This window comes from Anopheles marshallii, chromosome 2 (genome assembly GCF_943734725.1).
Source record: "Anopheles marshallii chromosome 2, idAnoMarsDA_429_01, whole genome shotgun sequence".
NCBI lineage: Eukaryota > Metazoa > Arthropoda > Insecta > Diptera > Culicidae > Anopheles > Anopheles marshallii.
This window is the reverse complement of record NC_071326.1, coordinates 5,000,487-5,072,575: the sequence shown is the minus strand read 5'-3', so window position 1 is coordinate 5,072,575 and position 72,089 is coordinate 5,000,487. Positions and strand designations below refer to the sequence as shown.

Here is a 72,089-nt window from a genome sequence, read left to right as displayed (position 1 = left end):
CGCGAGCCCCGTGGCGTGCTATCCTGTTGGCACGATCGATCGATTACGGGAGTACCTGCTGGAGACAGCAATTCCATAAACGAACACAATTACACTTGTGGCGATTTGTGGCGGTGGCCACCATTGCGTCCATGTTGGGCAGAGTTCGGTTGTGCCCGTTGGTTGCGGTGATCCGATCCGTATGCTTTATGCTGCCCAACGGAGGCACACTCACCGCTGGATACCAGAGCACGTGTGGTGCTTGCAATCCGACGGCACAGCATGACCAGCACAGCATACATTCAGTTCGCTACCCGGTCCCGGTGATTCGGTGTTCGATATGCAACGTTACTACCATTTCGTCGAAAAAAGGCTCAACTCATCTGAACCGAACTGAATGCACACAACAAACCCGGGGGCAATTTATGGATCTCGCTGTGTGACTTGACGGTTCCTTTTGCGGTGAGCAGCGAATCGTCTTGCGAGATCAACTTTAGCAAGCGATGCTCATCACTCCAAACGAAATCCCCCCGTAAGCCGGAGTTCTCAAGAAGCTTCATCAAACATTTCGACATCGCCGCTACACGCGATCACGACACGAAGCGTCCCTCCGAAAAGTACCACGTCTCTCGTAAGTCGGACGAAAACAAAGTGTAAGATAGTTTCATATTCATAATTCAATTTTCTTTTCAACCGAACCATTAACACAACATTTTTATCTTAATTGAATCATAAACTCTGCTGCTGCGGTTACGTCAAAAAAAGGGCGGCAAAACGACCAGCTCCCCAGTATCGACCAACGGACAAACTGAGCTGCATAACGTCAAGATGGAACGGGTGGCTTTCTCCGGCCATTTGACGATTGCATTCTTTTGTGCATTAACTTCCCGCTTGGGGGGGGGGGGGGGGGGGGTTGCAGGGGGCGCATGGCGTGGTTTGCGGGTATCGTTTTAAGTATCAAAATGGAAATGATGCATTAACCGATGGTGAAGTTGTGCCATTGACCAGTGCTGTTTTGTTGTTTTACGGCACTCTAATGGTAAGGCACTTGAGGGAGTGGTTCGTGTGCAGACTCTGAAAAGTTGCATTCTGCTGCAGTGCGATGCATTTGAGGTATGCACAACTTATTCCGACGAATTTTAAGCCATTTTGTTGTGGGTTCAGTACAAAAATAAGTTATGAAAAATTATTATAGTTGTAAATCTTTTATTTTAAAATTAAAATTTGTGTCTGAAAAAATTATCTGCATTGTATTTTTTGGAAAGAGATTGAACTTCCTTTTGTGTGTTTAATTCTAGACATTGTTATATCCATTTTCGATTAGTTCATGGTAATAAGGTACATTAATTAAACTTTGACAAATTGTTAAAAGCGTTCTGCGCTACCTTGAGTGAAATTGAGTCCTTTATATCACTGTCCGGTGGCGAGCTGTGCGGTATCTTTATTGCGTAAATGCTTAATTCTTCGTTTGCACAATGCTCTAATTTTCCTGAAAGTATTTTTCATTGCACTTGTTAGCGCTGCAAAACAGAGAAAGGAAAAAAAATACGAAAACGCACTCAACTCTTTCATCAAACTAATGGTCGAAACGTTCATCAGCTGGCACGGATGAAGCCCTGCAGCTCAAAAGTCGCTCTTTGCCACACATTGAACGCCGCTGCCTCCGGGCTGCGGTACCTCAAGATGGTGCTGGTGGTAAATGAAAAGAACAACTTTGCTGCGGTTTACAGTGCTCGAAAACTCTTAACTTTCCTCCGTGGTGTTTTTTTTCTGCCTCCCCAGCACTTCTTTGCCACTAAGTCCGTACACTTCAGCGAAGCTTCTTAGTGCGCGCACTTGAGCTCTTGAGTCGACTCGAGATAGTTTCCGGTCGCTTCCGCCACTCACGCCCATGGTTCACCGGGCTACAGTTTATGCACACTGTTGGTCGCATCGAGAGTGCAAGTGCAAGTCCCCGTCGCTTGAAGTGAAATGTTTGTTTCGCTTAAATAGTACCATGAGATCGTTGCGGCTCGCTTTCCACCAGCGCGTCCCAGTCTGTTCCATGAGCTTCACGAGTTTTGCGGTGACTTTAGCACTTCATTGCGCTTATGCTTTGTACCGGTACCGGGGTAGATCGGTCTCTTTATTGGCCATTCACAATTAGATCGAGTGGTTAAAGAGCAACAGGCATATTGTTAGGTACGTGGTACACGGGCAAGCATCGAGCAAAATGTTCCAACCGTGTCTATTTCCCGATTCGATCCATGGAAATTTCTCAACTCTTTTCCCAGCTTGTAACAGTATTTGCGCGCTGAGTAAAGTGACAGTAATGAAATGTAATCAATTTAATCTACCAGCTCATTAAGTATACAACCTCAAAGCGCGTCATCGAAAGCATGTCAGGAATTAGTTGAAAGACGAAGGGATCGTCGCTTTTACCGCAACGTTCCATTACCTTCGCCACAATATCAACGGCTTCGTCGGAACAAGGAAGGCTTGGCAGCTTCAGTCCAAGGTGGTGAACAATGTCTCGAATCTTGCAAATTCTAATCATCCTGTCGGTTACGAAGCTACTCGCTTCGTAAAGTTTTCGTAAGAAGCCCTACTCTACCCGAGCAATGGCTCTTGTGCTGGCGGAACTCCCTCTGGTGCAGAGCTGTATGTAATGTAACCCCTAATCAAAGGCAAGAGCAAGGACCAAACTCCCCTTTTATCTCACCAAAAGGCTGGAACTAGCAATCAGGGAGGGCGAATGACGTCGCCGACTGGCAGAAGAAAGCTAAACGAATAAATCTAAAATTAATTACTATCTACTCCTTAGCTCATCCAATTTCGTTCCTACGCAACACTCCCGGCGGAACAAGATTGAAGTGGGTTTTTTGTTTGGTTCTTCTGCTCCCTGGTGCCGTTGGTCTTGGTCCGGACCGAACCCTTGCAAAATGCTGCCTGTGATCCTTGAGCTATGCGTTAAATCAAACTTAACGTCTATTTGTGAAGCACTTTCGGTACTTCTTTGTCCGAAGGTTGTTCTTTGCGTAAAGTTGGGGGATTTTCAGTTTGCAGACCACTATTTCGGGCGGTTCAAAATTCTCCTTCTTGGGGGTGACTCTGCTCGAGGAGTCAGCCCAGCACCCACTCTGTCCATAGCATACGTCCGAAAAGCAATAAGTCAACGGTAATTGAAACGATCTCCGTAGGGCTGATGATAGTTTTGTCCGGCAAATTCCTCGCATTCGTTCGTTTGCATTCGAATGGATTTGTAATCTGCTGTAATTTCCCTAACGACAACAACAACAGCATTCATTGCAACATGAAGCATTTATAAAAAAATAAACCCCGAATACTAAACAGCCTCTTTGTCGTCGCAGTCATTTTTCCCCTTTGCTAGAGCATCAACAATCGTACAACAAATCGTTTCCCGTTTTCGAGTACTCTGCCGGAAAGGTCGGAAAAATGACGCATTAAAAAGTACGAATGAGCACTTGAGGTAATGAGAACTCACTGTGGCAACCTGTGGTATTTTTTCTCTTCGAACGTTTATGCATATTTCCTACTGCTGGTACTGAACGAGAAAGAGGCCATTCTCCCTAACCAAAAATCTTTGCAAGGAAGAAATTTAACGATGAGCATGAAATACGGCGAGAATGATTTACAAGTCATTTGGGGAAAAGCAGCGCTACGAATCGTATTGTGTCCCTGGCTACGGGAGTCCCCCTCACCACTATCCCACCGCTGGCCGGTCGGCGAAGGGATTTGAACTTTTCGAATTAAATCGAGGGTAAAATCGTAAGCAAAAACATCACGGTACGAGCGTCAATAATAGACTAGCAATAGGTGGGGAGTCGGTTTTGGTACGGTGTTTTAGCTCGATGGAGTTTCGTTGGCGTTTGGCATCATTTCTGGTAGATAAATCATTCAGCGGTGCTATTTGTACCGAAATGGTAAATGTAGTATCGGTATGATAATATTGTTATTATGCTAGGGTCTTTCAATCAATAGCGATCGCTGGCATGGCTGCATAATGGTTAACCACCGAAGCAGTGGTTTGACTATTCGGATGTAAATGTTTTACTCGGAAAGATATAATTTGATGAAACGGAGGGAACTATATGGTGAATCATTTTTTTCTTGTGAAAACCGGAAGTTACTATTCATTGCGAAATACTTACAGCGACAATCGGCTTATTTTAATTTTAAATGTACCACGCAACAATACCCGAAACGATTTCCCAAAGGTACCGTTTATTACGAACTTAACTAATTATGAATTGGAGCGGGTTTACGGAAAATTATATTAATCCTTCCTTCTCGATACTTACAATAGCCAATGTGTATTATATGTTAAATCTCATTTTCATGCCATTGGCCGCTTCTACAATACAAGGATGCTACTACAATGGAACTGAATGCATCGCGCCCCAACCTCGACACCGGCCTGATGCAGGAAAGCGATTTTACTGTATCAATTGCGAGCTAACACAATATACCCTCTTACCTCATCATACGCATCATCGCACTGCTTCACTTCGATCAGAATTCGAGCGCTTCCCGGCATCCCGTCGACATCAGCACTGCGTCAAACGATGCTTATATTTTCAATCATAAAACACATTGAAGCATAAATAATACCAGAAATATACTTTCTAGCGAATAAAGGGGATTAGTCAAGCTTTGCTGCATTTTATTCTCCCATCGAGATTGTAGTCACCCACAGTCCCGCCAACCCGGTGCACTCGTCACCGAGCAGGATACTCACATATGGTGGAATACGTCCTCTGTTGACACGGTGCTAGTATTATGTGAAAATTGTCCGGCAATCCCGATGGTATCGGGGCACTTCAGTGTACCAGCAGCACAGTCAGTCATCTCTGGTTAGGACTATTATTGCTATTCCAGTGTATTATCATCGCTTTGTGTGAAAGGAAGTGGAGAGAAAGAGAGAGAGAGAGAGAGAGCACGACAGGAAAAGAAATGCAATATCCTGTGAAATGTTATCTTATTACATGTTTTTGTATCCATTGTCCAAAATGAGATACGTCCGTGCAATTGTTATTGCCATTATTCAGCATTTGTACACAGTACTTGCCTCCCATTACTCATCCGGAGCATAGTTGTATGCAAACAGTTGATCGCAATTCCCAGTATCTTTCGTGTTTTGGTGTGATTCACAGTGGCTAACATGAGTTTTTTTTTTTTATGAGCTGTAGAACGACATCATAATGTTGCCAATCTAATGTTTGTTATGTTCCCACTGTAAGGCGGGCGTCCACTCTCGAGAACGCTATCTTAACCCACGCTCATACTGGCGGAAAGTTTGCAAAAGGATACAGCTTTTGCAAAACTGTTTATGATGCAGTTTCCAAACCCAGTTCATCATGGCGGTCTCGGGACGGTACACCCAGCAGGCAATTTAATTTATTATTTCCTACGCTTAATGTATAATTTTTGTTATTAGTTTATGAAAGTCGAAATCAGCCCGCAAGCTTAGTCAGGCGAGGCGAAGGTCTATACGTGTGTTTGTTTGCCAAATCTAAGCACGTAACGTTCCCGATGTGGGGGTGTGGAGAAAATTTATTTCTACCCCCTGCTTTTTTCCATAACTTCTAATCCACAACGTACACAGCCCGTGTGGTCAGTTTTGGGAAAAGTTTATGTCGATAGTTTCCACAGGCGTCTGGATGGCTCCAGCTGTGAGGTGAGGTGTAGAAATATGGCTTATAACAACACAAGTATGTTAAGTGCCTACTCACCGCGCCCTTACTCGTTCGGTATACTGGAGCATGTCTACACTTCTACCTTCGGATAGGTCTTAATTTTGGGGAAGAAAATGTGTTGGCTCTTAATTGAATAACAGTGCAGTTTGGGCTCCGTTTAATCAGGTAATGAAACAGCTCGGCAAAATATGGTTGCCCACACTAGAAGGGCCATCGTTTGTTTTGAGCGTCTATAAAACAAAACAACCATCACTATTTCACCCTCCGATGCAGCCATCCGAAAGGTTCTGCTCTGCCCAAGGGTTACGTCAACGGTTGCCGCAGGAAAGCACGAACCTCTGGAAATGATTTAATGGTATTCCAATACCTCCCCGGGCGAAGCTAAAAGTCAGAAATCCGTCACCGTGCCAAACATTAAACCTAAACCGATAAATCGAATTTTAAGCAAGACACGGGCACACCCCCCTTCACGATGGTGTCGGAAAATCTAATAAAAACAGTGTACATGGTCTTAAAGCCTACCTTCGGGGCTAGGAATGGGCTTGCATCTTTCTGCAACTAGGGACGAGTGTGAGGCACTCGTCTCATTAACACACAGAATTTAAATCCCCCGTTCGGAAGAATTAGTTTCACATATGTTCACTACTTTCGGCATGTTTTGTTGCTTTTTAATGTACCACACCGCCTCGAATAAGGCACTGCTGGAGGAAAACGTTTTTCAATGAAGAAAGTTCGAGGGTGCAAACTATAGGAAAGTGTTCGTTTCTTCCTGCTTTTCCCCCGGAGTTAGACGCACGGAGTTCCCAGCGTATCGCTGCAGCAGTGACAAAACGGATCAATGGTCCCTTAAATAGCACACCCCTATCGGGCGACAGTCGTCAGATGTTCGGAGCAAGGGAAATCGACCTCCCTGTGCTGGAATATATATTAGACACCAGTGGTGGCCGTAATGGGGCCATTGTGTTTAGGACTTTTCCCTAGGAAAGTGAATTATGAATGAGATGAAGGAATGAGCGGTTCCAGCCCAAAACCCTGGAGCAGTTCGGAGGCAGTTAGTAGTGGCATCTTGCGGCATGACATTTTCACCTCCCAAGGAAATATATCCGACCGGATCGGAACCCACGGAAGCAGTAGAAAAATGGGCTTGCACGGAACATTTACAAAAACCGGGATAGGAAGAGGGAACACGGATCCAATCGGGTGCTATGGCGACGCAGAAATCACTCTTGTTTTTATTTTGCCCCCTCGTTCTACAGCAGCCTCTCATCACCTTATTTCCCAGCGGAATTTTGCCGGCTTAAGATGGCACCCGGTGAAAAAAGGTGAACTATTACTGAAGGGGGCGCGTACGGTGCAGCGTCATGCAATCAATTGTGAAATGGAATGAACGAGGTGAAGAAAAACCCGATTGCTTCCCGGGATGGCTGGCTCTCACCGAGGGGTGGAAAATTTCCCCGGAAGCCTTGCGCTACAATAAGCATCAGGAGCAACAGGGATATTTATTAAATTTTCTCATCCGAAACAGGTTTCTAGTTGGGCTGTGCTGGGAAGCTATAAACCCGAGGGGAGGTTAGACGTGTTTTGGTCTAGGACGTGTGTCTATGTGGCGGTATAGCTGTAGCCGGTGTACAGGATACGCAAGTCATATCTTTTATTTTGTCCGAAAACATCAATTACTAGCGGGAATAGCTGAAGCAGCAATAAAGTATTCTAATTTGCAGCGATGGTGAAGCTGTTTACGAATGCATGAGGATAGATGAACAATTCCGGCCTTGTTATTGTATTTTTCACATTAATTATTCATACAAGGTTGTCAACGTTTTGGAATTGTTTGTGAAAAAATGGTGAACATTCCGACCAATTTATTTTAGAATCCGCACAACAAATATGTTTAACAAAATCTATTTAAATCTCATGATTCTATTGCAATTATTACCAGTCTTGGTGTTATACATGAATGTTGTGCATCGTTGAATGCACTATGTGACTGGCACCAATTTCATCCCACAAATTGCAGATGAATGAAACAATTTTCTTGTTATTGATAGTTGGTTGTTATTTCAACATCATTCCCAATAATAACGAGTCTACTAAGATCGATACCGTGAAACTCAAGGTATATAAATGTCTTTTCTCTCACTAGCGTTATATTTTTTATAAGCAAACAAGAGGATGATGCTAGTATAAAGTTCAAACCAATCTGCACCACTAAATCATATGTAATCACGATACTCTCACAAAAAAATGCATCCTGCTTCAACGTCACGGACCAAAAATTTGAATGAATAGCACTCCTCGATCCATCATAGACCAGCTTGAGCTTGTTACAGTTTTTTAAACCATTTTTCTTCTCTCCATATCCGACAGATGTTCGAGCAACACCCAAAACACGCTGCTCCTTATCGCTCGTTTGTTTTGCCTGCAGACGTTAAAAAAATCTTCAACGGTCACACGAGGGCTTAGACAAGTACAATTTCCCAAGAGGGTCACGAACGTCCCGACAGATTACGGGTCCGCGAAAACACTCGTGTAACACACGCGGCATGTGGGAATACCAAATAGCCCAAGAACGAAACATTAGTTCTCACACGCCACCACAACCCAAGTGGTGGAAGCTGAGGCTGAGCGGAATCATTCACTTCCCGCTGTAAGTGTCAGATTGCAGCTCAGAATGTTATTAGTTTTTGGGTTTTGGAGTTTGAAATGTTGCATTTGTGTCGCATAGTCGCAATAGAAAAATGACTCCTGTCCCACGCAGGGTGCACATCTTCCTGTGCCGATAACACAACCGAACCCATCCTGGGACTCGATTTTCATTAGTCACCGGCAGTGGCAAAGGCGGAAGGATCGAATGTCGTCTGTTCCGCGTTTGTCACAACACAGGGCGAGCAGGGAGATTGCGTGTGCGTGTGTGTGTGGGAGATGGTGCACCAGCTCATGCGTATCGTCATAATTATCGGAAAATGATGCTCGGCCCCTTCCGTAGGGACGGTGATACTGCTACAAATGAACCACGTGAGCAGTAAACAGCAGTCAACACAATGCACAACACAAACGTCCACGGCTAGCAGTGATACTCATATCTTGTCGTTAAGGCGATAGTTTCTGATGTTCATAAAGCTGCGAACTTTTAATTACGCCTCTGATGAGTCTCCGGGTGATTCAGCAGAGCAACGAACATCTCGCCGTATCTTCTTCGGTGCGTCATTATCACGAATTCCCGCCGGGAGACTATTACGATGCTTTTCCGACGGGCAGCACACAAAAACTTTCCAAACAACCAGCATAAACACGATCGTGCCGGTACTTGTGAGTGGCGGAACGCCGGGGGAAAAGACAGCATCCGAGACGAACGGCCGGGAACTCTCCACTCCAAACCTCCCCCCAAAAGGAAGCGAGTCATCGACACCGGACTAACATCAACAACCAGAGCAATACCAACGGCAAGCATCCTTAACAAGAGAAACCGTCCCGAGTGCGCCGTCCCTAGCCACTGTTGTCATGGGTGACAGGAACGGTGTAAGCAAGCGGGAGCAAGGTGGTAATCATGTGTTTGGCCGCGCGTTGCTTGCTGCCGGTTTCGTGTCTTTCGGCAGCACAGCGGCAGAAAAAATCCGCAAGATAAGCAAAGTAAGTATCAAAACCAAGCCATTTTCTCGGGCGAAAAAATAGACACCAAAGGTTCTGTTGGGAGGCTCCCGCTGTTGGGTGGTGGGCGATCATAAATAATTACACTCTTACGCTCGTAAGTGAGCGATAAGAAGTGCGCTAAAATGGGTCGACTACCATCGTGCTTGGGTGTGACAATGAAGATGGCGAAGGGGGAGTGGTGGTGGAAATAATTAGAATAGGTAACCCCGCTCGGTACTGCGCTTTGGAGTTCCGGATGTTTTCCATTCTGCCCTGTTCTCGGTGGCCCGGTGTGGTCTGGCCAGGTATCATTAGCATCGGCGAATCGTACGTGGCATGAGAAGCTATTTACTTAAGCAGCGAAGTGACTTTATCACCTACTACTAGCAAGGACAACCGGTACATCCCGCCTCCCACTGCCACGGGTATTACAAGGACAAGGTGACTTGCGTGAAGGTGGTGCTTTTATCTTGATAGAACTGGAGCTGGAAATTGCTGTGAGCATTACCTTCTTTTTATCGTTTCCCTTTCTCGTAACACTACATTGCGGTGGTTTTGCATCTCTTCTGAGAGCACACCGCTGTAATAGCTCAAATAGAAAACGTTTCTTATCCATACAGCACGAGCATCAGGGGACGAAGGAAATAGTTGCTTTGTAAATGTAAATGAAGTTCAACACTTTAGCCTCGTTTCTCGGACAAGTTGGAATTTTAAATCCCGTGCAACATGTTCATATTTGCATCTTGAATTTGAACATCCGGAAACCTAGCTCGCACCACTACTACTCCCATTAGACGTATACGCCCGGCCGTAATACAACAGCAGGAACAGGTCAATGGTCTTATCTTTTCCACATTATTCGGCTAGAATTTTGAATGTTTCAAGTCACACGTTTAGTTTACACACATTTTGCACCATATCACGGCACTTACAGTAGTAAAACAAAGCAAAAATAAAAGCATCATAAAACAGAAGCTTTTGGAGGGAGGGAGAAAAATCGAAAAAACAAATCACTACCCCCCCGTAGCAAATACCCCTGAGTTGTACTTCTCGGTAAACATTTTTCTAGCCCTGCCTGCTTTGTTGCTGTCGTGTGCTAGAACCTTTTTAGCGCGGGCCATCCCTTCGTCATGGGCCACGCGAGGGTGCTTGAAAGTTCATAAATATTTTCGATATAAAATACAGCACTCCTCCATGTTTTACAAATTGCATAAATTTATTAGATTAGAATTCAACCATACGGAAGATGGCAACTGTTTGGCAACCGTTGCGTTCGAAGGGAACAGCGAGTATGCCACGTTCTGAAAGGGAGATGCCCTACGTCGCTGCACCAAGGGCTGTTGCGGTGAGCTTAGTATCGAAATGAAATAGGATGTGTAGCTCGGTGTAGTCACAATTCTAGGCAAAATCTAGCGCCCCCTCAGCAATGATAGCATCCCAGGTCCAGGTCTAGGGTGAGCAACGGTTCCGAGGATATCGGAGCGGGCCATAATTTGGGCTTGATGCGCCCCAGCGCCCTAGCAGAATACTTGCCACCACCGGGTTGCCGATTGGCTGGAACACCGCTCAACAGTAAAAGGGGTACCGAGGAACAGGCGACGAAACCGCAAAACTGAACCTGCGAACAGCATCAAGAGCCTTACGGTGGAGATTTACGATATGTATCTTTGCAAATACCCCGGCAGTCGGCCACGCCGGTAGGACTTTTGCGTTCGAGAGCGTATTTGAACTCCAACTCCAACATCTTCAACTCCACGAGCGAACGCGGAGTCGTGTACCACTGGGTGTGGTGATGGCCAACTCTCGAAACCAACGAGCTCTCGAGTACGCTCCCGCCCTGGAACTGCATTCGTGGGTGATTTGTGGGATGTTTTTCCTGCTGGATTTGTAATGTTCGCTATGTACACGCGCCCTAATGTATACGCGGCGATCGGACTAATGCTTCCCTTGTATGACTTGCAGGATTCTTGCTCCACGCTACATGCTGGAACACAGCGGTTCTGCAGGAGGAAGCGCACCGGCATTTGCATACCTTCTTGTTGGTTTCCCTCGCAGAAAAGCGAGAAGTTTAACGTAAGCGAAAGAAGAATTATGACCGTCAGCAAAACTTTCTTGGAGTGTCGCATTGAAGAAGCTTACGTGGGGAAACAAAAGAAATGGAAACTCTATTTTACGTGTAAGGAGCATGTGCTAGGGGAAATTTGGAATAAAAAGACAACTTAAGCATCTCTGGAAGTAGGTTAAGCTAGTTCTTGTGGCAGCATGAACTGAAAATCGAGCTTTAATTGAAGCTACATGATAAAAATAATAATACTCTTTGTGCATATCTACTTTTGATGAGATAAATCTGTGCAGACGTACATAAATACATTATTCTTTGCCATTCACACAATCAATGGTGATAGACAATGGTGAAAAAGTATTGGAAACAATAATCACACAGACACACACACACACACCGTTTGAAATTATGCATGGCCCCATTCCTGCCAGCTGTTGTATTTGTTTGGCTTTGATGCGTTCGGTTCAAAGTTCTCGGCTCGTGGGCATGGGCCAGAGCTGCTGTTAATTAAATTGCAAGAAATGCACACAACTGATTGATAACAACGCAAAAATAGCACAATGCTGACGGATGCGAGCACAATGCGCAACGATAGCTTGCATTCATTTGCGGTATTAAAATCTCGGCACCGGATGGGCTGGAATTTTTACCCAAAATGCGTAAGGATTAAACGAATTTTGTGTCAGTTTTTGCTCGTCGGATTTCAGTAGTATTTTTCATTATTCAACGCCAAAAATAGCCTACTTTGAATGGCACTATTTTTAGTAATTAAATGTTCAATTCGCGTGAGGAATTCGCGTGAAGCGAATTAAATTCTTCCAATGTATTGGCAATTTATTTACGGAAATAAAAACTCTCTTCTCTTTTAGAGGATTCATGGCAGTTTCAATCTTGCTTTGCAGAAAACCACACCAACACGCCGTATAGTAACGATAGCTAATCCCCCCCCGGCCACACTATGTGCAATGTTTATTTGTCTGTTTTATAAAAAAAGAATCGGTAAATAATGTAGCAACCATTATACGCGCTGGAAATGCTACACTTCCGGGCAAATTAGATACTGTAACGCTTTAGGATATGGACATACAAACGCCGGAGCATTGCCATTTTGCCCAGCTCACTCCTATCGTGATTTCCACATTGTTGGTTGGAATGGGGAAGACTCTCGTTTTTATTATCACAATCACCACGATATTGTGCCACTGCAGCGAGCAGCCACACGGTTTTCCCGGTGACTAATTAATCCCTTGTACTGGCCGCAGGGTGGACCGCACCGGACCAAACGCGCTCGCACCATGTAACGGAAAAGTTGAACAATTTGCATTATTGCACCGAATGAAAAACCAAACGAATTGTGCCAAATTGGGCACAGTGTTGTGGTGTGTGGCCGACGCACCGGCGTAATAAAGTCACCGTGCAACACACCATCGCGCTAATTGTTGGTCGGTCAGTGGAGAAGTTGCCTCAGCGTGTGCATTTGATCTCATCCCTTGTTGTCCTTTTATATTCGGCTCACTTCAGATGTAGGTTTTGTCGGATTTGAGTGAAGTTACGCAGGTGGTCCAAAAGGGATGCGTGCGGGAATTTTGAAACCTTTGCGAGTGGAAAAGGGCGGCGCTGTATTTGTTGTCGAGCTTAATTCAAAGAAATTATCATGTCACTTTACCGGAATTCCACAATGACTCAAATGTAACCGAACATGGTAACAACGCATGACATAAATCGTGTCCCAGTGTGTTCCCGGCCCACCCTAACGCAAGACCCACAACATCTCAACTTACCACCAACGGTGCTAGGCAATTCTTCTAGGGCGGTTTTGTTTTCGCACGAGTCCTTTTTGCCACCGCGGTACGGCCAAAGGTCGACGGTGCGTTTGCAAGGTGTGAGGTAAAAATAAACATATAACCGAATCGAACGTCCAACATGGCTCATACTGCTGCTCGTTTTGTTAAAACAAAGAAAAGAAACAAAAAAAAACACTATACAGACCGACACAACCAACAACCAAATAGGGTCCCATAATGAACAATTCAACCACCGGCACCGGATGATCCTGCTGCTGCTGCTGCTGCTGCTGATGAGGATGAGGATGATGATGGTGATGCTGATGACCAACCAAAACCGGCAGGCCACATCGTGTTGGTCGCTCTTGCCTTTTTTACCCTATCTCGGCCCCTAACCGACAAGGAAATGTGCAAACGACCGGTGCGTTTGTCGGTGGAAAACAACGCACAATTACGCACGGGTGGCATTTTGGGAAAGCGCACTCGGAACCGGTGAATCGTCCGAGACCCGAGATCCTGGGGAGTAAAAAAAAAAAGGACACAATCCATGTTGACAAAACAGAAATTATAAGCTCCGGCAAATCTTCTCGTGCTCGTGTCCTGCCATGTGTGGTTACCCGTGTGGTCGGGTTTGCTGGCTGCCTTTCCGCAGGTTGAGGTTATGTAGGTAGAGAGTATATACGGCACTGTGGATCTTTTTTGGTTTGATCCTTGCTTCAGCCGCGGCTTAGCATTGCATCGGGTTGGGCGAAGCGAAGACTGCACGGTGAATTACGGACTGTCATTAAGTGGTTCCTGTTGGGAGGAGAAGAAGAATTATTGAGAGATTTTTTTTTGTTGTTGAAGCTTACAAAAACACATGTTGTATTAACTCTGCCCAGTGTTCTATTGAGTTACGGAAAAAGGTTAGATAAATGGGACAATGCTCTGTTAAGCTTCATGACACGGCCTAATAATTGGGATGAAGGATCTTGCTCAGGTGAAAAGGATCCCAATCAAATGTTACCTAACAACAACGCTAAACTTGAGGCAGTAAATGGTGAAGTTGGCAAAGCATTACAAACAACTTATAACAACTTCCATGTGAAAAGGCAACCATAACTGCTATTCATTTCGCTCTAATTAATAGAAAAAAAATGGCGAAACTGCCACTGATGAGCTTTGCTTCACAGCAACGAAACACAAACAATCACCGAAAGGCGACCGTTTCGGAAGTGCCACATTTCCCGAAGCCCATTTCGTGTGCGGCACGGCATTCTATCGCATCAGTGCGCTAGAAAACTGTCACCACACATTCGGGTGTATCATTGCGGAAAAAGCATGGTGCAAGCATAAGTCCCCGTTTGCATGGCTTCGGCAAAATGGCCAAACCCTTAACCGGCAAGACACCAACTTCGAGCGAATTCTCCCATTGAGCAGCGCTGTAAAGAAAACGGGGAGCAATAAATAATAAATACTTTTTGGATCTTGCCCAACTTCTTCCATTAATTACTGAAACTAGCCCACTGCGTCCGTCCTCAGCGCTTCGTGTCGTAGCGCCGTAGTAGGCTGGGCGGAAACTTTCGACTCGTGCCTTGTGGTTCACTTGCCAGCCACATATATGTGTGTGTGTGTGTGTGTCTATGTGCAAATAAGCAACTTCCAGCCCGTTTTGATCCGACTCAAGGTCAGTGGGAAAGGAAGTGATGAATATTTCAGCCGACAGACTTGAATACTTGACTGGATTGCGAAATTAACCTATTTTCGTATCGTTGGACGTTTTCGGCCGAAGCCTGGAGCTCTCCGAACCAGTAGCACCCGAGATGATGGATAGATCCCGCCGGTTTAGACTACCCAACCGGAAGAGGAACGAAATTGAAGCGGTGGATCGATAAGCTAAACTCCGCTCAACAAAAACATGCCAATCATGGGCAGTGGTGTGCAGTTCGAGCCAAGAAAGCGGCTCCATTCTAGCCAAATTAAGATTGGTAGAACCATTCGTTATCCCCCGAACAACACTAACCAGTGTCCCAACAGTGGTAATTACGCTGGCCGGTGACTTGGTCCTGCAGACGAAGTGCATTTGGTCGCAATAAAGCAAACGCACGCAATGCTACATGTTAGCTAATTTATTGCCCTTTCGGTACGAGCAACGGGCTGCCAGAAAGGATGGGTTTTCTTTTAACGCCACACGCGCCGAACCAGAACAAGGACAGGACCGCGGCAGATAACGAACACACTGCGCGCTCGCGTTGAGATTTTGTGGAAAAACAAACGTACGTACGTATAAACAAACAAACAAATGTTCAATTCAACAGCCATGGCACACGACCGGCTTGGGCGTATGGAACTTCAATGTAGCCCAGAGTAGGGCTAGAAAGGGATTGGATTATGCTCCGCAACCGGAAAGAACCGCATCGGCTGGTTGCTGGAGGAAGCTTAAGAAAATACACACTCACTGCCAAAGTGGATCACACGCTGAGCCCTGGGAATGGGGTACCGTTCGTGTTTGGTCCTTTTTGGCAAATGCCGGGCAGTCACTGAACATGCTTCTGCGCTGATCATGACGATGATGACGATGGGGATGGTGAGGTTGATGATGAAAACGATACGCTAGGCGGCGGGGGTCGATCGGTTTCGGACATTGGTCAGAAAGTTAAACGCTCAAACGTTCGCCCATTAAAGGATATCGTCAATAACGAAGGATAAACACAATCCGAAAGGCACATAAAATCGAGGTTTGAAAGAGATCCCATAAGATATCCACAAGGCACAACCCGGAGTGGGGGGGTCGCCGGGTGTGTAACCCGGCATCCATTCCATTGCCCCATAAAGTGCCCGCTGGGACGCTTAAAGTTACGAAATGAACTGCCACTTGGGGCTTTCGGTCGTCCCCGGTCGTCTGGCGAGTGGCTCAAACGGCACGGTCCAAGCGTGTAACACCCAAGAAAAGCTCCATTTTCGGACGGTGAAAAGATTTGCACGTTCTGCTGCTTCTCATGTAGATTATGGGTGCCCAAGGGCGATTCTACGTACGCGCAGAAAGAGCGCCTTGAAGCACCCTGTGGTGTTTCTGTAGGTGACTTTTAAATCCGACCCATTCCGTTGGCGCGCCCTTTGGTTTTGTTGAGTGGTAACATTGTGCTGTGGGATATGGATTATCCGGCTTCAGCTACAGACGCATACCGTGATTGCCAAGGAGTCAAGTGCGTTAAACCCGGCACTTCTCCCGCAGGGCGTTGTATACTGAACGCAGGGAGAGCCACTGGGAGCGAGAGAGCATAAAAAGGAAGGTGTGAAAGACGATTATCATAATGAACTCCAAAAAAAGCTTCCTTACCACAAGAAAAGCTAATGCCTGACTGACCAAATGGCAACCATTTTTACACGATGTTAAGGTGGTTTGCCTTTTAGCTCCTCATGATCCAAGGCGACTTGCTTTCCCACCATGCCCTTAAGTGGATGCATAAGAAAACAACCCTTTCGGCCGGTTATACCGATCCGGCCAGATTCAAGTAGGGAAAGGACGAAAATCAATTTGGAGCTTTCCTTTTTCGTGAGCTCATTTTCTCTTATTGCTCGCAGCGAATCCTCCCATGGCGGCCGTCTTAGACGTTGGCACAAAACCACATTTTCGGAGTTTTCCATTGCGTACGTACCGGCACCACGCGTTCCTGTCTGAACCGGTTTTCCAACCACCCCCACCCCCGGTTATCGATGATGATTTTTGATTAATATTTATGGCGAAACAGGGGTAAGTAAGGGTGCGCAGTCTCCTCTCGTAATTCGTACACGTGAGGTAAGTAACGCAAACGTGATCGATCTACTTCTCGTACCGGCGTTGCACCAAGGGAAGCTGAAGGTACAGAGGAAGCCTAAATTGAAAATGTTAATGCATTTAATGAGCGTAAGGAAATGTAATAATTTTCCATTGCTTCCCAAACCCGTGCGAATGGGTCGGGGACCGGGTGGGGTGATTTTTTTGTGCGCTGAGAACGGTTTTGAGCCATTGGTTTATTTTATTTTCCTCGTTGCTCGTTGAGTGGAGGCTGCTTGAAGGTTCTGTTCTACGTGCCAGGCTTCACCCGACAATCGGTGTGTGTGTGTGTATGTGTGAGTATAAATAATATTCCACCAACAGGGATGGTTAGCAGTGGATCGCTTCCTTTCACGAACGCAACCGGAAAACGTGATGATAATGAAGAAACAAAATTGATTTCCTAACCTTCCCCATAGCGCAACAAAGCAAGTCGCGATGAATTGGGTTCCGTGCAGCCTCTGAGGGTTCTGATTGCGATGGAGCAGGAGGGACCGCCTTCAATTTCGGTCCCAGTCAAAGCAGTGCCAGTCAACGTTTGTCGCGTTGTTTCGATTTCCCATCGAACGATACTATTTAAAGTCGATTTTCCCCGTGCCACAACATGACAGACGACTTGAAGCTGAATAGACCGTCGGAACCGTCGGTGGTGTTGTAGAAGTTGTTCACCGTCACTCGCTTCGTCTTACTCGGCTTCCAGTTCCAGCCTCACTGTCTCAGCACTGTGCTAAATCGAAGCAAATGATAATAAGTTTTGTGATATTTCCATAAAATAAACGGAAAAGTTGATGATGAATTTTGGGAACCACAAAACACCCAGCCCCCTCGCTGGTGAGAAGACGTATTAAAGAGCACCCTGGTAGATAGGGCGTACTGGCTTGGTTCGTGCACGGATACGAAACTACCCGTGATTCTAGTGCAATCGTAACTCAAACACAAGATGACAACTATGGTTGCATGGGGGATTGGTAGCTGCCATGTTTAACCGGTCTCGAGAAAGTTTTCAACTGAACATAACAACAACAGCTAGTGCTGCCACTGCTTCCACCCCAGCAGCCGGAAGTGCCAAATGTGGTCACTCGCACATCGGAGCAACCGACGAACGAACAAGTTGAACGTATGCTTGAACGTTCCACCGCAGCGGCAACTCCACGCTCAGCTCGCATTAAGAGTTTAATTCTACGACCAGCACTAACTCAGCCGCAGTTTTCCCGCCATGGCACATCACCATCAAACATCAGCGCCAATTTTGGGGTACTGTTGTTGAATTGAGAATAATTGACTCAATGTGGTTTGGTGACGCCTTCCCGCCATCTAGCGTTTGTTTGATTTTAAACAGATTTCAATTAGACGGCACATAAAACACACGGCGACATCCTGTACTGAGTCCCAATGCATCCGGGAATGTTTTCGTACCGGTCGTTGCACAATCACATACATTCCGTTCATTATTTCGTACGAAGAACCTTCTTCGCCCGCATCGTGTCCGGCGATCGAGATCAAATGCCATCCGGAGGAAAATGGCGTCAATCACAGCAATCTTTGATCAAGAAGCACGATAAACATTAATATTATTGTTCCTGCTCGCTTCTCGCCGAATGCCGAACGGACTGTCCCTCCGGAAGATGTCTCAGGCGATGATGTTGATGATGATGATGGTGGTCAGCGTGTAGACACGGTCACGTACGTACAAAACCCTCAGGAGATTCCACTCCCGGCAGTATTGGCGTGCATTAGCAGCTATGATGTGTTCCGTTCAGATGGGTTCTCGCGTTCTATCTGCTGGCAGAAGTATTCCCTTTCAAATAGATATCGACCCATCGACACATTCCTTGCAGTCCCACTACTCCCCCGTGTGTCTAAAGGGTAGTTTCCTCATGTAATGCCGATTTAAAATGCATAAGTTGGGAGCAGGGGATTTTATTAATACCATTCGTCAGAATTGGAACCGTTTTGGTTTCAGTTCTGATTCACCTCCGATAAAATCCCTTCTATTCGGTTGTAGACGAGACGGAACGAACTCCTAAATCTGGACACGAAAACACCGGTGCGGTATGTCTGTCTGATAGCGGAACGGAACTGTTCCAGACACGCCGGATGTTATTCGATGTAACACCTCATACCCAAACAGCGAAGAGATTAGCCGCGCTGGCCGTTCACAACACAACTGCCAGCGTCACATTCAACAGGGGCCGTGAAACATGGGCGAAAAATTAAATACAGTAAACGGGGCATAATCTTACACCGGGACGGCGCGCGTGTGCACGTGATTGATGTGTTCCTCACGCCATCAGCACGCCGTAAACGTTCAATCCGGCACACGTGCGCCAGATCGCGTACGGACAGAGTGGGGTGGTATTGCCACAATATAATCGGGATGTGTGTGTGTGTGTGTGGATGCACCAACCGGAATCGGTAACGGGGTTGCGAATTGTCCCCCGTTCCCCGAGCCCGACCCGGCGAAACATAAACTTGCTCGATAATGTTGATTTGATTCGATTAAACTTTATGGCAAACGGCACAATTGCACCGAGCGACGAGTGGCGACCGGCGGTGGAAGTAAGCGGGTATCCGTGCCCAATTCGCCAAACCCAACATTATCCTGCAACACCTGATGCATCATCAAATTAGCATTATGTTTTAAGCGCTATTTGCACTGTAAACACCTTGATCGTCGCCGCTTAAACAGCTGTGCTTGGGTTGATTAGGATGTCCCGGGGCTCCCGGAGCATCGAGCGCGCGGCGAAGAAGGTAAGAAGCGGCCGCACGAACATCCGTCCTCCCGGGGTACCATCTCGGCGCGTTCAATGTTTTGTTTTGCTCCCCGGCACGGAAATCCTGGGATACTGAAGGATGCGCTGTAAAATTTATGACTTTACTGCCCGCTTTTTGGTGAATGACGATCAAGGGAGGAACTGTAAACGCACCCCGACGACGACAACGACGACGACGTTTGGGGTGAATTTCTACGATTCTACCACACTGGTTGGCTGGCGCACACGTTTCAGGAAGGATTTCACTTTTCGATGGTAGCTAATTTATGCAAATTAAATTCATAATTTATAATGCCAACCCTGCTCCCTCCGAGGAACTGTTCCTCTCCGCGCCCCTCCGCACCAAAGTGTGTCTCGAGATGATGTCCCAAGTGACTCCAAATGCTTGGGACACGAAGAATCGTGGAAACTGGGTGGGTAACATCCGCCAGGACACCGTCAGCGATAGGCAAAAGAACACACTGTTTGACGCTTCAATTCTTAGCCAAAGCGTGTTGGGAATGGGTTGATGAAGCTTTTTTTCTGCTTGTCTTATGTTTTGCCCTTTTTTTATAGCAAGCTTTTGTAGTTGCCCTCGGAGCAAACGCGGTACGGTGTCGGTGTTAAGATTAGTATTTTATATAGACGATTTTATTCCACAAACGAATAACGAAAAGGCACATTGCAAACGGCCATATTTTAAGTGTGAATTTTGTTTCCCCTTCATTCCATCAACTCCGCAGGGAGCAGATTAGCGCAAGGTGATAACAAAACTAACGGGTGCCTTGAGACATTATGGGCAAAGTTTACTTCCCGCCCGCCCGGATGGTGGGTTTTTAATTTGAATTTTTTGCCAATCTTGTTGTTTTCTTATGGCGTTTCTCTTCATCCCGGGAGCTCTCTAAGTCCCATTACGGTCGGTAGCAGCTGTTGGAATGGTTGGCTTCGGTGTCCATTCTATTATCATTTGCTATTATTTTACGGTAAACCCTGCAATAAGTTCCAGCTTCCTGATGAGTTTTACCATAACAAAAAGAAGGCGTTTAATGTTTGTTTAATTTATATCGTTTCAGAAATGGGACCATTACAAATCAATAAGTGGAAGGATTTATCGAACAACATCCGTTAAAGTGAACATTTCAATCATTTTGTTGCAGTTTTAACAACTCTGATGGAGAACAGAGCATTATTGTTAAAAGAATTTCAGCTGATTGTGAGGGTTGTTGTGAGATTCACCAAAGAAATCATCGAAACAAATGTCATGGCCAGCCCACTAAACGTGAAATAATGACATAAACTCATGCAGTGTTACTACAAATTTGCTGCAATTCCGAGAACGATTCCACTTTTCATACATCTCCACATTTGTAGGTCAAATTGCGAATTGCTGGCATGCTGGTGTGCGGGTGTGCTGAGATGATGTTAGATGTCAATTACACTCCCCAAAACTCGTCCATTCGTGACCCCATTAGCCACTCACCAATTCGCATAGTGGTACACTATGCGCAAACCATACCATACCCATAGCATTGCGGCCATACACACACACACGTTCGTTCGGGAAGCCGGTCTATTGGCGGTTCCATCATCGGTTTGATTGGATTAGCATTTAATTTCCTGGTCATCGAAATCGCTACCACTCACGGACCCGGTGGAACACTTTCAGCATAACCATCAATCCTCCAACGGGTGGGGGGGAAGCCCATTGTAAACGGGGCTTATGTTCTACGCTCTTCGCAAAACACCCATGGTACCCATTGAATGCTTATGACCGGCGATGATGATGCACTACGGCACGATGAGCACGATGGAGTAGTTCGTTTGCAGAAAGAGTAATTACTGCCAGCAAGATGGCTTTAATTGATGTCATGTAAGCCGGGTTCGGATTAGCTGACCGGGGTGATGCTGAGGCAAGTCATCCAGCTTGGCAGAACTTCCAGGCTCCAGCACGAGGTAAAAGCGCAATCGTTTGGAAGGATATGCTGCAGTATTGACCATCGGTATGCTCCAAGGAAAATGAAGGATAGAGCCTTTCCATTGCGGTTTGCCGCACATCCGTGTGGGTTTAATCGTAGCCGAGATTGTTGCCTGGAGTGAGGATGAAACGTTCGCTTATTCCCTCCTGCCTGGGCCAAAGGAACTGCTGGCAAAGAGAAAGGAAAATGGTGGAAATAAAAACGCAAATGAGAAAAAAACAAAAAACTGCGTCCACAGAATGGAAACAACGGAAGTCTCGCCACACCAAAGTGAAAAGGAAAATTACACGTACGTACCGTCTGGTGAACGCTTTGTAGTGGCGCTTACGGAGCTTCTTTCAAGTTGTACTCTGGTGGCCTTCCGCTCCTTCTTTGCACATCGCGACAGCCTACACCTTATCAGCACGGCCCAAAGTTGTTACAGAGATCAGTCACTCACTTCCGTCCAAATGCTTTCATTTTGACAGTGAATTTCCTACTTCCCAACACACAACCGAGCACTGCACCGAATGTGAATGTGGCCGATTGTTTTATGCTGTTGCTTATTTTCACACTGCCGTAAAAACATACATGCATCATTCGGGGGTGAGAACGATGCGGGTATATGAAAAATGCCACGCGACAACCACGTCGACGGCAGCACCGGGTGGTAACGAAGTGAACCGACTTGACGGGCGGAGCATATCTGCACGCGCTCCTTCCGACGGTTGGATTGCAATTTCGGGATGATAATGCCCCAACGAATGCTTGGCTCGTTTTTGTACCATTTCGCAACAATACAATCCATCCTGCGGGCGGATGGAACATGTGATGCCGTCACGTAAGCCGCCGTTCGTTGCGTCGCGAAAGGGAAACCACAAACGCAAATAAACAAACGATGTTTGATGCCGCTAGCGCAAACACACAGGTGCTCTGGCGATGGATGGTTGCTGTAAAATTAAAAACGGCAAACGAAGCGAGATGGAACGGTGCTTAAGATTACCGCTGCCAGATGCGAACCGTATATCATTCTAATTACGAAGTTTTCCCTCACTTCGTTGTATAAACGATTGCACGGATATTGGTTAAATTCCACACTGCTGAAGCTAATCAGCATGGTTTTTTTTTCTTCTGGATTTCTCTCTTTCAATTTAAGCATATTAAAAATGTGTCCAACATTGAGAGCAATAACAAAGTCTCGTTGGCGCTCAAGGGCCGGGAACATCCGTAACACCGGCACGTGGGACTATAAGATTAGTGCGATTAGCGCTTCTAATTGTGTTTTGCAACCGGCAAACCGACAAACTCAGTACTCCATTGTCCCCGGGAGCATGCTTAACCCTCACGGGCAATCTGTCGTACCTTATCGACCGGTCGCCATCGGGGAGGATTTAAAAAGAGACATCATAAATAGGATGACACACAATGACAACGGGATCCGACCGGCCGTATGTGTCATCGGTGCTGCTCCGTGTGTACGAGGGTTGATTTTGATCATTTTTAATTAGAAATTACGAATTATGAGCACCAGTTGTGCTGAAGAGACGGAACCGGCACGTGCAGGGTATTTAAAACCCGTTGCCAAACCGTGGAATATTCGCGGCAACGGTAAGAATTAGCATAAGGAAGCATTTTAGTTACCTCCCTTACATCAATTCGCTGGAGGACATTCTATTTGTCCCCTCGGGCGTTCGGTGGTAGCGGCAAACATTCCACCATGCAACCACCCCGGGAATTGGGTCCGGTTTATTGTAGGGTGATTTCCGGTTTCATCGTTGCGTTGCTACTGCCAAGTGATGATAAATAGTTAAGCCTACCGAACGGGGTCCGCACACGGGGTGCATCGTTCGCCTTTTTTCACCAGCAAAGGGGTTTCTCGATCGTGGTTCACGAAAGCCAACAAAAAGGATACACTTTATGCAGTGTAACCCGTACCAAATCCTACCGAAAACTGCGTCACATTAAGCCGATAAGCATCGTGTTGGTGCCGCTGTACTGTTGAAGCAGTCATGGCAAAGGTAAGATAAAAGCGGGCAAAGGGAAAACATCCCCTGTGAGTGGTGGGAAATATAAAAAATAAATATAACAACATTGTCGGACCACATGCCCAAACAAGGACGAAATTACATGGTCGGTGCGGGATAGTGTGAGTTACATTTAATTGGGTCGTTGTACTTTCGGTCGGTTCCCATCGGTAGGATTTGTCAAAAGGATTAAGTTCCGATGTTGGGAACCCACTTGTCACCCAGTTCGGTGCTTGGCTGGGACTCGAACAGACAAATAAATCATTTGTCATTGACAGGACGGCGAATTATTGCAATTGTATTTTTCACACCAACTAAATCGTAATCTTACCGTTTAAAGGTGTTATTTAACTAAAATCAAACAATTTCGCTCTATTCTTGCATCCGGTTCGCAAAGCTCAAGGAGTTCTCAAGGAGAAGAGGAGTTCTACGGAATTCTGGCTTAAAAATTCGCTCCACCAACACCACATTATGCACGGTCGTCCATAAGCTCCACAGCAAAACCGTGGCGAATCAAAAAATGACAAATTCTACCACATTTATCTTGCAGCTTTAGTTTGCTTATTTCGCACGGAACCTGAATTCGGACGGTTCAGACCGGCGGATGACCGATTCGTGGTGGCAATTCCGATTCGGGAGGATGCATGGGGAGAAGCGTGGGTCTTGTGGACGAGGCTCCCAATCTTGTCGACGAGAGTAATCTAACGAAATGCTAATGTATTCCGCCACCATTAACAACATCTCCGTAGCCAGTGTGCCAGGGGAACACTTTCGGGCACCGTGAGGGTAGCCGATCGCACGTCGTCGTCGTCCATTCAGCCGTTGGGTTTTCTGGCCGGGGAAGGTACAATCGGTGGCGTTATTATTTATTTGACAACAGAACTAATTTATGTAAATTCGATCAATCTGTTAAAGCGATCCGACAGCCGCGATTAAATATTTAATTTCCATAATTTTAATTAAATTTCCTCGGAGAAATAATTACATGCGCCTGCGACAATTAACCCATGCAGTCACCACACTACCGGTGGAAGGTATGCCGATTTTGTCCGGGGAGACCAGTCGTTGCGCATCCTTCCGATATCGGTATGTATCGGTGTTGGTTGTTGGGCTGGAATTTGAGCTGAAGTTCGATTTTAGCTGTGGCCGAACGTCAGGGAGTGTCTGGCCCGGTATTTGATCGGTTATTAATAATTCATGCTGCATTGGCATGTCCACCAGATGGTGGACTGTACGGTGGTACACGTTGACTCGAGCAGGCCTCGAATGACTTCCAAATTCATCCTCCTCCACCCACCCGATGGACCGTGGTGAAGGAGGTAGGGTTGTAGGTGTGTCAGATGTGTCACGGGAGAAAACTTTGAATTTCATTAACTTTCTGTCATAAACGGCAAATGCTGTTTGGATGTCACCTTTTTTTTGTCGACGTCTCCCCCGTGGTGATATGCTGATAAGAGGGTGTTTGTTACAACATCGGAACGCCGCGTACACACACCCGGAGCAGGCTGACACGAATGGAGTTTCCCTTCAATTAACACTTCGACGCTGAAGAATCGTTCGGGCACGATAAAGTAACGCGCCGCAAGCGCTACAACGCCATCGATTGTGTCTGACTGTGTCACATCCATCCAGTGTGGTGGCACACGGTGCCAAAAACACAGCCTCACGCCAGCAACGGTGGAAAGAACTTTCGCGTGGTTAGCAATTTTCAAACAAAAGCACGTTGAAACCTGTCAGAAACATACCTTCGCACGGTAGAATGGCGAAAAATCTCAGAGCCGGGGGTAGATAATTTTCACCTCCGCGGCACTGGGCAGGGAATTCTGACGGATATACAAGACACACAGTTAGAGCTGAAGCTATATACACTAATAATAATATAGAGAGCGACGAGAAACGGAAAAAAACTCCAACAGTTGGGATAAAAAATAGCCCACGAGCAGGAAACCGACAACGGGGAAATTAGATTGCCCTTGGGTAAACATAATTGGTTGAGTAAACTCTCCATGCACGGTACCGACCACGCAGACAGACCGTCTGTCAAGTATTTGGTCCCGGTACAAGGTCTCCTCCTTTTTTGTGGGTTTTGTTCATACTCCCCGGTCGAATAAACTGATTGCAAACGGGTGGAAATCGTACCCGTCTTAAAGTTACGCAAACGAAAAATTATATTTGTTTTGTTTCTGCTGCCTGGGTTTTCCAGACGCACACACGTGTATATCTTTTTGCCCACAAGATTGGACCGTTGGAGTGCAAAAAAAAAAACCCCAACCCAATCAAGAATCGAGTCTGGTCAGAACGAATGCCCCTGAATCCTGCGCCGAGTTCTAATGCCACCCTATACTGGCCGCCGGCACACAAAAACACGACGACAGGAATGTTTAATAAAAAGTCCCGACAGGACGCTTGGGGGAAAGAAAAACTTTGTTGCCGTGTCGCAGAGCCAAACCCACTGCTGGCAGCACCACCGGAAGACCAACCAGAGCACTGAGCCGTTGTAGGATGGTGTAAATATTACAACGGGGCGAAGGTTGCAGCGTTAGGAGATCCTGCAATACTCCTGCATCCATCCATTTCGTGTACTTGGCAACTAGGAATTCTTTAAGGAGTAAATAATTAATCAGCCTTGCGGTTAGCTCTATTCAGCTGAAGCTGGATCTACTTAGCCACACCACGGTAAGCATCTTTGTTTGTTTGCTGTTGCGAATGGTTTTCTCTCTCCCTCTCGGTCGTACTTTTTCATTTTCCGGTCTTGGACGATATGGTTCATTAAAACGAAGATTCTTGCATCATAATTGTTTGCAAACTGTATCTCGCTCGGTTGTCGTAATAAAGCGAACCCCCCCAAAATGGGAACCATGTCGAACAAAACGTGCCGCTCAGGTGATATCTCGCCCGGGTCTGGAATTTGGGTGGCTCTAGCACTTTAATGTGCTGTTGAGTTTGCATGTGCTGTGTGGGGTTTTCATGAATCCTGTCCGACAACCAAAACACCGTAAACAATATCAACGGCAGAGAAGCGAAACACTGCCGCACAAATATTTGAAGTTGGGTGACATTTTTGCCACAAAGGAATGTACGCCGGGAGCAGCAGGCCGGCAAATAAAACCACAAAACACAGCCCTAAACCCTTCTCACACGCCTTCGGAGCGCCATTTCGCTAAGCGGGTTCTGTTCGGTTCGGAAAATGAAGGGTTCGGAACTCATCATTTACAGGACGAAATATTCTACTCCCAATTAAGATCACTCTACTCTGGGCGGGTGCGTGAAATACACGCCAATGGCGAAGATGTTGGAATCCTTTGAAGAATTTTGGGACGATAATTAGAAACTGCTGTTTGTAGTTATTGCTGTTTGAGTCACAGCTGAGACTACTCCTTGCCATAACGACCGCTAGTGAAACACTTTCGAAAAGTTGCTCCTTCAGCATATCCGCCCTCAACTTCTCGCACCGGACCTTCCACCTTTATTTGGTCCAACTTTGAGAGCGAAAAAGTTCCGACAGTGTTCCCCGGTGCGCTAATCGCGTGTATCAATTACGGCTGATGTGTACAGGTCGTCCATTAAGGTGGTGTCTCTTGTTAAAAAATCGAACAATCTTATAAGCGGCGGATTCCCTGTCGTGATCTTACCACGGTTAGGCTTCATTCGTTGGAAGAAAAATGCGCCAAGAGGACGCAAATAGACTAGCGTTTTCAGCGTTCAGAACTTCGTATCGCCACGATCTTCCGTAGATTCGTGGTAGAAGAATACAGGCGGAGGAACGTCAGAACTCGACCGAGCAACTATGGACGTGTTCTCGTCATTCGTTGTGTTCGTGTTAGGCACAACGAAATTACTCGATCACCAGCAGCGACAGCACTGGGGCATTGTAGTCGATTGTCAAAATCCAATTAAATTAATAATGCTCCCTCCCGACACGAACAGATGAAGGTGAGCGTGGCGTAGAGTTTTGGGTCCTCGCCGTGGGTTACTGATCCGCAGCCCGAAACCATCCTGACCTTGCCCTGTCCGGGGTTGGTTTTTGTGTGCGATGATGCGATCCGGATCCGCTGCCCCGTGGTTCGAAATGTGCGTTATTCCTGCGGGTTGCTGCCAATGCCCGGGAAAGAAACGAACAAACTCGCCGGACCGGTCTGTCGTGGAGTCTGACCCCTGCTGTGAATGGAACCGAGTCGGGAAGCGGTGGACTGGCTGGCTGGCGTATTTTGATCAGGTGGAGTACCTCGCTTCTTTCAACATTTTAAAACCTGTGAAGGAACTTCAAATGGAACGAGAACAACTTGAACTGTGTCTGATATGTAGAATTATACTCTAAATACAAGTGCTACACAGGATTCCGTAGCGTTTATCCACGCTTGATGCATAAATGTTGTGAAAAATAAATGTTTAAACCTCATCAAACAGCATTCATCACGTTTCGTTTCAGAAGAATTAGCGCTGGTTGGCCACGAAAGCACTGCTAATTATCACGCGAGAGATGTTAAATAATAAAAGTTCTAATCATTGGCAACGGACCAGCATTTCGAACAACCGTTGCAACCCAAGCTTTGAAGTTGGCTAATTAGCGTAGGGTGCATAAATTATGTCAACCAATATTGCCACCGTGTCATTTTATGCATGGCAGCCCCAGCGTACGGTGGGAAAAAGGTGGTGCACAAATTTCCGCATCGAATGTAACTTGCACCCAACAAAGGGCCACACCGAATCAGGGCACGTGCGCGGATGTTGCGGGTTATGATTGTCAAATAACTTTATCATCGCGAACGCAATTACATGCGTAGGATGAGTAAGGTGAGATGAGTAAAAAAAAAGGGAAACACACACATATAGGCACGCCAGTGCAGGTGAAGCTGACCGATTAGAATTTGCTGTTGATTGGCGGTGGTGCAGAGATCCGCGCCGCGCCCATACGTAGTGACCACTGTCAGGGCCGTTGATTAATGCTTGGCAGGCTAATTTCAGTGAACGGTAACTTTATCCCCGGGTTTGTGCACCCGTGCTTAGCACGGAAAGGCCTCGGTGGCTTCATAAATTATCATCGCACTAGGGCAGGGAAACCGTCGAATGATGACGGTTCAAAAGCCACCTGAATGTCTCAATTATCCAACGCACTAATTACCGTCCAATCCTTGAAGTCCGCTGGTACTCCTCCCACTGTTTCAGAGCCGGCACATGGATGGCTTTGGTGAGGTAAAAGTAGGAAGGGATCGTCCGACTTCCGCTTACAACGCAACGCTTTCGTCCGGCGTTCCTTGGACGTTTACCTGGGACCGTCTTACCGGGGCCAGGTTGAAGGATGTTCGTTCAGATTCTCCAAATTAAAGTCTCAAAACCTCCCAGGATTATGTCCAGGACGTGGAAGCCAAACCTGGATTAGGCAGAGCGGTTGGCGGGAGGGAGTTAGTGAGCGGTGTGTCGGTGTGTTTATACCGGTGAAAAGTTTGCAGATGAAATATGTTTCTTCGTTCGGATTTGGACGAGTACGAGAAATTAATTTCAACCCCTACGTACACTTGCACGGCTGCCCTCGCCACGGCTCATCCGGATTATGGGAGACTAAATAAATAATTCCCCACGTATGTGGTCGTTAGTTGGTGGGGCAATGTTTTTTTTTGTCGTAGTGAGTGACTAGTCCACCACTAATCAACGCAACAAGTACACATCTTTCAAAACGGTAGCTTCTCCGGCGCTTAAAGCATTCAGCAAATGCTTTAATGAGCTAATTTGTTAAACCACTGAAGCTGATGGTGTTTTACAAGGAGAGAAAAATGCAACTGTGCCTTAAGTAGATTCGATTTGAAAGCTAATTATAAATATACCCCTTAATGATGACGATGACAGCTTATGGCGACAAATTAGCCGTTGGCTATTGACGACTTTCTGATTAATTTTAGAAACGATACAAGTGATTGTGAATTATACTGAATATTTTCAAGAATTCCCCATTTTATGAAATATGTTTCGTGTTTTCTTGCTCCTATTGTTGAAGGCTGTTTCAGGTCTATTGTCAAATACTACGTGGTTCTTCTTTACGAAGCAGAAAACAATCGTGCGTATTCTATAGAACTCTCTAAATCAGCGTTAAACAGAGTTTTTGGACAGAATAGGTCTTAAGGTCTTTTGACAAATTGAGTTTAAATATCAAAAGTAAGGTTGTCGTACAAAGGATACAACGAACAATGAGCGATGTCCACATTGTTCAAACGATCTAACCAAATTCTATGAAGTAATTAACAATCCAAAGGAAGATTGAAGACATCCAGGTATTTGGTATTTGGTGACATTTGAAGTCTGCTGATGTAGAGCCAAACAACTAATCGACTTGGAACCGACTGAGATCTGTTGCATATCAAATGCCCACGGTAGTTGTGTTACCGATTCTCAGGACATGAATATCATCCTACGAAAACCCCTTCTTCACCATCAACACTCAACGCATTCTTCTGCTGCCGGATGTACCACTTAAAGCTGAAATTCGATCAGAGCCTGCCAACTCCTCTTATTACCACCCCAAAATAGGCTTATATGGTGGGAGGTAACGAACGCGTGCGCCATCACGCTTGTGAGGATTATTTTCCACTTAACACACCTTTTAAGACGTTTTCATGCATGCAATTTCACTCTCCAATACACCCCTGTACCAATTCATTCGGGAAGGTACCTGGGGAAACATTCTACCGACGGATTGTTATCAGCAAAATTGATATTAACGAAGGGCAAAAAAAAAGGGTCGTAAAAAATTCACAACCACTTGGCGCGGATGGGACGGGAAATCAAATTTTATTTCACCAACACCACCGTACAGGCGTACTTCATTTGATTCATCATTGAACCGTAGAATATCTGAAACATCTACCGAAAATGATGTGCCTGCATCTAACGCTCCGAAGCTGCAACGCTCCGTGAACATTCATTTTCCAGGATGCTGAAGCGATTCGGAGTTCGGAGTGACTAAGGGTGGAGTAGCAGATAATGTATCCGCAGAAGACGCTTTACCCCTCGTGCTAAGATGAGAAGGAAATAAAAAGTTACCATACGCTTCAGCCGGATCCGGATATCGACGAATCAGCGACTTTTTCTATTCTTCTCGCCAAATTCGTTCCGCCCGTTCGCTTTTGTGAATGGATCGAATTGAAGATCTTCGCCACCGGTGGTAGGGCAGACTGCAGCATAAAAGACACCGGTTAAAGAGGGGTTTTCATTTATTTGGCAAACCGGGCTCGGCAAGTGAAATGCTTTCTTTTCTGCTAGAATCACCGGAACTCGCGGGACGGCGGCTTAGCAACGGGGCGAGCATGATACGGTAGACGCTTGGGGTTTAATCTAATCGATATTGCAAAATAAGAAGGTAACTGTTTCGTGCCGGCTCGCCCACCACACGTGTGGATTCTTCCTCTTCCACCGACGTTGCCGGGGGTTACCTTTGATGGCAAAATAAAGCGCAAACCACCCGCAAAAACCCCGACCGAAGCGGGCCGAAAAGCTTGACGGTGATCTGTGGCGTGCGCTTAATGGTATTCAATTTACCGACATTCAATGCGAAGTATCGTCCCCCGTTCGACCGGTTGCCGCTTTTGTGATTTGCGAAGCTGTAAGGCAACCGGAAGGAATTACCTATGCTTCATCAAACCGTACACCGGGTGGAACGGTACGGTTCTAATCGGTTTCATTATTAAACTGGGATTAATGTTGACATCACGATTCTCTTTCTATTGAAACGTGTTGCTTGGGAACGACACAACACTTTGCCTGGGCTGGCATGCGAAAGAAGCGCTTCATTCCAACGTACTTTTGAATCGCCTTCCTCTTGAATGCCTTTCAATTATTGTGATCTAATTAATTAAATTTACCTTATTCTTGTTGTGATAAATTGTTTAATCAATCTCAATTTATTCTTTCATAAAATGAAATACATTTTTCCGCGTAACATGCAAGTGAGGATTCGATTTCATAAATGGCAAGCCCACGAGAAGGTTATTAAATTGCAACAATTTTGGGCCAGCAGATTGCCAGTTTTCTATCCATTTATGCATATGAAGCTCATCACTCATCGCATAATATCGCTTACAGCTCGAGACATAATTAGATAATTAATCGCCCATACAGCTTCCTCTTCCCTTCATCCCCCCAACCACCCACTACCACCTACCCAACGGGCCGGAAATGGCGGTATACTCGCTTGTGCGGGTCGCTACAACCGGCACCAACCTGTTGCCGTAGGGTTTGGCTCATCTAAACCACCTAAATCATAATCGACGTCACCGGGTACAGGGCCGCGCACCACATGCGTTTTTTTTTTTGTGAGGGGGGAGACCATTATCGTAAATTCCCCATTTCGACATTGTTGTTTCCGTTAGCCGAGCTGCCGATGTGGTAAGGTCGGCTGTGGCCACAATGTTGCGTATACATGCGGTGCCCCTCGGTACCGATAAATTCTTATCCAATCAAAAGGAAAACAATACGATCGCACCGAACGTATGGTAAAAGATCGAATCGGGCGCGCTCGTATCGATAATAATCATTTGTTTCGTATATTATAAATTTCATCGTGCTTTCAAAACAAAGCGGGAGGTCAGCTGGACATCGAAACCAGGCGGTCTAGTCGTAGGTGAGAATGGGTTTCCTTAAAACCTCCGGCTAATGATCGTCCCACCGTTCCCTGGACTACGCAAGGGAATGTGAAGCTACGGCGACGTTAACAGGTACACACAACAGGTCCCGTAAACAGACGCAGACGAAGAAGGCACCCCCTGTGGAGATGGTGCTCCGAATCCTGACAGGAGATAACGTGCGGCACCGTCAGAACACAACACACCCGTCCGTCCGTTGCGAGCTGATGTCGTGCGGAGAACTTGCGCGAGAATGGGAAGCATCGTCGAACGATCAGCGGGATACATGATTTTTGGTGTCGTTTTGTGCCAAAGGCTCCGAACCCTTTTTGGCGCGCTGCGGCGCGTTCCGGAGACTGTATTCTGCTCCGGTCCAACAGGTCGATCAGTTGGTACTGACATGATGAGATCTTCGCCGATCACTGCGGGACGTCAACCAGGCACTTTGGCGAACAAGTGCATTAAAACCGTGTAGTACTACTCGTACTGGTCGTAAATTGTTTCGCATTGAAAACAAATTCTCGATAAGCGTAAAGGACGGCCAGAAGGCAACAGTACACGCTCCCCCATTACCACCTTTAATAATGATTTATAATTTCAAATAACCGTCAGCCTCCGGTACGATCGGACAGAAAGAAGCAACACTGAAGGCTGAATGGGGTGATGTTTTTTTTAACGTATTCCAGTTCTCCCAGAGATCGCTTCTTTGTGGCGCTCCTCCAGAAAATCTCCCCAACGCTCCACAAAAAAAAAACCAGAAAGCAGCCAGAAACCGAATGTGAAGCAGAAGAGCGAACTCGAAGCGAAAAAAACATGGAAAACAAACCAAAAATCTTCCCCAATCCAAATGCCCCCACCCCCTTCCCGAGAACAAGCCGTGGACAGATTTGGAGAATTTATTGCCACTAAAGATTATTGGAGCTATTAATTTATCTTTATTATCGCGCGGACGCACGCACGCAAACGCCGCGAAAACCGTCCGCGCATCCACATTAAAGCACGCGATCGCGTTTCGTCGCTGTTGTGCCCGGTTTGGGCGAAGATTATCGGGCAGCGCATGCGCATGTGTGTAGCACTTTTAATGGCAAAGTTGGGGTGATTTTTTTCCCCCCCGTGTTTCGGTGGATGGAGAGCTGGAAAAAGATAAATAAATAATCTCGTCCATAGGCGGCCTTCAAGGGGCATGTTTTATGGGTTTCTTCATCCAAGCACAAGGTCAGGTTTTGGGTTGACACAAGCGATGGACAAGTAATCGATCGGGAAAAGCCTTTTGGAAGCAATGAATTCTTGTTGTGTGAAGCATAAGTTTGCGGCCTTAGTTAATTATTTTCACTCCAAGTTCGCAATTTATTTGGACAGCGTGAAGAATATGCATCATTTCCTCTGTTACTGGATTCCTCTGCCTCACTAATGCACTTGTCTGATTCGTAGTTATTTAAACCCACAAAACACAGACTTCAGGAAGAAAAACAGACTCGACTGGACATCACACCATTACGGGACTTGCGTTTGTCAATCTTTTAGCAGGTTGTGTCCACTCAGATGCCGTCCGTACAGTCCACGGAATTCAGTTGCAGGCTTAACATCATTTAGATTTATCACATTTTATTCCCACTCTCTGCGTTGCATCCCGCTTGCTGGCTGGCTTTAGCGTGGTTCCAGCGTTTTTTGATGCCTTTTTGAAACTGATTTATGACCTAAAAGCAGCATATCACGAAGCGAAGTGGTTGATTATTTTCCTCCGCCCCGCCGGTCAAGAATCCATTAAGCCTCCACGTCTGGTAAAAAAGGGCTTTCCCGGTACATAAAAGAAACAAAACTGGTACGGAACCCACACCGGACGGCCAGTCTGTCGCGAGCCATGTTAATATTTCATTGGCTTTAATTACCCACGACAATCAGATGGAGCTGATCCGGGCGAGCACGGCGGCAAGATGGTTGCCGCCCCGGCGTTGGGAAGCTTGCACCGAACCATCAGGCTACCGTGTGCCGAAACGGCGAAGACCGATGGCTTTAGCCGATAGAGCGCGTGATGGCTATCACGAAAGTTTGCCCAACCGACGGCACAAACAAACAAAGCGCAAAAAGGACCCAACACAAAAGCTCCTCGCCCAGCGGCGAGGTGCGATAAATGAAGGTGTTAAAGCTTGCAGGAACGGGACCAGAGAACATTTCGTCCACGAGCGAAGGATGACATCTCTCTCCCCAAAAGTGGGGTGTTCGGGGCTATGCAAACCACATCAGCGCCAGTCACCCGGGGGTGACCCAATAAACGCAAAAATGAATATTTTCCGGATTGTTGGCTTCACCACACCGCACCGGAGTTCGTCGCGCCTGGGCTGAGCGGCACAGCCGGAAGCTTTCACAAACACACCGCCGGAGTACATGCGTGCACTTCACGCTCAAACACCCGGGACGATAAATAGGTGCAAAAAACGACCGTTCACATTCTGTGCTTTTGTCGTCTGTGGCTCCGTACACACACACACACACCCTTGGAAAAGCTTCCGTTCTGGTGAACGGAGCAGGAGCAGCATCCGGCGCGACATTTCGCTTCCACCCTTCCTCCCATCGTCCATTGTGGCCCCGAGCAATGAGCGTCCTTTTTTGGAGCGATGGTTTGCCACGTACCGTGCCAATGGTATGGTGACATATGACATGTGCGACATGTCGTACTTCCGACCGGCACTTCGGTGCGGTTGCTGCCTGTACACCGTCGCACCACGAAGAAGAGATCCTCGTGCACACAGGGAAACGGAACACACACGAAGATCCTCGCCACTTTGCGGAGATTGACTCTCGGCCTCTCTCGGGCGCTGGTTTAAATATTCATGGCTCTACCTACTTTACCGTCATTCATCATTATATCCTTTCGGTGGAAGGGTGGCTGGCAGTTGGCGAAGGCTTTCCACAGTGGCTTTTGCGGGGTGCCTCCATCGCTCTGCCCCACGCTCCGCCTAACCACGACGGAACTAACCAACTTGTCAGGTTAGCAGCAACATCGGAGACCGTCACGGCGAAAGCTGGCGAACTATCAGCATCACGGTGTATGACGGATGAAGAATCATGCCGTCCTCCCGGCTGATATCTCCGTCTGTAGGTGGCTGTTGATTCCCGACCATTTACTTCCACCGTCACACTCGGTGAACCCCTCAAGGTTGGGTGGATAAATCTCAGAGTTTGGGGATTGTTTTGATTTTCTTCAACGAGATTTTCTTCTACACTTGGTCCGTCTTCCTTCGCGGAAGGGGTTGCTTAGATTTTCGCATACGATTTTCTCGCACCCGATGCTCGGAGTTGATGGCAGGATAAACTTTTGCGCAAACTATTCCATTCCACACACCGATGGAAATGTACCTAACAAAATGGACGACGGCTCTGGTCGGGTGACATCGAAAAATGGGACTTTTGAATTATTGAAACCGACGCAGTGTAGGACATGCATGACAAGCGACACAACATGCCCAGCCCTGAGCATCGTTCCGATGCTGCTCGGTGGCTAGAATATCAAGCGATCCGAGCCGGATAGTTAGCTATGTACGAAAAGGTCGCATAGCTGCATGACGTTCGTTTAGTGATGCTTCTTCCTTTCGAGTTCGAAGAAAAGCCCACCACACGACCAAGGCGTATGTGCTCTTTAGTGTCTCTTAATGAGTAAAGCTTCCGATTGCTGGCCGTCCTTTGAGAACACACTGCACCGGTGCGATGCTCGTGCGCTCGTGGGACACCTTTCACACGCAAAAACGGCTACAGAGCCACTTCCCGTCGACGACGCTGGATGTCGATGCCGACAGTGCATAATGGACAGTTCGGTGCGCTTTCAGCAGCGTATAGATGCACTGCAGCATATGATTTCACCGCAATCGCATCGATCGAGTGGGTGCTGCTCGAAAATCACACGGACGAAGAAGCGTAACGCAACAACGACCGCACTGTCGGTCAGTATGTCAAAGGAATGGCAGGAACGCAGCCGCACCTGCCATATCCGGAGCCGCACGGTGGTTTTCCGCGGGTGGGAGGTGTGATTTTTCCCACGCCCAGCCACACTACGTCCGCGCCTCCGCGCTGTTTGACTTTTCGGTGGTTTGGCGGGATGGGCGTTACGTTATCAGGAGCGAACGGAAGGATCTATAGCCGACATGGCCCTGATGGTCCAAACCGCATTGGGTGAACAATTCAATTGAAGTGTGTATAATTGAAGCGCCGGTCGGATGATTGGCTGTTGTTGTTTTGCGTAGTTTGGGTCACTGGTGATGTAATGTGGTGTACTATGTACTGATTAAACAGCACCTGGACTCCTGGAAGTTAAGATAGTTATTAATGTCAACCTTCAAAAGATACATCTTTTGAGAACTTTTAACAAACCCCAAGATTCAAAGTAGGCGATTTCAATTGAAAAATCACTTACCATAAGAATTTCTTACTTAACTAAACTAAACAGCAGCTTTCCAAATGCTTGGTCGATGCAAGGAACCTCCAGAATTGGTTTTACTCCAATCATCTGTCTGCCACAACACGTGATTCGTAACGCTTGCAAGCGCTTGTTCGGTTCGTTAGTACGGCCCGAGCTTATCTTGATGGACACTTCATACCGTTTGAGGCCACTATCGGACGCCATGCACCGTGTGCAGTCTCGGACTTTGGATGTCACCTGCCGAATGTTTCGGACATCCAAACACCGGCGCTTCTCAGCGCCACTCGAGCAAATAGTTTGCACTTCCAGCGTGTAGAAATCGGGTGCATCTCGGGACAAGCCATCGCCCGGCCCGGGTATGTATCGTTTCATGTCATTTCTCCCTCAGCGACACAAATCATCGCACACCGGCATCCCAACTTGGCCGCGTTGGCTCATGTGTCATGTGTCGGGTATTATTGAGTTATTATCCTCAAACAGCCCATTTCCACACGGACGCACCAAACCCCTGCCCCTGGCTGCCGCTTTGATGTGAGGCACTGACTCATAAAAGTCACATCCTTCCGAGAACATTGACAGCCGACGTCTCTGGGACCGGAAGCCCAGAGGAGTGGAGTTCGCCCTGGGGAGGGACAGGACGAACGTGGGGATAGATAACTTCTTCTTCAGCCTGCAATGCCATTGCCGTTGTTTCCGGCGCATCGAACGAACTTGGCACCGATTTTCTCAACCGATTGGCCTACCGAAAAGGACACACCGGTTGTGGTTAAGTCGAAGGAAAAAGGCCGTCCTTAGACCACTGCGCCCCACCTCCCACCTTCCTGATCTACGCAGCGCGCCCGGGTGGACGGGCAGCGTGTGCCTAGAACCTATGAATAAAATTAGCATAAAATTTGATGGATGTTTCTTGTCCTCGGTGCTCGGTTCTTGGCGCCCGCTCGAATCTTGGGACTCAAAATCAAAGCCCATCTTCCATCACCGCAGAATACAGGATTTCTTTTTTTGTTCGTGCTGTTTTCTCTGTGACGAGCTTCTAGGCCGGCTTAAAGCGGATCCATGTGCCCGAGATGGCAATCCGTGTGCGCGTTGCGTTGCTCAGGAAAATTATTGCACCGAAACCACGGGACGATGCGTCAGACAACCGTTCGGGCTCGGAAGCGTACCTAGACAAACGCCATTGCTTATCTTCGAAAAGAGTAATGGAAGTTTATTGTTTTACAACTGTTTGTGTTTAGTTTTGCTTTTGGTCCTTGCCCAGGTCAGCTGAGGTGCTAAATGGTGCCGGGTCGGAAACGGACCCCTCTGTAATTCGTCGTTGGACAATGGACGAAGGATGCAAAATTTTAGGACTGTGCGGAACTCATGGCGCCGATCGTACGATAAAACGAAGACCTTGAATAGCCATGGAGTTTACTGGGTTTGGTGTTACGGTAAATATCCTTCAATACGTCTAGAAGATCTTCATCTACGAGACAGCAACATTCCTGAGCACAGAAGAATGCGACGCTTCCTGTATTAACGTGTAATCCGTAATGTTTGTTTTTCAGAGTCATAGCTCAGAAAATCGACTCACTCAAGAACACGTAAAACATTACTCTGAGCCCTTGTTGCTCGGTTCTAAATAGTCCACAGTAGGTACCACAAAAACTTGCTGCAAGTCCGGCACTCGTTTTAATGATTCTAATAAATAAAAAACAGAACGCTTCCATTGCAGGTACTATTCGGTTCTTAGCAAATAACTCGTTCCTTGGCAAATGTGCTTTTTTATCTGAAGCCCGCCATCAAATAAAACCTGAGCTTTTCACACCGGGAAACTCCATTAGGACGTTCACGAGAATTGGACGCATTTCCTGCAAAACTCATCGCTCGGAAGCGCGCGTTTTTATCGTTTCGGTTGGTTCTTATCATCATCAGCTCGGGCTTCCGGTTGGGTTGGGTTGAGTATCGGCTCCGCCGGGTAGTTTGCTGGGTGTAAAGTTTTAAATTAGAACCGTGTACTTCACCGGCCACGGTCATGGCACACAGTAGAATGTATATTTAATTTCGCTCTTCCACGTCCGCGCCACGCGTTGCTGTTGGGTGTTTGTTTTATAAAATGAAACTGTCTAACCGCGAATTCACAGCTGCGTCTTATTGCTCATCGTTACGACTCCCCGATTCCATCCTCCCTTCACACGATGTTTTTCTTTTAATACCTTCACATTGCCCCGTATTTGGCAATCCGAAGAAGCTTGTTAAGATCATCCCTTGTGGATAGGGGGAGGGGGAGGGAATGGAGGGCCTTTACCCTTATTTTACCGGGCTTTACCTTTACCGGGGTTTCGTACCACCGCAGATAAGGATCTGTCGATCGTGGTAGGCAGGAACATAAATAATTAATAAAGATGTGTCAAACGGAGGGAAAATTGGAGTTTTATTGTTCCTGCTGCTACCTGTCCACCGTTCGTTATGTTTGTTTGGGTTGATTCGATGTGTTGTCTTTCTTTTTCGGCTTTGTTTCGTACATCCTGCCCATTGACCATTTGCTTGGCCAGGAGACGACCCTTTACCTTTTCCTGCTTTTTTATTCCCCCCCCAACGTTTGAAACCGTTCTGGTCGTTACCTTCATTCAGACTTACACTCGCTGGAGGCGTACGATCCTTCGCGACAACGCGGTAAAGGTGTGAAATGGTACTTCACGGGTGTTGGCGTTTGTTGAAGATTTCTGATGAAATTGGTACCCCGTTGAATATTCAAGTAATCGTGCCCGAGGTGGTACGCAAATCGGTGTACTTCTCTTACCCCGAAGAAGGGTGGGAAACAAAAGGGACTACGGCTGGACAGGGATGAATTTAAATGCTCAAACACAACCAACTGTACGGAACGGAAAACGTTAACCGAACCATCCTTGTCGATTGGTGGATGCATGCGCTTTTCGGAATTTCATTCAATTTCTTGACAACAAACACCATTGCTCACTCTCGTTGCCTCCGGATGTGACAGAGCCCTTAAACGCTCCCTGCCGATGCGCATACGCATGAGGGAAATGGAAAAGGTATTTCATGCTTGAATATATTCAAGCTCCGGCAACGTCTTCAGTTTGTTATCGATAACGCTTTCGTTCAGTATGCTCGATCAAGCAGAGGCTAGGTCGACATTAATTCTTCGTTCGTGCGAGCGGCTGCATATGTGCATGAACCAACAGGGCAGGATTTATTCAACAATCGATTGTGTAGCATTATTTATGAATCGCTGACTGTTGCAAGAACTGTTTAATGATGAGATAAAGATTTGTTGGAGTATCATGGCTTATGTTTAAACCGTTTCAACTTGTTGTTGACTTCTACGAAACATGCCTTATGATGGAAGTGGATTACAATTAGACTTAAACCAATACATGCATTTTATGTAGAACTTGTTTAGGACATTAGATTTTCTATTTACAATGTTACAATGATGAGTTGTAAGAACAATGTACCCACTATCGTACAGTCATGTCATTAGAATGACACCAGACGACCTTGTCGTTCACAGGAGGCGTGGAAGGTCCTAATTTTGGACAAGACGTTGATGCGTTGAAGCACAGTGCTGGATTAAGCTCGTCTATGGTACAACGACAAAAACGGCTCGCTTATGGCGGCTGAGGTCGGCTGTAGGGTGTAGATCTCTTTTATTTTGAATATTAGTTACACATATCTGTGTTGATAGCACATGAAATATCGCAAATTCGATTGCTGTCCTTGAACATTCAACATTCTTCGTATTATGGATCCAGCGTCATTTATTTTGTTTCTAGAATTTGTATTAGCTTCACTTCACATTTTGTAAAATAATGAAAATAAAATATAGCCGCTGGAATAATTTTATTCTCTCGTTGTGCTCTTCATATCAAATGCCCATGCAGCAAAAAAGCATTCAACTTCAGTGGCTTCCACACAAGGTGAACATGCAAGAAATTCCCTATAGTGAGAAAATTGAGTGAGATATCATTTCTCACTTACGGAACACAGATTTTGAAATCAGCTGTGATTTTGTTCAAAACAACAATCAAAAAATCTAAAATTAAGCCGGTTTTTGGAATAAAAATGTTAACACAGCTGTAATCACTATTTCGTGTTATATAAAGAATCAAAAAATATATTTCGCTGTAAGGAATTAACTATTTTTACCCACTATGCAAAATGTCAAATGCACGCGAAGGATCCGAACGCAAAACAATGTAAACAAATCAACCGGTACGCAACACAATTCCCCTTGATTATGCGATATAGCAGATATTGTACAGATTTTATTTACTTTACAGGTTCTTGCTTGGACAAAAGGAACATGATTCGATTACCGTTTCGTGTACGTGCATTATCGGAATGCTTTCGAAACAAATCCTTAGATCCGGTGGCTGTTGCTGAACAATGCATGACACAAATCGAACGCCATAAGCCTCTGAATGCTTTCGTTCGTGTATCGTCTGCAAAAGCATTGGCGCAGGCAGAACACTCAAGGGATCGATATAAGAAGGATGCGCCGATAAGTGTCCTCGACGGTGCAACCATAGCAGTGAAAGATAATTTCTGTACTAAAGATGTTCATACAACGTGTGCTTCTCGGTAATATGGAAAACTCGATCCATCGAAGAACGATCGGTGTCAGTTAATATAGCAAATATGAATATCCTTTTAGAATGCTCGAGAATTTTGTCCCAACTTACGATGCAACTGTTGTGGAGCGGTTACAGGCACAAGGAGCTATTCTTTTGGGCAAAACTAATCTCGATCAGTTCGGGATGGGTTCCGGCTGTATTGATTCTATTTTTGGACCAACAAAAAATAGTTGGAGTGATGATTTAAACGATGATCGCTTTCGGATAGCAGGTGGAAGTTCTGGTGGATCGGCTGTTGCAGTAGCTGCTGGATTATGTTACGCGGCCCTAGGTTCTGATACCGGCGGATCAACCCGAAACCCAGCATCGTATTGTGGAATTGTTGGATTGAAACCTACGTATGGGCTTGTGTCTCGTCACGGCTTGATTCCGCTGGTTAATTCAATGGATGTTCCTGGCATCATGACACGAACGGTAGATGATTGCATATCTGTACTGAATGCTATCGCTGGTCCTGATAATCGCGATTCAACGACGGTTAAGAAACGGTACCAAAGTATTCCAGCACTTGAGGAGGAAATTTCCTTGAAAGGATTACGAATCGGTATTCCAGTTGAGTATCACTGTGATGGTTTGGATGCGGAAGTGCTCCAGACATGGACCATTGTAGCGGATATGCTCGAATCTGCAGGTGCTACTGTGAATGCTGTCTCGCTGCCCAATACCGCTTCATCGATATTCGTTTACTCAATTCTTAATCAGTGTGAGGTGGCCAGCAATATGTCACGCTACGATGGAATAGAGTATGGTCATCGATCTCAGGAGGACAGCAGTACCGAACAGCTTTATGCACGCACCCGAGCCGAAGGGTTCAACGGTGTGGTGAAGAACCGAATCCTATCCGGCAATTATTTCTTGCTCCGCGAAAACTATGACAAATATTTCCAAAAGGCAATGAAGGTACGGAGACTGATTGCGGACGACTTCGTACAAGCCTTCAAACAGGTGGACGTACTTCTCACACCCACCACCCTAAGCGACGCACCGCTATACAAAGACTTCGTTCAAAGCAATAATCGGGATCAATGTGCTGTGCAAGACTTTTGCACCCAATCCGCCAACATGGCCGGCATCCCAGCGCTATCGATTCCAGTGAGGCTATCGTCCCGTCAACTGCCGATCAGTTTGCAACTCATGGGAGACCACTTTTCCGAACGAACTCTTCTGTCGATCGCTGGTTGGATTGAGAAGGAGGTGAATTTCGTTACGAACTATAATTAGACCAAAAATAAATTATCCGCTTGTCGCGTTAGCCTATCATCCAACCTGTTTATTTTACATAGCCGGCAACTGTTCTGGCGACGAAGTTATTTACAACGATCCAAAACACCACCGATATGGAGTTGGGTACTTTCGTTGGAAAGTTGATAAATCCACCAAATGGTTCAAAGTTAAAATTGTCCCCAAACACGATGACGGTTGAGTAACGGTAGAAGATGGAAATGTACATCATGCAAAGGCCAAGCACGGCCAAACCACCGTAATGCAACCCGTACTCATATGCCACACGCTTTACATTATCGCGACCTTTGGCTTCGTTCAGCGACTGTTCTAATTTACCAATTTCCCGCTCACACTTCACGTACTTGGTATATTCTTCGCGCATAGAAATCTTCCCAAGCTCGGTTCGTAATTTTGCGATTTCTTTCCTTCTTGTTTTCACTTCTACGCTGTCACCGCACACGAAGGGAAGGATCTGTGGCAAGAGACGAAAGATCGAATCACTCTTGGGTGTGAAATGTGAATGAAAATACTTACGGTTTTCGTTAATTTCGATGCAAATGCCATCAGCAAGGATAACAACGATATAACAAATATTAAATACATCGTAAAATGTGTAGTTTGATTGAATATTTTGTAATTTTGTACAATGTTGTGGATGTGGGGCATGCGCAGAGGTTTGTTTTGAAACGAGAAGCAGATGTTCGGACACATTGGTGCATTTTGACATTCTATCGGTTTGACAGTTTGATTCCATCGGAGGCGCTCTTGTTTATTCAATTTCCATATGATTTTCAGGTATTTTATCGAATCCTGTGTTTTAAAAGTAACGTGATTTGAACTTTAGCCGTGCAGTAATGCAAATTACATCGAAATTAACAGCACACACAAAATTTCTTGTTCTAAATACCTCCACTCAATCAGCTGAATCGACCTTGACTAGCATGACAGCTGTCAAAGTGCTGGACCGCCAGCTTCTCTTTTTCGTACACTTGCAAAATTCTGTCGCCGTGCCCAATCCCATCCGCAACAATTCTGTCCGGATAATTCTGTTTGCACGGAGTTATCGGGGGAGTTTGCATAAAGGGTCCATCGTCGAAGGAACGATCCTCGGTAAGCAGCTGTGTTGTGCCGTGCCAGCCGAAATCGTGGGTGCTTTGACACCGTCAAATTTCACTTTTCACTTTACGCTGTCAAGGCAACAAACGTGCACAAGCAGCTGTGAGTGAGCGATGGCCGGAATTCTTTCGATATCGTCGCGAAATCTGCCCCGAGCAGCGCTCCGTTTTGGGCTGCGCTCGCTAGAAGGACACACAGGACCTCAGCAGGTACGTTACATCGATGGTGTGTGGTGGAATGTGTATGAAGAAATTGTGGCAAAATCGTTTCGGTAAAGTGCAGATACTGCTCGTAACTTTTCGCACCGGTGAAAAGCGGATTATGTAATCTCGAAAGCGATACCGTGGACAGATGAACTGCCGCGACGGTCCACGATGGACCGAAGATGAAGGGGCGTTTGTGTGTGACGATCGATTTTTGTCCTGATTACGCGAAACGATTTGTAACTGACTAGAGCCTCTTTTTATCCGCCTTTATTTGTAGGCCACTGTAGCTGGTTCCCGAGCCCACCACCAGGGGCGTAGATTGTTGCCGAGCATCGTCCGGTCAGCGGTCACCGACAGTGGCCGTCGTAGCGAATCCGTTGGAAAGTAAGCGAAACTGTTATTGCTTTTATTTTTAGCTGCCCATATGTTGCGCCCTTCGCTCGATCCGTTGCCGCATACCGTGCAGCGATCATTGTAGGTTTGATTGATAACAATGTATAGTGAATAGTGTGGCGTAGTGGGAGGCGTGTGATCACATGGTGGCCGTGGTACATACACACCTGCTCGTGGCGACACACGTCTGCCGTGTGTTTATAGATCGGTTCAACGAGGCATGGCACCGGATCATGGCGGATTTGTTTACCCTGTTTGCAGTGAATGTGTTTTATTAGCGATAAGCCACTAATGAACAATCTGTTGTCCCCTTTGATTCGTGTGATTGATAGCTCTATCAAGGCGCAGGGATGGGCTGTGAACGAGCGCACCATCTTCACCTCGGCCCGTATGCTCTCGTCGGAGATCATCAAGGTACCGCCGTTTGCCGATTCAGTGTCGGAAGGTGATGTGAAGTTTGAAAAGAAAGTCGGCGATGCGGTGGCCGCCGACGAAGTGGTCATGGAGATCGAAACCGACAAGACGACGGTCGGTGTGCCGGCTCCCGGACATGGCGTTATCGAGGAGATCTATGTTGCGGACGGCGATACGGTGAAGGCCGGTCAACAGCTGTTCAAGATGAAGATTACCGGTGAAGCACCAAAGGGCGCTGCCAAACCAGCCGATGCTCCGGCACCGGCAGCAGCGGCCCCACCTCCACCACCGCCGCCGCCACCTCCAGTAGCAGCAGCCGCACCACCCCCACCACCTCCCCCACCAGCGGCTGGAGCACCCCCGCCACCACCACCACCGAAACCGGCGGCTCCTATTAGCCGAATGCCCGTCGCTGCCATCCGCCATGCGCAGGCCATCGAAGCGGCCACCGTGAAGGTACCGCCGGCAGACTACACCAAGGAGATCACCGGAACGCGTACGGAGCAACGCGTGAAGATGACGCGCATGCGGTTGAAGATTGCCTCGCGCCTGAAGGAGGCTCAGAACACGAACGCAATGCTGACGACGTTCAACGAAATCGACATGAGGTACGTTATCGGCAATAATACGCTTATCTTTCGTCGTCGCCGTGTTGTGTAGTGTGCCCCGTGTCGCCCAGCTTCTTATCGCTGCTGGCAACAGACAGTTGAGTGGCATCTTGACACGGGTAATCCATTAGGTTTGGTTCGAGGTGTTTTTTTTAAAGCTTCGCGCAATCTGCCGGAGGCCAAGCCTCCAACTGGGGTTTTTGGGGTGAAAAACATCATAAATGCTAGTTGTCTTAGGATCGTGAATGACATGGTGAACTTCTCAAAACACTTGTCAATGCCTCCAATAACTCGTAATTTTAGTTTCATTAGCTTAATTTCCCATTAGAGCTATAGTTTCGTAAAGATGATTCTGCCCTTCTCAGACCTGTGTTCGAGTAACAGATGGGACTTATCTTCAACTTATATCTTACAACAATTGGAATTGAAGTTTAAATATCCCCAGGCGGGGTTTTGCCTGGAATAGGATTAATTCACCGAAGCAACGGAATTCGCTTCGGAAGGTGACGCATCAACCTTGAAGCCTGCGGTACGATGACGTATCGCGTGCCTGGTGAATGGCGAAGGCCATCCGCGACGCATGACGTAACGATGCGATAGTGTTCGAAAAACGTGGGAAACAGACACGCATGCGTGAATGGTTTAAAAACTACCCGGTTTGAACATTCATTATTCTCTCCGCAATGCTCCATTGGACATAATTTTGCACCATTATTTGTGCGAGTTTTGTGAGAGTAAAATATAAAAATAACGTAAGCGTAATTATGCAGCTGGGACATCAGGATGGATAACAGCAGTTCTTTTTGTAAAAAAAAAATCAATCATGCGCACAAATACATTTTGTGCGAAATTATACTATGGAATGACGCACATTAGCGAAAGAGCCAATAGTACTTGATAGCGCTTTTGTTTATTGACCTACAACCTTGGCGGCTTGGTCTGCTGCAGGAGTCCTCTAAATCGCTCGGATGGGGATGGACGGATGGGCGTATCCAATATCCCGGCTTTTCAGAAGGACGCATCGACGTTTTCAATCCATTTCAATTGTATTTAAATACTACGTCTCTTCTGTCAATGCGGAAAACCTACGGACAGTGTCTTTCTTATGACATGATCAACCTACTGGACTCTATTGCGTCAAATTCGCTATACGATAGTATAACCGATTCTCCATTGTCCTTCCACACATACCGGCTCAAAAATTTATCGAACGTCAGAGATGGTTTCGTCAGTTTTGGACAAAATTTTAGTCTGGAAAGCGCATGTCAGGATCGAAACTTTGTAACTTCTGTATAGTTCTAGCTTCGATCAGCTTCGGCAGGTGTTTTCAGTGGAGAAGTTTAAGATTCTGTTTAACTAAATGTGTAAAATGATAAGCTTTTGATATTGCTTCCATCAAATAATGAATTATTGTTATTTTTAGCTTCATCATGGATTTCCGTAAGCAACATTTGGAAGCATTCGTAAAGAAGTACGGCATGAAGCTGGGATTCATGTCTGCCTTCTGCAAAGCAGCTGCCTATGCCCTGCAGGATCAACCCGTCGTAAACGCTGTCATTGAAGAAAACGTAAGAAACGCATTCTAACCCCGGCCTTCCTGTGGAATTAATTGTTTTTGTGTTAATTTTTAAGGAAATTATCTATCGCGATTACGTAGACATTTCGGTAGCGGTAGCCTCGCCAAAGGGTCTGGTGGTGCCCGTGTTAAGAAATGTGGAAGGCATGAACTACGCCGATATTGAGCTGGCGATCGCCGGTCTTGCGGATAAGGCGAAAAAGGGAACGCTCGCGGTGGAGGATATGGATGGTGGTACCTTCACCATCTCGAACGGTGGCGTGTTTGGTTCCCTGTTGGGAACTCCAATCATCAATCCTCCGCAGAGCGCCATTCTTGGTATGCATGGCATCTTCGAGCGACCAATTGCCGTAAAGGGACAGGTAAGGGACGATCGATAGCAATTGTTGTTTTATTTCTGCTAAACATCTTTTCTGTTTACCTTCTAAAGGTGGTTATCCGACCCATGATGTACGTAGCCCTGACTTATGACCATCGATTGATTGATGGCCGTGAGGCCGTCACCTTCCTGCGCAAGGTAAAGGCCGCAGTCGAGGATCCTCGCATTGTGCTGGCCGGTCTGTAAGCGACCTGCCGTACTCATCAACTGCCTGCGTTCACGAAGATGAAGAATTTTCCCCCGGAGAAATCGGCCTTTCGGACCAGCGCGAATATATAATCATAGAATTGGCGGACGCCACGCCGTGTGAGACGATACATGAAATGGAAGATAACAACATTAGAAGGACAACGCTTTTATACAGCACCACAACATATGAACGTATCCCGTTGGAAGAGATTGCACAACCGTTGCCTAATTACTTGTTTCTTATGAATCTTTACCCTAACCGCCAGTTCCCACTTAAAATCCTCCCAGAGGACGGTGTACGATTAAATATGGACGAAGTTCAAGCTAATGTAGCGCTCTTAACCTGACAGTTTGAATTTCGATGTTGTGAAACATTATGCTCGTTGCGCAAATGTTAGAGTTACAGCGGAGATTGAATATAATTTTTGCCATGGAAAATCACGACTCTCCTGCCGAGGTTTTCCGCTTATCAGTCCAGTTACACTAAGCCATACCAAGATTGGACGCTGTTGGTGTTGTTCGTGCGGAGTGCGGATGGAGTTCTTCGGCAATCGTAACGTAGAGTAGTAGTTGGTTCCAATGAGCGAATCAACAAGCACATCGGTGGGTTCAAAATGTGTATTAATGGTGCTCTATTAAAGAACGACGATATCGAGGACATTGACGCTTTACGGTGCACGTGAACGGGAAGGATGGGTGAGATAGAACGTTGTGCTTAACATCTTCTTAACTTGGTAACATTTCGAGACAACCTTTGAAACACGAAGCAAGAAAAAACGCAGTTTAGGTAGAGAAGTATTTATTTGAGTAAAAAGTAAATAAAACCCAGTATGAACCAATGCCCAAGTTGGTTCCTTTCATTTCGACTGTTGTGTACATTAGCGTTCTCCGTCTGCAGTGCAATGTTATTTGTATGTACAAATCATTCATCATTGTTCCTATTAACTAACTTGAACGTATTAACCGGTGTCGCCCGGTGAGGTATTTGGATGTCGTGGTGGACCGCTTCAATATGCCATCCCGATCCTGCGCACGCAGGGCTACGGGTAAATAAAGTAAAAAAAAATATCTAGAAAAGACAGGTATAACACGTATGAGGTTGTAGTACCACTAAAGGAGATTAACTGTTTCTAAAGTTATTTGTAGCAGTATTCTTCGATAATTTAATTTGATCAGATTGATTAGTTTAAAATCCACGAAAATTCTCTACAAGTCGAGTTAGGCACACAACGTTTCATAAAATGAATTGCGCGCAAGCTTCGACGCAAGCATTGATTTTTACGCACAGTGGGCTAATTTCAAAATAGAAGCTGGACGGCTGAAGTACTCCCCGCAAAATCGAGTCCTTGGATATTGGAAAGAAAGGTGCATTCGTTTTGGGATCAACAACTCGTAAATAGAAGAATTGCTCATAGACTTTAGGCAAATACGACACATAAAATCAATTTTATTCCTAGAAGTTATCTAAAGGTAAAGTGGTTCAATAACCAATAAATATTGTTTAGGTTGTAGATGGGACCAAATCCAAACATCATATCCGTTCCGTAGAAAAAATAATCGACGTAGTTGGCTTTAGCAAAATATAACCAGGGAAAAGGCCTAAACAAGCCGTGATACACAACAAAAATAATAGGTCGAAAAGCACCTATTGCATTACCTGATCGTAGCAAAATTGACGCTCTAATCAATAGAATGGCCTTTTTTATATTATTTTATGTTTGGAGATCGACTCCGGTATCAACTCCGAAGTCGAGTCCGGAGTGAAATTCGGAGTGTCTAGTCGGTTGCCAGTTCCAGTATGGAGCTGTATGGATTTCATGTGAAGTCGACTCCGAAATATTTTAGAGCTTACCTCATCTAACTTAGGAAGAATATAGATTTCGTAGAATATAGAACTTCCTTTTTGGAGTTAACAGATATTGAAGACTAATTAAACAGTACAAATAACCATTGAAGGAAAAGTTATTAGACAACACTAGCCCCTGCTAATATTTAAACCTCTGATTATTAGTCTTGTACATAAACTATTCCACCGGCCCATCGAATTGATTGGCCAATTCTTTCGTTTTTTTCTTCAACAATTTTAAACACAGTTTTGCTAGACGACAAAAAAAAACAAAAAATGGAAATAAAACAAAGACGAACCCGGTGGCAGGGCCAAGCAAGTAGCTAGCAGGGGCACATTAATGTCGGAAGTTTTGTCATAAACCATGAGATACGAGCGAATGATTATGTTTTATTGCCACTTTGTTCTGGGCGTTCTTTGCTGGCTGCGGTAGCGTTAGTGGGTCTGCGCGCCCATGCACTTTCGCCGCCATTGCCCGCCAGAATCCGGCAAAAGACGACTGTTTCAGTATGGCAGCTCAAATGCAAGACGCTGAAGATGGAACCGAAGCACGAACATTTCGATGTAAAATAAGTGCGCTGCATATTCATCATCATGGACGCGCAGCACACCCGTTTTATTGGTCGAATGAAGGATTGGAGGATCGTTCTAAGTCATAACGGAGCGGAAAGTGCACGGTGGAAAATTAATAGACTGTGGAGCGAATAAATAAAACACGTCCGTCTTGTTTGGTTTCTCGAAATACGTTTATTCTTTATTTTGTTTCCTCAAATCATCCAAGTAAGCGCGGTTGTTTTGTTGGTTTTTGCTCTGATTTCTTCATTTGTGTTAATGTCCTTAAGTTATTCGCCTTTTGTGTTTACGATTTTACTAACAGTTCCCTGGGTACATTGTTTGTTTCAGGTTTGTTTGAAAGTACTGCAATTGTTTTACTTGACCAAATTGAAGTTTTCAATTTTCTTCGCTCACTTTAATTGTTGAGTTCAGTTTTCGCTTTGACAATGTCTAGTAACATTAATATATTATGCCTCTGTTTGAGTATGGGCCATTTTGTTCGATTTAGTAATGTGTGCATGTGTTGAAGTTCGGTTGACCGTTGCCAGAAATGGTTTGGGGTAGGTTTTCTTCAACGCTGGACGTCATCAAATGTGTTCCTTTCGGTAGGCCATTCTAGGACCGGACGGATCTCAATCCCGATTGCTGTTGATATCTCCTCATAACCTCCAGCCCCCATCTCTGGGCATTCTTAAACAATTAAGATAAGCTCATTCAATCCCATCTGAAAGACGGTTCTCGTCGGGCATTAGATATGCGTCGCTGTGTCTGTATGTCTCTATTGTCCATTGCACAAGAAAGTGTGTAACGTGCGTTACACTGGAGAAAAGTGCTAAGGCGAAGGTTTCTAGGAGTGGACCGACACGGGTGCTTTGTTGGATAATTAATTTCTTCACGGACAGTGACACTGACCCAAGTGCCCAACGAACAAATCCACCCGGCAAGACAACGGAGCTGCTCGTGACCGGTGCACCGAAAAGTGTGTCACGGATTTGGGATGCTGAGTCGAAAGTTCCAGTCCCGGGCCCGTGATGACGTTTCGCCTTGCGGGATTCGGGATTCGTTCGTCGTTCTATTCACGGTAAACCCTATCTTGATTTTGATGCGCGATTAAAAATCCGTTTGAAATTCGTTTCCCTCTTCATTGTACAGTTGTGTCCTACCGTCCGAAACAGGCCCGTCCCATTTTGTTTTTTCACTGGGTTGAGTTGTTTTTTTTTTTTGGGCTGTTGTGTTGTGTGTCGCCTCTATTCCTCGTCCTATATGGGGCTTTTGCGTGTACGAGTCAATGGTTTTTGGTCTGCTTATTTCTTTAAGGGAGGATGTTAACAGCAGTCGCGCGGCATTAATGTTAGGGGTCGTGTTTAAATGAATGTCCGACGCCAAGACTGGACCAGCTGGTAGTTAATTTATGGTTCGGTGCGCTATGAGTGAGACGAATAAGTCTCCTTGTTTTCTTCTTTCCTCCCGTAGAACAGCAGTGATTGATTTTGAGTGAATCGGTTGACGACTTTTTACCCAACCTCGGATTAATTTGTTCGCATTATTACCGCTGTCAACGCCGACCGAAACATGGCTTTACATCGGCACCGCAACATTTCTTGCCTTATTTGGTAAATTTTGTTGCAAACCAGGAGCGATTTTGGGGGCATTCATTCGATTTTTATACAATTTTTGTTGTCGTGTACGTTGTACTCCTGCATTTTTTTGTATTTGAAACTAATGAAGTTTGTTTAATGATAACTTTTAATGTAATTTAACATCAGAATTGTGGAATTATTCATTCAAAATCTTATTTTTTTACGTGAAATGTACAAATAATGCGTCTTCGTTTTCGATCATGGTTTTTCTACATTTTCTTAGCTCGTTGGTTGTTTCCTGTGTGATGTACTGCAAAGATATTTGCGTTCCATTCTGTATCTCACAGCACACCAACAGTAACATTGTTTTCCCTGTTTATTTGGTATCGTTTAGTAATTCTTTTGCTAAAAATTGAGTAACTTATGGGTCAATGTGTTGTACTTCTTTTGTATGTTGTTTTGTAACCTTTAGTAAGATTAAATGCGTTTCACTAGCCTGGACGGATACATTTTTGTTTGCTGAACATGTTTGAAATTTTGTATGTATTTTTGGGATCTTTTATAAGGCACTTAAAGATTTCAGTTTTGCATTCGTTTGCTGAATGGTTTTGCTAGTTGACTGTGACTTCTTCTTTTTTTGTTTTAATGAACTTATTTTATTTGTTTTTTCTTCTTTTTTTGTTAATCATATATTCATCTTCTGTTTTTCTTGATAGATATGTCTTCACTGTTTGTTTGGTGTTTGACTTTCTTATGTGTTTTGGACTTTCATATCTTTATGTGTTTCTCGATTGACCTATTCTTCACTGTTTGATATTAGATTTTCCTATGTGTTTTGTAGCTTAATATTTGTTACGTGTTTCTTCTTTATTCTGTTTCATATTTTATGTAAATCTTTTCTCGTTTTAATTAGCTATTACTCATTCTACACGATGTTTCATTCTTCGGGAATAATCATCGCTCCTTAAAATCACTGGAATAGCATACTAAGAAAAAAATATTAATTGAAAACGATCAGTTAGTCGTTTAAGCTCACCCCCGGGTTTCTCGTTACAGAACATTACACTAAAGTCGTTACATCTAGCATTACCTAACCTTAATTTTATTCGTAACTAATCAGCCAGACTGGTGCTGGTAAATTCGTCCAAGCAGACTGTCGTCAGACGTTAGTTTCGTTTACAGTAGCGCTTCATCGGAGAATTATTGAAAATGCGTGTCAATCAGTAGTTCAACCGTGGGGCATTATTTAGAATGTTCGCATTCAAATAGTAGAATGTGTGATTAATGAAAGTGGGATATGTGGCAGTTAAAAAGAGAGAGAGAGAGAGAGACAGTGTGTGGTAATTATATCGTTTTGTTTCCACCCGAGGCCGGGTAATACTATTGCAGAGTTGATTTTTTTTTGTTTGGTGTTTCTTTTAGTGTTCCGTACGTTTAGTACATTACAATTTAGTACAATTTGGAATTTGATCCATTTTTTGATGTATTGTCCGTGAATCCTACGATCGAAGCGAGTGAAAAACAAGATGAAAAGACAATTAAACATAAAGGGAAGAAAAGAAAAGAGGGAGGAAGCTTAGTAGAGACGCATCTGCAAAGGCAGATGCTTAATTTCACACAAACAAAACAAAACAAGCAAGACAAAACTACACGCGGTTGAATTAAATATTGTACGCACCTAGTAAATAAACTCTTCGAAGATAGCCTGACATTTCGCCCGGGATGACGTTTTCTAATGACGCTTTTTGCTTTTAGTGGTTTTGCTTTTTGCGTGGAGGTGGAAAACTCTGTCGAACAAGAAATAGAATTATTCGCTCAGTCGAAACGTTTGCGGAATTTGCATGCATTATTCCAAAGAACTGATTTCCACTCCTTGTGCTGGTTTCTGTTGCCTTCATTGCCGTACTGCGGCCAATGAGGACTTTGACGAAAAGAGTTTTTTTTTTATTCGTGAGTTAGATTTAGGACCTAATTCTCCATTCCATAAAGACGTCTTTTCGTTTTGATTTGTTTCAGTTTGTTCGATTAAATATAAATGCTACTCGTTGCTAGAAACTTGACACTGGACGAACCTTCACGAACCTTCTACAAAAACCGATACACCGTACCTGACAAGCGGGCAAGCATATGTTAAAGACGGAGCAGTCTCTGTCCGATTCCTCTAGATATTTGGAGTACAAACTTCCAATTGCCAATGGGAGATGTGGAGGGATGGTTTGGCCGTCATCGAGACTACACCGGGTAGCCATTTATTGCGTTATTATCGAAAGTTCGGTTCGAAACTCAATGAATTTCTTTTGATGGGATGAAAGGAAAGATTGTAATCAATGGCCATATTCATAACTTTAAAACGACTTTACGTACGTACGTACGTACACACCCACCCACCCAAAAGGTATTCAAGAACCTGGCAAAGAACTTGCATACGTGGCCAAAACAGCAGTGGACGGTACTTGTGTTTGGAAAGATGTGTCCATCCATGGTTGAATAATCGCCCGTCCGCACGGCTCCCGTGAATCTTGGTAAGAAAACTTTCCAATCCCTGTTCCGTTGGAAGGTGTGTGCGACACGGACTTTCTTTTGCATTGGGTCAACCGTGCATCTTACGGGCAAGTGGCCATGATTATGTTTCCGTTCCGCATCGAGCGGACGGCAGCACGGTAGCGTTCCGTACGTTGCTCGGTGCACGACTTAAGATATGCAAATTTGTAGTTCAAAAAGGTGCTTCCCGAATGGACGGTTGGGAAGAACCAGGCTTTGGGAAATGGCTTCCAACTTTGGCAGGATTAGACTGTACCGGGGCCGGGTTCTTGGCCGACACCGGACCAGCATGGGTTGGGCAGCAGTTTGGTTTAGGTAGCAAAAACTTTTCCATCATCTTAAGCCAGAAACGGAACTAAGCAAAATCTTGCCAACTTTCTTCTTGTGTGTTTGTAAACAATACTGCCTAATTGTGCATCCGGAAGAAGATATTTTCCCAGCGCAAGACTTGCTAAAGTGTGGGATTTTTTTAGCCTTTTCGTTCTGAAGATGTATTCTTTGTTGGTTGTTTCGATGTTTCTATTCATATTATCACTGCTTTTTTATGTTTTTGAAGTATTTTGTTATCTATTCGGTTTGAAGTTTGTTCAGCCAGAATCTGCCTGTGCAAGACGGTTGATTGATGTTAAAATAAAACCCATTTTAGTGTTCTATAAGCTGTAAACAAATAGCTCGTTTTGTGTTTTTCAGTGCGATTTTGCTTCCGACTTCTGTCTGTCTAGTTGTTTGTTACTTAAGGAATGTATTCTGTTGTTTCTTCGAGTTTTTCGAGCTGCAATATGTTAGTGCAACGGTATCAAACGGCAGAATCCAACACTTTTCCCACACAAATTAACCGAACGGAAAGAGGGTTGTCCTGTAACTTAAGCAAAAGAAAACATAAATTGCTTTACTGCATCTTCTGTTTTGTACCGTTTTGGTTTTTTTTTTCGATGGGTGGAGTTCCCACCTACCAAGTGATCAGGTCCATCCCAATGTACCGAAACCCGGTGTGTGTGTTGTGATGCATCACATCACTCATCCCACTCGGCCCGAAAGCCTCTGACGAAAGTCCGGAGTTGAAATAATTTTCCGAAGGAGGAAATTTGTTTGAAGATTGGCCTAGAACGTCGTCTAGGGCATAAGTTTCTGGTGTCTTCTCGCTCTGGATGTATGTTTCTTTTTTGTCTGCTTTTTAGTATCTTTCGTACGAGGAAGCTTTACGGTTCGAGCCGGAGTGCGAGCGAACGACTCGTCGGCATCGGCAACAGACGATGGCCAACATCAGCAGCACACCCCGAACAGTAATGGTAGGTGGTCCACTCCGTGGTTAGTCGTTTTGAGAGGTTAATTAACAAAATATTTCGTTCACTTTGCTATTAGGAATAATTTGATTACATTTCCGTGCACGACACACAAGACGACACTCGAAGATGGCGAGTGGTGGTTCAGTTGTTGTGGAGGCTTCTTTCGCAGTGACGTTACACCAAGCCGGTACGAAAACGTCTTTGCCGGAAATTGTTTCTACCGAAAGGAGTTTCGCGCCATCGTTTTGTACGGGAGTGGGGGTTATGTTGGTTTTGAGTGAGTGAGTTTTAGTGCAGAATTTAAAGTCTTCCAGTGAGGATTGTTTTGAATTTAACTGTTATTTTAATACTTTTGTTTGTTTTTTTTTTTTGTTTTCGTTTCCCAACCCCATCATACGCGCAATACTTCTCGCAAAACAAGCTATTTGTTAGATGTTTTGTTTTGATTTTATGTTCTTTTTTGTTGAATTTTGGCAGAAATGTTCGATGTATATTTTACATCGATATGTTTGTTTTTGTCTTTGGTTTACTTTTGTATTCCTTTGAAATTCGATTGCTGAATTTGTATATTTTATCGCAAAACTGTTGGATTGTGTTTGGAATTTGTTTAACATTCGTAATTTAGATAAACTGTTTGTGAAAGTGTTCATTTTTTAATTCAATATTTTTTGTTCAATGTTTTTGACACGTTCTCTGAAGTTCTATCTGACTTTGATGTGTTTGAATTTGAATTTGAATGATACAATTGGCTTTCTTAAAGATTGCTTAGTTTTTCCTATTTCATATAATTCTTTTCTATATTTTGGTGATTTGAAGTTTTGGAGATTGACCTTCATGTTTAATATTTATATACTGAATTTCTTCTTCTTTATTCTAGATGATTGCCGGCTTGTTTTTTTTTTGGTTTGCTGAAAATAATTAATTAAAATATCTGACCAGCTACTAATGCCTCGAAAAGGATGGCCTGAAGTGCGTCTGAAGACTTTCATTTCCTCCAGAAGTTATTCATATTCAATGAAGCGTAAGTTTGCGGTACGATTTGGCAAGACTTATCCCTTGTTTCGAGCCTGGAATGGATACGCACTCGCAATCAAGAAGCGTTCCTTAGAATTTTGTCGAGAAGATTTGCGCGATGTAGTTGTTGGTCGACGAGTGTCTGCTTGGTAATAGATTTCGCATCAAAGAGAATTTCGCAAATGCCCGTAACCCTCCCACAGGGTTTTCTGACCCCCAAAACATTAACAATTTTCCGAACACGAATCCCAAACATGGCCCGATAGACCGAAATTCCGTACCGAAATGTGCGCCTTGTTGTGTATTATTAATTTTTGATAGACACCACACTTGATCTCGACTGCGTCCCGGTGCGGATGGCGTGCATCTTTGGTTCCGATCTGGTTGGTTATGTTCTGATAGTTGAGATATTGTTAAGGATTTTTCTTCTTTGAAATTATTTTCGATTGCAATGTTTGGAATTTTGCGGTTATCTTCAGCTTTTGCATATGTTGGTGTAATGAGCTTCTTAAAAATTGGAAACCAAACTTCCTTGCGTTCCACGTTTCCTCCACAGGGAGGGAACGAAGAATGGTTTTTTATCCCTTTCCATCGTGTGGCCGGCCGTGTTGTCGAGAAGCGGGAAGGGGACCGAACGACACGCAGATCGATCCCCTCAAAAACCCATCCGCTGGCTAACCGGAATGGGCTAGACCGAATCTCTCCGGAGCCGGCCCGATGGAAAAACACTGTCCATTCCCTGCTGCAGATTCCAGTGGATGACAGTATTTTCGTTACTTTTGGAACCAGAAAACGTACCAACTGTAAGCCGGATGTTGTCTGAGTGGATGCATTTGTGTAAAAGATGGTTGTTCTTGAGAGATGCGCTCGTGTGAATTAAAGAAATTGGTAAACGTAATGAGATTTGTGTGAGAAATAGCCGGAACTTCTCTGCTCTTGATATTCGTTCAGGCGGTTTTTGTCTATTTTGTTGTTTTCTTCTGATTATCTTCTGTGTATGTAATAATTTCCTAGTTAGAAATGTTTCTGTACTTGCTTTGGCTTGTTCGATTTTGTATTCCCTTTCCGGTTCGTTCGCCCTAGGTTCGTGCCTTAGTTCCCAGACGAGTAGCAATTTTTTTTCGCAATTCCGATACCGAAAGCTTATAAACGCGCTTTTCCCGGCGTTTTTTGACCCTGTCTAGAAATAGAAAGATTAAAAAGTAGCAATTAAGTATCATTCCGTGTGTTTGAAAATGTACTCAAACCCTTTTCCGTAACTCGGCTCAAGTCAGCTCGGTGCTGGGAGACGGATCGCCGTTGTACTCCAAGCATTATGAGATGTGGAGTAGATGTTTGGGGAAATTGGGGTATCGTTGTTAAACTAGTATGTGTGTGTTAATCAGAAACAAAATCAAGAAACTAAATAGGATCGTTACAAAAACTGGATGCCTTCTTTCGCATTCCCGCGGTACCTCTTCTTCTAGCGCGGAAGAAGCACCGGGTTTTTGGTTTTGAGGAACTTATATTAGTAAAGATTTTCGCCCAAATCATCGTTTGGTGCGATGATGGTTTACACAAATTATCGGTCGCACACAGAAACTTTATCGCCATTTTGAGTTTTTCGAGTCGAAACAGTACACCAAAGTGTCCGCTAAAGGTCCTCAATAGTGTGTGGTTTTGACTGTCCCCGTTCTGTAGTTAAGGTCCAACTTTTATGTGTGTGTGTGTGTTTTTCCCTTCATTTATCTATAATGTCAAGGAATTGGTTTTGCTTTAAACCGAGAGATTTCTGTCGAGTATTGTTTTCTGCTTTCTTAATTATCTACAAAGAAGTTTAAACTGCTTTTCGTCCATTTTTGGTCTTTCAATTAGCCCTATTTTCAGTGTACCAGCGGTGGGTGTTTTGGTTTTGGTTCAAATCATTAATTTACAGCTTACAGCTTAACAAACAGTACCATTTGCCCAAAAAATCCAATCTGGTCAGGTGTATAATAAATTGGTAGCTTTCAACAATTAAAATAAATTTGCTTAAATATCAACAATAGGAGTTTTTTTGTTTCCTGTAATAGGGGTTTCATCAATTTTCTTTTGACTGACATTGCAGGCTGATTGATTGATTCTTGGATCAATAAATATTATCTTTTCTCCTTTTTTTGGTTAAACATTTTTCTTGTTTGCCTTTTTGGCTTCTATTACAACTAAATCAGTGTTAGATTAGATGGAACACCTTTTTGCCTCTTTTTATCACGGTTGTAGCTCAGGTTTAGAAAAATTACATCACAGATAAACAAAGAATGATTTCTTCTTTTCAAATGCTTTTTTTGCTGATTTTGTTGACATTCGCTAAAACAAAACCAACCTGCAATGTTTTTTTTTAGGGTTGATTGTTTTTCTTTTGCTATATTGATTATGTTTGTTTGTTTCCTTGTCTTTCGCTATCCCACCCAGTTGGTACAACAATTAATTTATGCATTTTCGTAAAAGAAAATTTCACTATTTTTCATTCGTTTTGCATCAATTTTTGATTTAACAAAACAGAGTGAGTGAGATAAAAAAGCATAATTATCACATTTTAGTTTTCAGCTTGGCTTTCGTTTGTGTGTGTTTTTGTTTGTTTGGTTTTTCTTCCAGATTTGGTGCTAACAAATTCCAATACATAATTTCTTCAGATTATGTGGTTTTGTTCGTCCAAATCATTTTTTCCAGTTCGAACTGTTTTGTTCATTCACTTAGCACGTGTGTTAACGCGAATCAGTCAACACAGATCGCAGTAAACGGGGTGCTCCTTGCAATGTCGATGTGTTGGTATGGTGATGGTTTGGTAGTGTGTATGTGTGTACGTACGAGTGTGAGTAAGGTTTTTGTAAGGAACAACCGTTTTAGAGCTGTGTTAAACACGTTCTTCCGAAACAAAACATTCCAGTTTTTGTTTATTGCTATTGTTTCTTGTTTCTGGCGATTGTTGGATGGTAGTAAATTGCTATAAGAAGGGACGGGGTGTATGCTCTTTTATGTTGGTTCAAGATGAAAGGCCTTCTATCGTTTTGTGTTTTTCTTCTGTTGGGGTTGCTTAAGTTAAGTTAAGCATGTTTAAGAACTAAATCCTGAGTAAGTTCGTGTAAAAACATAAAATTGTTTAAAATAGTGTGTTGGAATGTGCAGAATGGATTCTTTTTCTGCATGCGTTTAAAAAAATAAATCATCATAAAAACAAAAGATCCGGTAAAACTGGTCTGCTGTAACTACTACTACTACTTCGTTCTTTTCTATCCTGTGTTGTTTGTATGTGGTGATATTGTGAAGGACGTAAAGGAAATCCCTGGCCAACTTATACAAGGTTTAAGCGTGTGTTTTTTCCAGTTTTCAGTGCAATGTTTTTTCCCTATTAATTCCCCGTTCTATTATGTTCTTTTGAATATTTGTACGTTTTGCTAAATTGTGTGTTAAAGTACTTAAAGTAAGAATGGGTATATTAAAAGTATAGAATGCTATACAAAGTATAAAATTGGAGCGATGCATACGTTTGAGTGTAGAGTGGTTGTGGTGATGTTTCGTGTTACAAAACGAATTTCGTCTGTTGAGTACTTTTTGGATTTAGTTTTGCTGTTTTTTGTCATTTGCTTTAGTTAGTTTTTTGGTTGTTAATTTAGCTCTTTTTGTTTGCTTTTGCATCACAATGCTGTTTTCTTTTTCCTGCTTTGCAACAAGGGACTATTAAATTTCGCAAGGCGTTTCTTGTACTTTCTTCTGCATTTTGGGTTTAAATAACCAATTCTGGGAAAAGGGAATCATTTGATCCAGACGAAATAAATACCAATAATACTTAGATAAAAAAAAAACAATCAAAATACCGGCAACCGAAAGAAAAATCTAATCGAGCTGCGCAAAACTGGGTGCATGTCACGAAAACGAAACAAATAATAATACGGTTGTGTTATACTTCTCTGCAAAGCCCGGTAGGCCGCTTTTCCTTGGAAGCTTTGTCGTTGGCTGGAAGTTGCACTCTCGGTCGGTCTCGGTCTTCGATGATGAGTTGTCCCACGTTGGTATCACCTGCGGTCCGCAAACGCTGCAAACGCACACGCCATCATGTGCTGTCAGTTCCGATGCTGGATGGTCCGAACATTGGCTATATCTGGTGCTCTCCGGTGCTCTTGACGAAATAAAGGGGAAAATTCGAATTCAAATTTTCCCCTGCGCTGATTTTGTTGGAATTTTCTCCTCCCGATACGGGTCGCGTGAGGATAGCCGTAAAAGACGCGGTGCCGAAGAAAATAGGGGCATCATTTCCCCCTCATTTTTCGCCGAACTGATGATTTTCTCCTCCACCAGGAGGAGTAGTAAGGAGTCGAGACAATAAGACATTGGCCCGAACGGTATTTTCTCTTTTTTTTCCTTGACTGGATTTCTGGTTTCGTTTTGGTATATTGTTTCGAGGGAAAGAAAGTTGCTTCTGCTGTGTGGGTTTTGTTTTGGGGTGGTTGGATTTGGAATTTCACTACGCGCGTGTTTGCGTGTTGCTAGCGTGGGTGACACGTGCTGCTGCCTGGCGTGGTCGTCGTACACCGTCTGTACGCCCCAAAAGACGTTTCCTTATGCGGCCGAACGCGGCAAATCCGACACTCGCCTGTTTTCGCTGTGAAGATGGACAAGATGGCGTATCAATATTTTATTCATTGAGCGCATCATTCGCTTTAGGGGTTGTGTGCGTTTTTCTTCTGTTCTGTTCTATTCTCCGTCCGCACAGCGTTCTGCTGCCGGTCCAGGGGGTGAGCTTCTCTTCACAAACTGTGGCATGTTCTCAACGAACATTCTTTCCTTTGGTGGCTGTTCTTTTGGGTGATTTGAACGAGCTTGATTATTCCTGGTTTTCCGGGTTGTTCCAAGCGGGATATTTTGGCGACGGTAGGGAAAAATGCTTCTTCATGTAAATCTCCGGTATCCAATCAGGTTTGTTCTGTTAACCAGTAATTCTGCCGGTTATTCAATGTTCTTGATATCAATGTTATTAGACATTGCAATAGCAATCAGTTTGGGCGGGTTTAATGACGGGTCAAGTTGGAACTGATGTGCGTTATCGGCCATGAATTCTTAAGAAAAGTGCTGTTTTCCGGAATGTTTTGTTTTTTACACGTGGTTCTGCAGATAGCTGTTGTCTGGTTGATGAGTTCGTTCAATTCCTTCTATCTGTGGATGGAGAAAAGTCTAACTTGAACTAGCTGAATAAAGGTAAATTGAGGACAGTGCTCATAGAAGACACTATCTCAGCGTGTAATTATAATTCGACACTGGATTTGAGACGATTGAAACTTGTATTTTAATAATACTATAAATTAGGACACCTTCCACACAAAATGCAGCATTATGGACACTTAACAATCACTGATTAAGCTTCCCGCTCACTAGCTAATTACCTTGTTTTCCATTGCAAAGTGTAGGTTCAACGTCACTTTATTCACTCCATTTTGTACATAGATTCAAACACAATTTGTAACTGCCGAAACTACGGTTTCCACTGCACGACTGTCGTCCATTGTTGAGTTCCAAGGTTTTGATTTCCTGGCGGTAGTGTTTTCGGGCTTGCAACATAATTTTAGCTATTAATTTCCATGCACGATGCACGACGCTTTCGCTTGAAAGTTCTTCCGCGAGTGTAATCCATTTTTGCACCATAAGTGTTCCACAGTGTTTTGGCCACATTTGCACTGCCTGATCGCACTGCACTGTTGCTACTACTGCGCGTGATGATAACTTCAGTTGGCCACATGTGCACTGCTGATCGAACCGCGCAGAACACCAAACACCAACGATGCCATCGGTGTACCGGTCGAAGGCGCAGGCTGCAGCCAGCGGAGAATAAAGTGATGTTGAACGGTAGATGGACTTGAGCGAACTGATTTTCTAGCTCACACAGTGCTCAGCAGGAAAATGTTTTTCGGCATAAAAATCATGGTCAAGATCGGCGTCCAGTTCTGGCAGCCGGTTTCGACCCTGTCGTTTGCAGATTAACAAAGCCCCCGGAGTCTCAGGATCTCGTTCACTCCTGCGTGTGGTGCTGGGCAGTGCGCTGCGCGGCGTGACAGAGATGGCGCAAGAGATGGTTCCGGTTTTTGTAGCCGGTTTTACAGCCGCCGAGGATCTCCCGGCACACACCTGGATGCTGTTTGCTGCTGGCGCTAACGAATTATCCGGGAAATTTTCTCGAACCGCCTGGGAGATGGGAATGGAACACGTTTTTCCAGTTGGCTCGTAATTAGAGTGCCACCGGACACAGGAATCACGGGAAAACAGGAATCTTGCTCAGATGCAGATGTGCACGATTGCTCCCTGGTGCTGATGCTGGGAACGGATGTAAAGGATGTGTGGATGTGACTGTAATGATGTTGTTCTATGCGGAGGGACTCAGTTGGATTATCATTTTTGGCGGATGGTAGTCGTTGTATTGACGCGCTTTTTAGTTTTTGTGTTTTTTGATCTGAAAAAGGGGTTTCTTTGTTAGTATAATGTTTTATTCAAGGTGAAAAACGGTTATTCTGGACATGTGGTATGGCACGGAGGTTGGAGGTTTCCGTTGAATAAAAAAAAACTTGAATTGCAACGGACATTTGCGGTGCTTTATGCAGCAGAAACGTTAAAATGAAATGTTTGATAGTCTGATGGTTAGTATTTTATGAATAAATGGTGTATAAGCTAATAACTGATTTCGATTTCATTGGTTTGGTCGCAGTTTTACTAAGAAGAAAAAAAAATTAAATGATTTTACAAAGTAAATCAACTCTAGTCTCTATATCGTTATTGTCAAAACTTTATGAATTAGATTAAACACTCATGCAAGTAGATTTTAATAAATTTATATAAACATTTAAAAAAGGAATTGTAGAATCAGATCCACATTTCTTTTCCGAAAGGGATAAATTGCCCTACGCTAGAATAATAACGCTTGGTCGCCGGGAAAACCATTGTGTGACGTTACAATTGTGTGCAATACACACTTGCGTACAAGCTGCCGTTACGTAGAGCTTGCAGGCGTTGTGTACCATTTCGTCCTTTGTTCTTGTTTTACTGTTTTTAGATAATACTGATGGTTTTAATTCTATTTATAACTCAGGGAGTTACCCAAAATCCCTATTATTGTTGAAAGAATTGTAACTATATTCTAAAAACCTCATAAAACCCAAACCATTTAGAAAACTCAAACCATTTCGATCAAATAAAGTCTCTTTGAAGTATAGTTAAGTCGTTTATTTTTTACCCTTCAGCACATTAGTAAGATTGATTGTCCATCAGAACAGCTAGAAGCTGTTTATGTCTAATTGATGTAACAAACGGTAATAGTTCAGAGCAAATCATAGTAATTTGTAATAAAATAAGCTACTCTTCGTGGACTAATTTTCATATTTTTGACCAATAAAACGAATCATGGCCTATCATCAGAAGTAAATGGTAGAATGAATAAACAAATTAAAATTGATTAACACTATCATAACCGATTTCTCATCGCCAATCGATCACTGATGGAGTGATGTGGGTCCCGCAGTGACACAGAGAGATGCTTGCTGAGTGGAATAATGAATTAAACTCCAATCTCAAACCAGGACCGTTATCGACCTTCAACCCGTACGTCTTTTGTGACCGTTTGCATAGATTTATATTTTTTCTTGTTTGCTCCCCCCGGTACAGCATCCTCAGAAGACTCTTTAAACTTCCCCAGAAACACAACCCAGGAAGGAACAATCTTTCAGACATACACGCAAGGAATGGTTTATTTTCCCTACGTTGCTACAGACCACTGGAACCATTGAACAGGTTTTTCCTCGGTTTCCCTCCCTTCCGCCCCATTCCCCTGTCCCCTCCACAAGACGATGCGAATTATCCTCGTGTCCGTGTTTCTTTGCCTTATAGTTATCTTTGCCAGTCCAGTGGCGGTTGAGAATGTTTTAGGAATAAAGGGAAAGGAAAGCAAAATGTCTCTGGCCTCCGGGGATGGGTTGGGAAATTGTCAACCAACTGCTCTAGCGCACACGATGACGACGACGACGAGGGTCACAAATGCGATGATGTAGAACATAATCCGTAAAACACTTCTGAGAAACGGCCGGTCGGTTGGTCCACGTCGTCGGTTGGCCCGGTCCGACCAGGCATCGATCTTGCTTTTGCGGGTAGTTGTGGAAAATCGATTGCTTCTCCTTTGGTAAGTTTCCAAGTCACCGGTTATCGTATTAGCAACTCTTGGACTTTGAGATGCTTTGTGCGCTGTACAGACAATGTGGATGGGTTTCAGGGGGTGTGTGTATGTGTGTGTAAAGGTGACACAGCTGAAGAAATGAGCAGAGCCCGGTTTCCAAGCGATGCTGGTACCACTTTGAGCAAGGTTGCACGTTGTCAATCCCACCGCACGTGGTGTGAAGATGGGTTGCACTCATGTGGCGCATGGTTTAATATCATTCGCATTATTAATTAAACCTAACGAGGTCTGTTTGGACGAAGAAAGATGCGCTTTGGGAATTGTAGAAGTTTCGAAACAAGCAGTTTCGTATCATTCGAAATTTAGGCTGATCCTTTAAAAAGTATTTAAAGTACAGAATAAAAGAGTCAGTGGAATAAAGACAAATATTCGATGAGGAATGAACTATGTCCATTATGCGCATTCACTGTGAGCAGTGGGCTGCATAGTTTTTTCCCTGAACAAGTCGTCAAGACGGTTTCCTCAAACTCGGTGTATCTGTTCGGTCCGTATCGTAAAAACCCGGGCGTTCAAGTTCGATGTGGTGAGACGTTACCATGGCAACCCGTGCGATGGAAACCGACAACGAGTACGACAATATAACGACAACGACGACGTTCGTTCCAGCATGTCTTCCGAGGCGGTTCGCCCACCCCTTGGTCTTTCGTTCCGGGTGTTCCTGTTTCAGTTGCGCCTCAAGTTTTGCCCGGTGCCAGTGAAAAGGGAGGGGTCGGAAAATGAGTTTCTTCCCTGTTTCGATGTTGTACGTTCGTTTTATTTTCCAACCCAACTAAAAAGGGGACTGGCTTGGTCGACGCAAGACGCTCTCGGTTCGGCAAAGAGCAGTGGTTTGATGTGCCTTAGGTGTATCGTCCGGCATCACCCTACAATCCTTCCTTGCCTTGCTGAGGCGTCATTACTTCAGCACCACCCTTTTGAACACACACATACACACAGAGGAGTAGCAGCAGCAGTATCGTTTGTGTCGATGGGACGAGTTTTCCATAAGCCCCCATCCCAATGTTGGAAAACTTCGATATGCTGTGTGCAGTAGTTTCAGTGACTGAAAGCATAATAGATGTGGTGACCCGAACGAAATAGGAACCTTAAGGCACTTTGTTCATCCGAGCCGGAGTGGAGGAGTTCGGGGTAAAAGGCGGTTGGGGTGAAGTTTCAGAGAAAAGAAGAAACTAAATGGGAGAAAGTTTTATAAAAGGAAAGCTGAACCTCCTGATCCGAGGAATCCGAGTGTTTTGGAAGGATGACCGGAAGAGACATTGGTGGGTTGGTTTCGGGGTGGAGATCTGGCATTTTATTATGTCTTTTACTTTATGATGCTCAGTTTTTCAGCAATTTCATGGCATCGGGACCATTTTGAAGCGCACTTGCTTCTTGTGTTTAGACCTGAGACTACCCCTAGTGGGTGAAGATGCTGTAGGAAGAGAGCGCGTGACGTGTTGAGCTATGTACATCCGTCCTTCGTCTGATGGTGGCAGAAAACACTCGCCAATTACGTCTGATTCCTCTTGTCACTAAACATCAAACAGTATCGGAGACCAGGCGCTACGTTTACTGGCGTGTCTGAGTCCAGTAGAGGGAGCTATCTCCTCTACTCCACACTAGACTGCTGTGCGGTTGGCACATTACATGGATCATTAGAAGTACGACGCCTCACCGAAGAATGTTGCTCATTCAAAACCAACAAGAGTGCGAGCTATTTTTCTCATCTGTTCCTATCTCCAGCATCGAGGAGTTCCGATGTACCAGCAAAGGACAGAGGTCATTTCTTTTTATTTTACCATCGTTGACAACGGTTCTTTTTATTCCACACTTTGTTCGCATCACAACTGGGTGGCAAAGCGAGTGGTTTTCAATGGGAAATAACTTCGATTCGAGAACTTGGTTCTGTAATGTGCACTTTTGCACTCTGCCCTCGGCGGGTGAGCAAAAGGTGAGCACGAGCGAACGGTGCTAGATTAAAATGCATAAATTAAAATACCTTCCATCTGCAGCGCACAAGACACCCGACTCGATGCTATTGATATGAGATGCCAGCTAATGTGGAGATAGTATTTGCATGTTTCCGTCCGCCGTAGGGTGGTAATTGGAGCATTTGCTCAAGTGCATTGAACACAGCGTGGCAAATGGGTCCACCGGGGGCGGTACACCAATTGTGGTGTACGGTTGTCTTCGAAATCTAATTAAAATGCTAACCTCCGCTAGCAAAAGACACCGGGACCGGTCGACCTGAGACGCGGTGGGCCACACTCGCTAAATTCCCCTCTCATCGGCAAAAGGGACATCACTTCATTAGGTGTGCCTTTTCTTTCAATCAATCGGGAAAAGAGCAATTGAGGATTTACTGATTTAATTAAACCATTAAGAAACTTTAATATTTGTCCTATCCGGTCGAACATCCGGGAACTTCACCACGCCGGACAATAAGGCTCGGAGTCGGGATTTGTGCTGCCGGGAGCCAATGTGCTGCACCATTACATATCCTCTGTTGCTGTAATTACTTTACCATTTTATGGCATTATTTGATTAGTGTTTGTAATGCGTGATGGTCCTAAAGATGAAGATGCTGGAGCTACATTACACGCGGAAGGAGTAATCCAATTGCTGGTACTATACGCGGATGAATGGGACTTTTCTTCTGATTACAAACGAGATTAAAGAAGTTATAATTCCATTTCGCTAGTAAACCTTAACATGATTAACAACGAATCGATCTTGCATTTGGACCTTTGTGGTGGTGTTATTCCTGAAGCCTCTGTTTAGCCATACGTCAACGATTGATGGGCAAAAATTATTCATCACGGCTAGTTGTTTATGTGCGGGCCACCATGTTGAAACTCGTACTATCGATTTTTTGGAAGCATCGCTCACAATCGGTCTACCTATTCTCGAAGGAATAGTTTCGATTAAGGTTTTTGGGGTGAAGCTAAGAAAGAGAAAGCTACTGGTACGATTTACTACCTCCAAAGGACGGCGGAACAGTTACCCAAATGGCGGAACGAGAAGGAATGGGTTACGGAATGGGGGTTAAATATAAAACATGATAAAGTAAGTGGGCGTTGGGTGTTTGTGGCTTTGCCGTCCGTGTTTTCTAAGAGTGTCTGCCCTTCATCAAAGATAACTCCAAAACTATGGAAAATTACTTTAACATCACGGGACCACCAATCGATGGGAACACCGAGCACGTGCAGCACCGAGGAAGGGAGGGCATTGATGGAGCAGGGAATGGAGTAGCTTGATGGTCCAGTCATGACCAGTTTTTCCGGCCATTTTTGCTGTTGCTGTTGTTGATAGTCGGGGAGGGACAAACCGATGGAGAGGAGTTTAGTTTCGGGTGCGTCCGATGCGCCCTTCTCGATCGATCCATTTGTCGGAGAAAATGCTGAACGAAGCAGCAAACCTATTTCCATCGGTACGAGCACCCTACCGAAAGGAGCCCCCCGGAAAGGAGGTATTGGTCTATAAACTTTATAATAGTTATATCTACGGGCGTAAGTTTTGAGCACCGAGATTTCTAAACCCACGGTAAATGGGATGGGAACCCTGGTGGTCGAAGGAAACCCGGGAAGGTATTAGGCGTCAGGCATCGTGCAAGACAGCATGGTAACCGTGCGAGCCTCCCCCAACTTCTTCTCCCGGACTCCCGGACGCCTTAAGGGGAGAAAACCAAACAGTGCCAAAGGGGAGGATGGGTTTATATATTCTTCGATCCTTCGAACCTCTTCTTCACTCCTGCCGCTGCGCCGATGAACCTTTCCCTATATCGGTGCGAGTCTCTTAAGGACCGATACAAGTACACACACACACATACTGAGAGACAGACAAAGATAGGACACTTTATCTCATGGGTGAGCACGGAAACCCAAGGATGGGTTGCTGGCTGTAAAACACTGGGCACGTACATGCTGGTGGTGCTGGTGGTTCCCCAATATGTGTGTGTGTGTGTATTTGTTGGAGCCATCCCAAGGATCCCATGGCCAAAAGCTGAACCCGGCGCACAGGGAACAAAGCTTGGTTGGTGGCTCATAAATTGACTACGGTGGAGAAACGATACGGTAAATTATTCATCATTGGCGAATTTTGTGCACACAGGAAAACTTATATTTATTCATAATATATGTTTTGGGAACTTCCACGGTACATTCCCGTGTAATAAAAAGGCCGAAAGTATTGCGGAGCTGCTTTGCATCAAAACTTGGAAGTCCTGGAATGGGAGTTGGAAGGAGTTCGAACGGAGTTAAGAAAAGATTGTCTATCAATTTTAACCAAGTCCGAAAGTATAATGTTGACGAATTTCTTTATCCAAGGCACCGCAGGACTTATCCTAAATGTCTCCTCAGGAATTTCATCGCATTTAGCCGCTTTAGGAACAACTCGCTAGTAGTAAAAAGAAAAATCATGATCGAAACCCAACACGGAAGCCTCGAGAAAAGGATGCCATTCCCCGTGGTGTAGTGCTCCATTTTCTCAAACCTCTTGCAAAGTCCCGCACAGAGTGGTAGCATCGGTGTGAGCACCTTGGTTCACACGCCCGAGACGGCGAGATCGAGACGAAGAGATATGATCATAAAGAAAAATAATGGCCACTATTCCCAGAGTATGTATTAAAGTATTCAACGACTCACCATTTCGCTCTACCGGGGACACACACACTCACACTCACGGATGCCGGTTCTGCCCGGTAGTGCTCTCTGGTCAGTTTTGCGAAGCAACATTTTATGATTAAACATAAAAGTTGTGTGTGAACAAAAATTATGACATAACCGAGCGGCGATTAATGTTTAATATAGTTCTGTTTCCAACCGCACCGTGGACGAGGCAGAAGCATGGAGGGGGGCTGCACCAAGCAAATGGCTCATGGGTGAGTTCTATGGCGGGGACCGGGTCCATCTTTGCGATTCCAAAATGGCACGGTTTACTTTTCGGTCCGAAAAGCTGTTGGCACACTACTGCCCGGGCGAAAGGGTACGCTGGTTGGGCAAAACTAGGGAGCAATAAAGTGTGTTTTTACTGATAAATACGGCACATAAAAAGCGTGGCGAAAGTTACGACCATTCCAAGACACATCCAATCGGTGTCGGTGCCTGACAAGAAAAAAACACGGTCGGCTGTAATACGTCCCCATTTTGAAACCGCCGCGTCCGTGGGCCTATTAACAAGTTGTATCACTAGACCAATTAGCCCGACCCACGACCCCGTCACTGGGAACAATCGTAATGGCAGAAGTCATGACATGATTATCCACAAACGGGACACCCAGCCCAACAAGGCACGGCATGCTGAACATGGTACCGAGCGCGTTAGTTAGGGCGAAAACAAAACAACAACCCAAAAACCACCCCATCTCGACGAACATCTGACGACATTGGCCCGAATCTGGCTGGGCGTAAAATGGCGTCCCGTTCCAAAGTTGCGCTATCCACCAACGGGACGCACCAACGGGTCCCGGGTCGTGCTATTCACCCCGGAAAAAGGTTGTGCCCTGTTTGACCGCGGCGGGAAATCGCGAACATGAACTGCCGGAATAGGAGAGTAAACCGAGTGAAGACAAAAAGCCGGCCGACCTTACGTTGCGACCCTTCGTGACGGTTGGTTTGGGCGCGAAATAGGGGTGCGTTTTTTTCACCGGGGGATGGTGGGTTTTGGGAAATCTAGTTCGGCGTCGGTTGCGCTTGGGATTTAGGTGACGCTGCAGCTGACATTGTCTGGGTGTGTAATCGTTCAGAGGGGTTGAAAAGTTGAGAGCAAAAACCGGTTACACGGGATTGGGTGAATGAGGACGAGTGGTGGTTCTATTCCCTTACTGAAAACAGGAATGATACATGAATATTGGTGCCAAGGGATGTCGCTTCCAGCACGTGATGGATATGCTCTAGGAGGAAATCATCAGTACGATACCAAGACCAAGGATAATCTGAGCAATTGAAGTAATTGAATGTTGGAGATCTTCAAGAGTTAAATTCATAACTTAAACGAGAAAAGAGGAATTACAGAACTAAACCATGTTTTTTTTATTACTTGTATCGATATCTTTCGCTACAACACCATAAGACAATTAAAATCACCAAGCACATTTGGTTAGAAACTCTAAATATAGTTCCAGTGTTACATGTCCAGCTCCTGCGCTCCCTAGAATCGAGGCTTCTACACGGCCAGAGGTCGATTCTCGGTACCCCATTAGATAACCAGCTCGACTAGAACATACCATCGACTTGTCGACGACATGCCGATATGCAAAACCCATCCACCACGCTGTGCTATATACTACAACAAAAAACCAATGCATTTACCCTCTTGAGCCAACCGCACACCAGTGCTCCGTGAGGGAAGAAGCCACCGGCCGGTGGCCGGTTAAGGTATCACATGCTGCATGAAGCTATAAAATTTTAAACCCAAAAGTTAATTATATATGCAAGATTATTATAAACTATAAAAGTATACAAAAGAGACTTGCTCCTCCGATGGGGCCAGGCCGATGCCGGCTGGCGTATGACAACGCACCGACTAAACCCCCACTCCCCTAGTGCCAGAGGTTGGTGATAATGGCGTGGAGGTTGTCGGCAGTGGGGAAAATAATTTGAAAGTTTATCTCGGCTGCCACTTCGGCATGTGTAGCGGACCGATAGCAAACCGAGGCAAGATAGAAATCCCTGCATAAAAGATGGCGCTGGGGGATGGACACGGATGGCCACGGGGCTGGACTGTGTGGCTGGGGCCGCACAAGCGACGGATGTTCCTGTCGATTGGATATCCTGGGAGGCTATCGTCTGGAGCTTTTGCACATCGTTTCCATCCTGTCAAGCGAAGCTTCACTGTCCGTTGTAGTTTTTGGGGCACAAACAAAATCAAGACTTTAGTTGGAATTTGTTTTTGTTTTGTTGTTTCTCGTGTACCGACAACGACAGCAAACACTGTTTACGAAAGAATCGTCAGAATCGGTAGAGGGCTGCTGCTAGTGTATAGTTTTATTTTAATAACAGAGAGTTTGCTCCGAAAGATATTTTTAGAGTTTCAGTTTTTGGTTTAAAATATTACACAAAACCTTAACAAATCGGAGGTATTCCGCAGGATTACGTTCAGCTGCGCAATTGAAACAACTCGAATACGATTTCTGTTTAATAATACTTCCGAAAGCTTTATTTTCAATCAGAAGAAGTGTATAATACAAACCTCATTACAACATTAATTGAGTTGTGCTGTGTCATAAAATCATTACGCTAATATCCCAGTTCCCCATTTTCCTAATGCGTTTTCCCAGTACATACAGGGACCAGCTGTCACCAAGCGGCTATGATTACATTGACTACTACCGAAGAACAACAGATTCTCAACTGCAAAAAAATATGATTGATTGAATCAATTACCATTACTGAATTATTCATCGACTGATACCGGAGCCCCGGCTTGGCAGTTCATAACTGTAAGCATTAACCGACAGGCGTCACCTGGCATCACCGATTGGCGTAGGAAGGTGTTCATTGCCCGTTGCGGGTTTGAATGTCGTCCTGCGCATGATTGTAAAGTTGGTAGCGCGCAAAGATACGTATCCGTCAGTCGCCAGTCAGTTGCAATCTTACCGAGTTGACCGTAACCTCC

The 72,089-nt window shown here is 45.0% G+C and overlaps 3 protein-coding genes across 3 annotated transcripts; 2 read left to right on the top strand and 1 right to left on the bottom strand.

The window, feature by feature from the left end:
• The first annotated feature begins 41,011 nt into the window (after nt 1–41,011).
• On the top strand, nt 41,012–42,563 carry LOC128708154 (glutamyl-tRNA(Gln) amidotransferase subunit A, mitochondrial). Its single transcript, XM_053803115.1, has 2 exons — nt 41,012–41,289; nt 41,363–42,563. Exons 1-2 carry the CDS (start codon nt 41,012–41,014, stop codon nt 42,561–42,563), a joined length of 1,479 nt encoding a protein of 492 aa, XP_053659090.1.
• A 49-nt stretch (nt 42,564–42,612) lies between these two features.
• LOC128709092 (guided entry of tail-anchored proteins factor 1-like) lies at nt 42,613–43,169 on the bottom strand. The gene is made up of 2 exons (XM_053804076.1): nt 43,101–43,169; nt 42,613–43,038 (listed from the first exon to the last, which is right to left on the bottom strand). The coding sequence occupies exons 1-2, from the start codon at nt 43,167–43,169 to the stop codon at nt 42,613–42,615; spliced, it is 495 nt and encodes a 164-aa protein (XP_053660051.1).
• Nucleotides 43,170–43,795: 626 nt separating this feature from the next.
• LOC128719444 (dihydrolipoyllysine-residue succinyltransferase component of 2-oxoglutarate dehydrogenase complex, mitochondrial) lies at nt 43,796–47,444 on the top strand. The gene is made up of 6 exons (XM_053813069.1): nt 43,796–43,891; nt 44,166–44,272; nt 44,614–45,303; nt 46,727–46,871; nt 46,936–47,241; nt 47,310–47,444. The coding sequence occupies exons 1-6, from the start codon at nt 43,796–43,798 to the stop codon at nt 47,442–47,444; spliced, it is 1,479 nt and encodes a 492-aa protein (XP_053669044.1).
• Nucleotides 47,445–72,089: the final 24,645 nt, after the last annotated feature.

Coding starts and splice junctions, on each gene's coding strand:
- LOC128719444 (XM_053813069.1), top strand. CDS start 43,796: ATGGCCGGAATTCTTTCGATATCGTCGCGAAATCTGCCCCGAGCAGCG. Junction 44,273..44,613: donor CGTAGCGAATCCGTTGGAAA/GTAAGCGAAACT, acceptor TGTGATTGATAG/CTCTATCAAGGCGCAGGGAT. Junction 45,304..46,726: donor TTCAACGAAATCGACATGAG/GTACGTTATCGG, acceptor TGTTATTTTTAG/CTTCATCATGGATTTCCGTA.
- LOC128709092 (XM_053804076.1), bottom strand. CDS start 43,169: ATGTATTTAATATTTGTTATATCGTTGTTATCCTTGCTGATGGCATTT. Junction 43,039..43,100: donor CATCGAAATTAACGAAAACC/GTAAGTATTTTC, acceptor CTCTTGCCACAG/ATCCTTCCCTTCGTGTGCGG.
- LOC128708154 (XM_053803115.1), top strand. CDS start 41,012: ATGATTCGATTACCGTTTCGTGTACGTGCATTATCGGAATGCTTTCGA. Junction 41,290..41,362: donor CATACAACGTGTGCTTCTCG/GTAATATGGAAA, acceptor ATATCCTTTTAG/AATGCTCGAGAATTTTGTCC.